The sequence below is a fragment of the Mya arenaria genome, chromosome 7 (assembly GCF_026914265.1).
Source record: "Mya arenaria isolate MELC-2E11 chromosome 7, ASM2691426v1".
NCBI lineage: Eukaryota > Metazoa > Mollusca > Bivalvia > Myida > Myidae > Mya > Mya arenaria.
This window is the reverse complement of record NC_069128.1, coordinates 67136641-67198028: the sequence shown is the minus strand read 5'-3', so window position 1 is coordinate 67198028 and position 61388 is coordinate 67136641. Positions and strand designations below refer to the sequence as shown.

At 34.8% G+C, this 61388-nt stretch overlaps 2 protein-coding genes across 2 annotated transcripts; one reads left to right on the top strand and one right to left on the bottom strand.

The window, feature by feature from the left end:
* The first annotated feature begins 5405 nt into the window (after positions 1-5405).
* LOC128241910 (uncharacterized) lies at positions 5406-10733 on the top strand. The gene is made up of 7 exons (XM_052959040.1): positions 5406-5518; positions 5803-5961; positions 6423-6715; positions 7115-7213; positions 9110-9431; positions 9861-9995; positions 10190-10733. The coding sequence occupies exons 4-7, from the start codon at positions 7133-7135 to the stop codon at positions 10603-10605; spliced, it is 954 nt and encodes a 317-aa protein (XP_052815000.1). The 5' UTR covers positions 5406-5518; positions 5803-5961; positions 6423-6715; positions 7115-7132; the 3' UTR covers positions 10606-10733.
* Positions 10734-12720: 1987 nt separating this feature from the next.
* On the bottom strand, positions 12721-33025 carry LOC128239881 (zinc finger and BTB domain-containing protein 24-like). The gene is made up of 10 exons (XM_052956321.1): positions 32872-33025; positions 31804-31887; positions 30714-30785; positions 29245-29364; positions 28182-28266; positions 25111-25191; positions 23551-23670; positions 20053-20159; positions 18796-18940; positions 12721-15235 (listed from the first exon to the last, which is right to left on the bottom strand). Exons 2-10 carry the CDS (start codon positions 31867-31869, stop codon positions 13812-13814), a joined length of 2220 nt encoding a protein of 739 aa, XP_052812281.1. The 5' UTR covers positions 31870-31887; positions 32872-33025; the 3' UTR covers positions 12721-13811.
* Positions 33026-61388: the final 28363 nt, after the last annotated feature.

The following is a 61388-nucleotide window of genomic DNA, read 5'->3' as shown; positions in this document are numbered from 1 at the left end:
AAGAACTGAAAATATCACTTTTAAGAACTACTTTAAAATCCATTATTGTTACCCTCCCTTCACAACTAAACACGTCACTTTTGAAATGTAATATGTTGTCATAAAAGTATTTTGAAAGTTAAGAAAGGTTGCATAAGTTCAAATAAAGATATATTTAAGGAACTAATTGCGTGATACCTTCACCACTCGTGATCATATGTTTTTCAGTGACACTCTTCAATAAAATACGATCTCATTCTATATCAACAAATATCCTCCATTTATTTTTAATGATAGTATTCGGCAGGCGATAACCTTTCAAATGGTTACTAAAGTGGTAAGCCAATTATCACAAATAAACAATATTGCAAAGTAGCTCATTAAACGACACGTTTTATTGTCCATCGGATATCTTAGCATTAAATGCATGTTTTTGCCCTTAAATATGTTTTAAAGAAATAATCTCAAATGCATTTAGCTCTTATCCAACAGGAACATGAGATAGCGTATTCAGATAAACAAGCCATACATTTAACGCTGGACATGTTTATCACCCATTTGCAAACGATTGAATCTAAGTATCCCTAAACATCCATCGAAATTGCAAATAAAATACTTGCTGGATATAACACAGACTACTGGAAGATCTGGCGTTTTGAAGCTTGGTGTTATTGAGAACACAGCGGGAAACCAAAAGATGTTCAGTGAATTAAATTCCATGATATAACATGAAATGAAAGGGACGAATGAGGGGGGAGTGTTGAAGAATCATGATGAAACGATTGCTTTTGGTAACTATATAGTAATAGTATCGCATTTGTGTTTGCATGATTATCATTTGTAATTTTTTTGGCTCATGACCATGGTCTTAATAAAAAAAAAATATTAGGCGGCAATTTTGAAAGCATAATCGGGAACCCCGGTCTTTTTTCCTTTTATCGTATACATAAGCTCAATAAAGCACCCTAATATCATACCGCGGATAAAACCAACGTTGTTTTGCGCCGTTGAACAGTGTTTTAAAGCTTTCGACTACTGGACTTCATTCTGTAGATACTATTTGACTATATGCTTTCCATAGGGTAAAAAGATTTATAAGTTAAACACAAATAATATTTCACTGTTTCAAAAAATGAAGTAACAATTTGATATTTTCACACTGTTTTGAAGTTTTAGCCCGCTCTCACTTTCAAATCAAACGTCAACGCACACGGTGCTGGGACACAGTTTCAACAACGTTATTTCCAAACATTGGCGCGCTTTTCTAAAAAACTACAATAAGCTGTCATTTTAAATCAATTTTCAGCATGTAAACAAAACAAAATTCGCTTGTTTCAGTCTAGGATCACCACATATTTCACCTCATGAATACCAAAAGTATATATTTCACTAGTGCCATTTATCCTCTCTATACACACTAATCTGTTCGGCTAGGACACCGAACATTATTTTACACATCTTTTTCATTACAAATAAATGTATAACATTCATTATTGTACAGGCCATGTAATCACTGGGGTCACAGCGGGATATGATCGTAAAAAACTTCCACGTGTTTTCGGCGTTGACAACTTGTTTGCGGCAACAATATCTGGCGATTTGGGTCAATCAGGACTAGGGAATTTAAAAGGAATTGTCTGTTAACTATGGATATCCGTAGCTTTATCCCTTTGCAGGGGGTATACTGGATTCAGCTTGTCTGTCTGTCTGTTCATCCGCCCGTCCATCCGTCTGTAGAAACAATCTTGTGCAATGTTCGTCTACAAAATTCTTGGCCGGATTTAAATGAAATTTGAATTAAATTCCATATGAATGTTTGGTTCCTAGCAAAGTATTGTTTACAGTCGTCAGGATTTGCTTGGACTATTTTTTATAGACTTACGGCCCTTTTTTGCCGAACAAAGTACTATTCCCAGTCGAATTTGTGTGCGTTTTATCTCTGAAACCCCTATCGGATTTTTTTTTTATTTCTTTTAAAATATAGTGTAAATATGTGTTCTTCTGCTTTCTTCAGCGAAAAACAACTGGCCAGATTTGAATGAAACTTCACATAATCGATAAATAAAAAGCCTAGTTTTGGGTGCGCTCGGCAGTATTCTCGTATATTGCTTTTTCAGAGAGCTATGGCCTTTAATTACAATATAGCATACATGAAGATTCAATGATAAGGCTGAGTGGGGGAGAGGTTCTTATCAATCCTGTGATACTTCATATTTATATATTGTTTTTGCCAGTCCATTAACAAAATAGACACAAGCATATGTAGCATTTTAAGTATAACCAAAACGAAATGCTATGTCATCTTTGTATTTTCAAACCCGTTCAAAGGTTGTAGACAGTTTGACCGGACTTTGTGTTTTCAGTTGGCAAATACTTTAGTGAAAATGATATCTTAATGGTGTTGATTTAACCATATGTCATTCAACATAATTATAAATCTTCGAAATTCACATTTGTAAACTTACATCAATTTCATATTATACCACGAGTGCGAAACAGTGGCTCCAGCTCTTTTACGAGCTTTGTATAAAAAAGAGCCAATGACACTTCCGAGCAAATATACAGTTTCTCCGTTCAGGGATGATCTACATTTCTGATGAACAAGAAAAAATGGCAAAAGAGGCTATTAGTGCCTTCTGCAGGAATGTCCCTGAGCTGAAGACTGACTGGTGTCGAAGTAAGGAGTAAACAAATTCCCGGCCGACCGTTCTTTGCATTGCATTTTTTCTGTGGCCGCTATGTATTTGTCATTATTTTTGTACATACTTTCGGTAGTTCCTCGCTTAGGAAGGCGCCTCAACGCCATGTTTTTGTACAGGGCTTTAGTGATTGTCAATCCGGGCCAAATGACGCTTCTAAATTGTGACGATGATATTCAGAAACAACTTCAACTAAAATATAATAATTCCGACCTACATGTACTCATGTATTAATTGGACAGTAAATTCGAAAAAATGGTATTTTTCCATAAATTCTTTTAATGTGGAAAATTATGTACTAAATTGTTCTAAATGTGATGCATTCGTGAGAGAAAAACTCGTTAAATTGAAACAATCTCAATCTCAGAAAAATGTAACCATGAACAAAAATAGTTTGATTAGGCCACAACAAATTGATCATTTGTTCGTCGGATTTGCCGCACCTAAAATTCGAAAAACGAAAAAAAAAAACTTTTTTTTTGCGCCCGCACTTACTATTTGGCCGCGCATATTATTTATTTTTTTACTTCTGAATTTCCTCTATTATCTGAAGTTTTTTTACTTAAAATTTGAACCTGCAGCGTCGACTTCGCCTTTTTTGAAGGTATTTCCATGCTTTACATTCTCCGCGAGCAAACTTTTCTCGTGTCAGGACAAAATCAGGTCCGGGTAACCGCAAAACAGCCGATATTTGTTGACAGTCTTTTTTGTCGGGAATATTTTGCAGGACGCACCGTTGTTATCTATTTCCGGTATTAATTTGCAGGATACTTTCAGTTTTCGTACACATATAAAAATACACATTTTTAATTGAAAATCAGTGTCATAGTCAATGGATTATAGTCTTCAGTAAACAACAACAGTTTCACAGCGTCGAAGGCAATAATTATTTATGTGTGTTTTTAGTAATTCATTGTTTTGTACTCAAAATTTAGTGTTAAATAATAACTTAATCAGATTTTGAGTGTAAAACTTATATTAAAACACACGAACACACGACTTACGGTACAACCATTGAACATGTTTTCGTGAGTCATTTTTTTAAATTCTTAAATGTCTCATTTTTCATATAATCATAATTGTTTAAAACAGATAAAAATAGTAGGACTTGTAAATGTTTTAGAAACATTCTGTATTAATGCACCAGTCAATTGTAACCACGCCCCCCCCCCAACCCCCTCCCCTCAGGTCCGAGGATAGCCGGGTAAATGAACCGTGTTTTAACCTTCCAGGTGGCCCGCAGTGCCGGGTGAATGCGGTGGATTTGCCCGGCGGGGTTGGCTGGACCGAAAGTCCCCGCTATCCCCAGACCTGGAGGGGGGGGGGGGGGGCTGTTGGTTACAATTGACTATTGCATAACGCATACAGTTTGAAAATAACATCAGTTAAATCAGAAAATAAAACATATATTAAAATACACGGACACTCGACTTACAACAAATGAACATGTTTTCGTGAGTTATTTTTTAAATTCTAAAATGCATTTCTCAGTTTTATACTCGTAATTGTTAAAAATAGAAGGACTTGTAAATGTTTCAGAAACAGTCTGTATTTATGCACCATTCAATTGTAACCATGCCCCCCCCCCCCCCGGGGTTGGCTGGACCGAAAGTCAAAGTCCCCTCTATTCCCCGGACCTTGGGGGTCGTGGTTACAATTGACTAGTGCATTACACATACATGTACAGTATAAAAATAACATCAGTAAAATCAGAAAATAAAACCTTTTATAAGTAAAATGACTGTTTTAATTTTCTCAATTCTTTGTTCTTATCCACTTGTTTTCTTTGATCGATTTGTAGTAAAGTGGCCTGTTATTAAAGTGGCCTGTTTCTTACGGGCATTGAAGCTATGGAGGGTGTCATGATTTTTTTTTTCAAGGCACGGACCTATAAACCATTGGTTCGTGGTAAAGGCGAGGTCTTGAAAGGGAAACATCTTTATTCCACCACCTGCTCTAATATAATGACCGGTGCCACATTTGCAGATTTGTTTAATACTGCTTCAATTGTGTTGTCCCGCAATTTAATCGGCAGTGTCTTAAGTAATAGTAAAGCACTGGATCTTATTGCCATTTGTTATATATTGAGACAGATTTTCATGTGATACAATCAAAACCTTTTCATTTATATTTAAACTAAGAACCTATGTTTGCAATTAAAAAGCATTTCTTGACATATTGCATGATAAATTTAGTAAGAAATAAACTTTTTAATTTTTATTTTATTTTTCGCCTTGCGCTCGCCTCTGAATTGCCTTAAATTTAAAAAAAAGTATTTTAATTTTTTTTTTCGCTCGCTCGCTCCTACGTTTTTTGGGCAAAATCCGTAGAACAAATGATCAATTTGTTGTGGCCTTACATAAAATAAAACAATCTTTTCATAAACCAAATTTAAATTCCAGAAACCAGAAAAGGCCATGTAAGAATCAAATATAATAAGATTATATTATCGGAAATCTGCTTAAAGGTGACATTGGGATGGGATGGAAAAAATGATACAGCGAACCGAATATCATGATATCATGTTCTATCAGCCAAGATAAACAAAAAAACAAATCAACAAATATACCACCGAACTGATAGAATGCCAATTGAATGTAGTTAGCACACTAATAATGAGTTGTCAATAGACCGTGACGTCACTGTTAAACTCCAATTGGCTGAAGTGTATACATATATAGACGACCTGCCATACGTTCATACAGACTTAATTTTGTGATGCCAGTTCACTGAAGGAATTATATAGGATTACAATTTAGCTTCTACTTAGCTTAATGTACAAACGTGAATAATGTACAGAAGTTGCCTTACGTGTTTCTTGTTCGTTTGCTTTGCTACAGGTAAGTTTATTCTTAAATTGGTATAAAGGAAAAGGAAATAATGTGTTATTTCGCGTTACGGTTATTTGTATCGAATATTAATATTATTCAGATATTGAAACAATAAAGAGAACAGAAAGTATAAAACGTAACAACTGCTTCTGCTTCTATTTTTTTCTTATTTTAATTTTATTTTAATTTAACGACATTTTGTTTTGTTGTTGTTTTTGTGTTCATTTAGTACGTTATGTTGTTGAAGTCAAGAAAATAGCTATTTAAATTTAATAACAATGTTGGTTAACCAGCAAAGACAGAGCAGGGGAACTTATGCATCGAGGAGACTGGAGAATTTTGTGATTGGTCAACAGATCCAGCCGCTCGCTTCCAGTGGCAACACGCAAGATGTCAATCGGACCAATCAGGGAACACAGGTCCTTCTGGTGATTCGTCTCCATCCACGTCAGGTTAAAGATCTGTTTATGTTAAATAGAAATACAACCGATATTTTCGGCCAATGGAATGGCAGATAGGCAATGATAAAGTACCAGTACTAACTCATTAAGAATTTCAATGTTCGCGGGCGTTTAAGGGTCCGCCTACTGCCACTCACCTGATACACACCCACTGTTTCAGATTCTGCGTTGCCAATGTGTCAGCCAATGAGGTTGTATAGATGACCTGAAGTAGAATCAAAGTTATTTACACTTCGCTTACTCCGCCCATTCTTAATCATGAATATTTTACTTCATGTCATCTAACTATTACATCATAATCTATATTAGTTTCATTCATCATTCTTAGATAAGCGATAGAGGATCATCACGGTCCAAGCTTTGTATGCACTTTGTTATGTCACTGTTCAACTATTATACTTGTTCAACCTTTTAATAAGTATTGATAATAATTTCTGGTTTCCTTCATAAAGGTTATTATTTGCTTGCCGATGCCTCCGACCACACATATGATAAGCATATGAAGATGAGTTCAAAGTCATTTTCTTTCAAAAAAGGAGAAACAGACAAGTTCTGTGTAGACTTTCAGTACTTTATGTACGGCAGAGACATTGGTATGCTGAAATTTGGTTACATTTTAACTGAACATGAAACCGACAAGACGCAGAAAACGATTTGGTAATCAAATGAAAAAAAGGCAAACCAATGGAGAAGAAAGAGGCAAACTATAAATTTGTCCGACCTTGGCTATTCTGGAGTTGTACAGGTTAGATTATAATACAATGAAGTGTCATGTTTTGCGTATTACATCTCAAGAATACACTAGACACCAGCACAGATTATTTAGTACAAATATTAATGAGATAATAATTATTATAGAAAAGTACTTATTTTAATTAAAGTCCCTCTGATCCATAAATAATGTTTTAATTTCCAAGAGTGTCATTCAAAAGTTTCCCCTACCTTGTTTCAAATTCTTTGTCAACTACGGTCAGTCTTAAAACTCAAATAAAAGCATTTGCTATTTAAATGATATTTGATAAAGAGAAGTTATAAAAAATGTACATTTTTAGAAGAATAAAGTAGCCTTTGCAAAGTTGTGTATAATATTGATATTATCTGTATTATTGTGTTGTATGTATGTATATCATATAGAGTATTTCAGTTCACGTTCACAGCAAAGATGGGTAAAGGTCATTACGGAGATATTGCGATTGATAGCATAAACATTACAAACAAAGATTGCTTGAATGGCATTAAAGAGGTTTGTTTAATAATTTCAAAATATCACAATTAAGATTTCTTTTAAGACGAACCCCATGATGTACATGTATTGCGACTTATTTCAGACAGTCAGATTATTTCTTTAGCCTTACCCTTTTACAATAGTATTCAATGATATATAGCATACACATAACATACTGACACAACTGCTCACGGTAATTACTATGTACACATGTAACAGGAGTGTAATGTGAGTTTCAAAATAATTTATTATCGTGTTTTCTCAAAGTTCAACTTTGCTTATTTAAAGGTGAGCTCTTTTAGATAGTTTCGTTCAGACTAGGAAGTATTGACAAAACCTTTCAGAACTTATAACCAATATAACTTTCAAGCTATGATGCAAATCAATGATATGTTATCATTGAATTGAGGAAGAATGGAATAGATCTCTTGGTAGGAAGCCAGAGAAATTAACGGGTAGGTTAATATTCGTAAGGATTTAAGATATGGTTATTCACTGCAAACAATAGCATGCTATACGGTATTCAAATATGAACGTATAAAGTACTTTAAAATATGTAAATTTTAAATGTATTTTTGTAGATTGATATTTTTACCAAATATAATCTATCCCTCTTTTGAGCAACCGGGAGGGAATTTTGCCTTTTCAACGTTTAACAGAACTATTATTTTACTGAATTACCTCAATCTTTGACTTGAATCAAAATTGCAGCATTGTATTGAAACGACATGACTTGAATCACAATATCAACTTTTATTTGAAATGTCATGACTTGATTCACAAAATCAACTTTTATTTGAAATGTCATGACTTGAACCACAATATCAACTTTTATTTGAAATGTCATGACTTGAACCACAATATCAACTTTTATTTGAAATGTCATGACTTGATTCACAATGTCAACTTTTATTTGAAATGTCATGACTTGATTCACAATGTCAACTTTTATTTGAAATGTCATGACTTGAATCACAATGTCAACTTTTATTTGAAATGTCATGACTTGAATCACAATATCAACTTTTATTTGAAATGTCATGACTTGAACCACAATATCAACTTTTATTTGAAATGTCATGACTTGAACCACAATATCAACTTTTATTTGAAATGTCATGACTTGAATCACAATATCAACTTTTATTTGAAATGCCATGACTTGAATCACAATATCAACTTTTATTTGAAATGCCATGACTTGATTCACAATATCAACTTTTATTTGAAATGTCATGACTTGAACCACAATATCAACTTTTATTTGAAATGTCATGACTTGAACCACAATATCAACTTTTATTTGAAATGTCATGACTTGAACCACAATATCAACTTTTATTTGAAATGTCATGACTTGAACCACAATATCAACTTTTATTTGAAATGTCATGACTTGATTCACAATATCAACTTTTATTTGAAATGTCATGACTTGATTCACAATATCAACTTTTATTTGAAATGTCATGACTTGATTCACAATAAAAACATTATATGTTACCGAAATGACTTGAACCAGGATATCGACATTGTGTTGATTCGAAATTACCTGAATCACAATACAAACCCTTGGCCGACTGTACAGAATTTTGTTAAAAAGATTAACAGCATCAGTGTTTACTTTAAAATGTGAACTATTGTGTCAGGTACTAATCTATTTAGATAAATAACGTACAATTGAAACAGATGCCTCGCATCTTGAACGAAATACTGTAGAAAGTGTTCATTTTAGTTCCAAAAGCAATATGGATTTAAAAGTTACTTTACGAACAAACACAAACTATACAGTATATACCAGGCTCTATCAATTATTACGGCTCCCATTGTCCCAATTACTGGACTGTACCTTGAGTATTTGTTCGTAACTATAATGTCGCATTCACTTAAACGATTGTTTTATCTTTCGCATAGGTTTCATTCAGAACATGGCAAGACAAGCAGGCTAGAAACTTTACACTAGATATGTTCATCTTATATTTGCAAATGATCGAAAAAGAGTATCCGGAACACACGCCCCGAGAAATTGCACATAAGCTACGAATAGTTGCTGGGTACAATAGCACTTTCTGGAGGCAAATGCTTTTTGGCTTTGAGTTTAGCGATGCTGATGTCATTGCACCATTTAAACACAAAACAAATTTTGACAAGAATATATTCACGCAGTTGAATTTGATGATGCAACACAGCTCTACAAGTGGAGTGGTGAAAAATCACGATGAAATAATTGCTATCGGTATGGGGCTTTTGCTGAATACTTACCTTTTGGCAAACAAATCTTTTTAAAACATAGATAATGTATGAGAAAGTAAAAAGTAGAACTATATATTTTCTTTAGCATTTATAAAGCATGATACCGAAAAGGGTACAGATCATTGTAAGCAATTATATTAAATGACATGAAATAGATTTGATTTAATTTATTTAAAAAAGTTCACTTTGCAAAATACATTCGACAGGTGTCCCAAATCATTCAGAAGTATTTTACGAGGAGCAATAAACAATGATACATGTTTCACATTAGAATGAGGCAATAGTAACTTAACTTTCTGCTTGCAACTTTGTTTTTGTAAATGGAAGCAATCATCAATTAAGAATAATAGTAATTCGATCCTGTTAAATTAAGCACACTTATGTATAGATGTATATGGTTTTATACACACAGGTCACGTTTTGACTGGTATAACAGCTGGGTATGACAGAAAAATACTAAAACAATATATAATAATCACGATTGATAACCTGTTTGCAACGACTATTTCTGGAGATCTTGGTCAGTCAGCACTACAAAATTACAAAGGTTTGTGTTTGCTTTTCCAATTTTGGGATGAATTAAGCCTTGGAACATAAGCAAAGACTTAAATACGCTTTCAGCACCTAATTGTACACGTTTTTTATAGTCTGAGCACAATTAATCAAACTAATTGTCGATTGTTCGTTTACAAATACTGCCTAAAATGACCCTCATTCTGCATTCCTTATTTAATTCTGCAGATTCCGGTTCACCAATTATTGGCCCAAAGGGGTCCTGGTTAAATGGAAAATATTCTCTAGGCAATGGAAAAGTTGGTGAAGCAACACATGCAGAAATAATAGGCGACATTGATGGTTTTAACCTTGGTCATCTAGTTACGGAAAACACTTCAAAGCCTTTAAGTGAACACTTGAAGGAGTACTACTGCGAAAAAAGCACCAATAGGTTCGATCTTTTCAAGGGTAAAACCACTTACGAAACACTGAGAAAAGAAGTACAAACGTTCATATATGGATACGCAGTGAAAGTTTTAAATGTGCCAAAATTAAAAGTAATACCTCTTTACAACAATTTGGGCAAAACTGCAGTCAATGCGTTCTGTGAGGAGTTCCAACAGCTGGAAGATTGGTGTAAGAAGGGCTGGTTTTGGGGATGATATCTTACGGAAAGTTCAGTGACACTTTTATATAATTTATACTCAGCCGTCGGAAATTTGTTTAGCATTCATTGATCATTTTTGAAACGATCTTGATTTTTAATGCGTGGTTTGATAAATGTGAAAAAATATCGCATTCAAAATATCTTGGCTTTATTTCTAATTCTCCATTTTATAACGATTTGCATGCTCCATATGGGCCCTTTATTGCGTATCTTAATACCTTACTCTTGTATGTGAAATCTAGCCCATAAAGGGAGTTTAGGGTTTCATATGAATGGAATATAACCGTTACATTTCTTCAAGCCATTTCGTCGTCGCCGGATAAAGCTCATAACCATGAGCAATTCGAGGGGTGAATGCGAAAAGGTTCTAAGTGACATTAAATAAAGAAGCAGATAGAACCTTTTCGCTTTCACCCCTCGAATTGTTACCAAATAAATTATTTTGTGTGTTACAAATACACAACTTGTGCTTGAAGATGACGCATGAGGCACACACTATCAAATGCATGTGCAACATGATGCCAATGAGCTCAGTTTTAATAAATAAAAGCCAATTTATGTCTTAAAATGGGAGCAAAATGCCCTGTCGCAAACAATAGGGGTTCAATTTGAACGAACCACAAAATCATGATCATGCTTTGACTCAACAAAGATAATGTGGAACCTTTGCTGCAGACTCTGATTAATAAGTTATGATCTCTAAAGCAGAAAGCAGGCGAGAAAAATCTTTTGTATGTCAAATGTTCATGTGTCTCAAAAAGAACCGTTAACATCCTTTACCCAACTATTTGTTCCTATATCGACAGATAACCATTCGTATTTTTTTGGTATGATTGATCACTTTAAGTATTTGGGACTATATTGACAGATATCCTTCAGACCTTCCTTTTTAAAAGAAACTAGACGCCAACTGGTGACATATTGAGCCCGTTTAAAGAGCCTTTAAAATGCAGTTGCAACACAGATGGAAGTTGGGAAATACAGGGGCATAGCCAGGCCTTACTGAATGTTACGCACGAAAGGGGAAAATGGAACTAACATGTTGAGCTCTGAGGTGTATTTGGAGAGTTTTATAGGGTTAACACGGCCTTGAACTTTGACCTAATGACCTCAAAATCAAAAGGGTTAATATACCATTAAACATTACTTAAATGCTGTCTTGACCCCTTCTTACTTCATTCCGATACTCCGCGAAACATGCTTTATGTCTAATTGTCTTATTACAAAAGATTTTCTAGTGGTATGGTTGTATTCCACTAACCCCAGAGGTTGTGAGTTAGCTCAAAAAGGTTTCTACCCATCAAACGAACTCGAGAGTTGTCCTAATCTATCATGGTATCCATCACAATTGAGTATGTAGTCGATTAATCGTCGCAACGAACTGAAAGTCAACGATCTGCTATGTTTTTGTCGGTATCGATTAATTGAATAATGTTTGTTTTCGATTGTTTTGTTGAATAATTTGATAATGTGCTTGCTGTTAGAAAGAGTTACAAAGTTACAAACTACATAAATATTTTACTTCATTATTTGATTTTATTCTTAAGCCATGCAATTGGTCTGAATTTATTAACCAGTAACTAAATTCAAAATGACACAAAATATATTCCTTCAAATCTTCTCATTCTTATCGTTTAACCAAGTTAAAATCGGTAAAATATATAAATCGGTTTGTCTGTCCGATTAATAGATAAGGAAAATCCAACCGGTTGCCCAACACTATAATTAAGCTATTAAAAATTGGTTTAAACTAAACAAGAGTTCGCTAGAAAGTACGTAAATTCCGTATTTTATTCTTGTTCAGTTAAACAGATACTTTTATAACGGGACAGCTGTATTCCGGAAATTGTGAGCATTCAACGTTGAACAAGGTTTAAATAATACAGCTGTACTCCAGAAATTGTGAGCATTCAACGTTGAACAAGGTTTAAATAATACAGCTGTATTCCAGAAATTGTGAGCATTCAACGTTGAACAAGGTTTAAATAATACAGCTGTATTCCAGAAATTGTGAGCATTCAACGTTGAACAAGGTTTAAATAATACAGCTGTATTCCAGAAATTGTGAGCATTCAACGTTGAACAAGGTTTAAATAATACAATTCAATCAAAAACTTAAAACATTTATTTTCACTGAAAACAGTCTCCATATCTTTAACAAAAGCACATTAATGAAAGCTAATTAGGTATAAAAAAATCACGTTTGTTTCCAGTCCCCCGACCTACCTTTATTTAGCCCCGACCCTAAACCTTTTTATTGCAATGAGATATTTTGCAATATTTTGTTCGATTTTAAAACAGTTAAAAATGAAGTGTTTTTGGCTGTTTCAGTACCATTAATTTGTATATAGGTTGTATAGTTGTTCTTAAGCATATAATTTAGTTTTGGTGACAGAAAAGTCTCAAGAAAAAATTTGACTAAAAAAAAGAGAAAAAAGATTTTCCTCCCTACGGCATGAAATCAGAGACAAAAATACTATTTTTATGCCTTATTAAATATACAGAAAATTGTTTAAATGTAATTATTTTGTTTTCGTACTGTTAAAAGGTGGTAGATGGCATTAAATAAATTAATCATTTCATAAACCAAGCTTTAAATGACATTTTCAAAATAACACATGTGAGATAATTTATCCTAAGTTCATTAGTTTTAATGGGACATGATGTTCTTAATGAAGAACATCGTATAATCATACATGTATATGAATATTAAAACATCGTATCTTTTAAACAATATTTTTTTTACATATTGCTTTCTTTGACCAAACCATTTATCCAAAAAAACAATACATACAACAATGATTAATATCACAAACAATTAAAGAAACAACTCTCTCAAATCCGCTTTAACGCAGGAAACACAAAAATATATCAATCAGATTTAAAATTAATTTAGCTAATAATTTGTAGGACATTTTGGACAGCACATCTCTGACCTCATCGAGACCAGCGTGTGCATCTTCTACCATTTAAAAATTGAATGCTGTAGAAAATCAAATATTTTCCATGTTTTGTTTAAAAGGTTATTGTATGATTCTTTCAAAATTAATACAGTATATCTGGCAGCTGGAGGCTCGAATCAATATCAAATCTATGATGAATAAGTTATCCACAGCCCGAAACGATTTGCCCTTTTTCACCATTAGTACCCTTTCCCTTTAGTGTAGCACCCTATCCATTTTAATCCTGGCTAAAACCAAATCAATTATTCATAACAGTAGTCTCTTCACCACCAGCCTGGTCAATGCATACAATATACTGTGGTTTAGAGGCCCTTTGGCTAGCTGGAAAACATAAAACTTCACCTGAAACTGAAACTGCGTAGTGCACGTCACCCGCCTGAATATTTCCATCATTCTCAATTATCACTGCTTCACTTTCAGCTTTATTGTCCATTACTGTTTCACTTTCTACATAACTGTTTCCTTTTTGAGCTGTAACTTTAGGAGTAACCTTTGGCTTTATCAAACTTGTTATTGCCCTTTTAAAAGACACGTTTTCTCCACTATTAATAGCATTACCACTGTTCACGACACCTGAAGTACCACTACTTATAACATATGTCTTTCCACTGTTTCTCTCATCCATTTTCTTCCCAATATCCATAACAATAGTCTTTGTATTCTCTGCTGCATCTGCTTTTTCGCTATTCATTATTTGCATTTTTCTAGGAGAACTTTTATTGATGCCTACAGCAACGGATTTGAGCTGCCCACCACATTCAATTCTCCCATTTCCAACATTAGTGCTCCTATTAATTGATCCAACAGGACTGCAACTTATACCAGATCTTGTGTACGCCGTGGAGCTTGTAACATTAGCAGGAGGTGTTTGGTCTTTGACATCAGAGCTTGTTTTTGACTCTCCACTCAATTCATTACCAAGTTCGATGATATTGTTTTCCATGACAACTATTTCTTGTGTCACAGCATCATTGGTCCCTGCAGTTTCTGTACCTTGTATTGTCATGTATCCTTTCTGCTCCTGAAGTTTGTTTTGCAATTGTATAATCTGTCTTTGTAAAGCAATCTTAGGATTTTGAGCAGTAGTCGAATCCTCATGTTCATTAACAGTTATTTCACCCACATCTAAAACTTCTTGAATTTCACCACCAGTTCCATCTGCTTCATTTTCAGCTGCCGTTATTACTTCTACAATGTACTGAATTTCACCATTATAATCTACATGAAGCATATTTTGTTGTGGCATCAAAACTTGGTTATTTTCACATGGTTCCATCTCAACTTCCTCAATTTCTTGTACATCTTTTCTACTTTGTTTCCGACCTTCGGGCAAACATATGACTTCTGAATAATCTTCATATGATTCATCAGTATCCATTTTTGCCTGCCCTTGTTTGGGACAATGTGATTTTATATGTCTATCCAGACTGAACTTTGTTGAATATTTTTGCCCACAATTCTCGCAAGTGATTTTTTCAGACTTATCCATATGAGAACGAATTATATGACCTTGACATTGATCACGCCGTGCAAAAAGCTTTTTACAATGGTGACATTCAAAGTTTTTCTCTTGGGAATGAGTGCCTTCGTGGTAGGTAAGGTTTTTTCTAAGGCCAAACTTTCTGTTACACCCAGGATGGCTGCATTCAAATTTCTTTTCCTCTGAAAGGAAGAACAATATTTGAACATGATTTGTTTCTTTCAACATACTTAAAAGTGTATAATATAGAAAATTTGAAACAGAATCCCTTAACTTATTATGTACAAATGCATCTTAATTTGAGCTTCAAATTGTGCTACACATACCATACAATAATGGTATTCAACCCTTTTTCAACCCTTACGTGTACTTGAATAAGTGATTTTGTGTGCTTTGAGATGCCTCTTTTTTACTACACATTACTTACTCATATGATTAATCAAGTGTGTTTTGAGATGCCCCTTTTTAATATACATCACTAACTCGTATAGTGATCAAGTGTGCTTTGAGATGCTATCCATTGGTTATTATACATCACTTACTTGAATGAGTGATCATGTTTGCTTTGAGATGCTCCCTAATGGTTACTATACATCACTTACATGTACTTGTATGAGTGATCATGTGTTCTTTGAGATGCTCCCAAATGGTTACGTTAAATCAGATACTTGTATGAGAGATCATGTTTGCTTTGAGATGCTCCCCAATGGTTACTTTACATCAGATACTTGTATGGGAGATCATGTGTGCTTTGTGATGCTCCCCAATGGTTACTATACATCACTTACATGTACTTGTATGAGTGATCATGTGTGTTTTGAGATGCTCCCCAATGGTAACCATAATCACTTACTTATATAAGTGATCATGTGTGCTTTGAGATGCTCCCCAATGGTAACCATAATCACTTACTAGTATGAGTGATCATGTGTGTTTTGAGATGCTCCCCAATGGTAACCATAATCACTTACTAGTATGAGTGATCATGTGTGTTTTGAGATGCTCCCCAATGGTAACCATAATCACTTACTAGTATGAGTGATCATGCGTGCTTTGAGATGCTCCCCAATGGTAACCATAATCACTTACTAGTATGAGTGATCATGTGTGCTTTGAGATGCTCCCCAATGGTAACCATAATCACTTACTAGTATGAGTGATCATGTGTGCTTTGAGATGCTCCCCAATGGTAACCATAATCACTTACTAGTATGAGTGATCATGTGTGCTTTGAGATGCTCCCCAATGGTAACCATAATCACTTACTAGTATGAGTGATCATATGTGTTATGAGATGCCCCTCAATGGTAACCATAATCACTTACTTGTATGAGTGATCATATGTGTTATGAGATGCCCCTCAATGGTAACCATAATCACTTACTTGTATGAGTGATCATGTGTGCTTTGAGATGCTCCCCAATGGTAACCATAATCACTTACTTGTATGAGTGATCATGTGTGCTTTGAGATGCTCCTCAATGGTAACCATAATCACGTACTAGTATGAGTGATCATGTGTGCTATGAGATGCCCCTCAATGGTAACCATAATCACGTACTAGTATGAGTGATCATGTGTGCTTTGAGATGCTCCTCAATGGTAACCATAATCACGTACTAGTATGAGTGATCATGCGTGCTTTGAGATGCTCCCCAATGGTAACCATAATCACTTACTTGTATGAGTGATCATCTGTGCTTTGAGATGCTCCTCAATGGTAACCATAATCACTTACTTGTATGAGTGATCATGTGTGCTTTGAGATGCTCCTCAATGGTAACCATAATCACGTACTTGTATGAGTGATCATGTGTGCTTTGAGATGCTCCTCAATGGTAACCATAATCACGTACTAGTATGGGTGATCATGTGTGCTTTGAGATGCTCCTCAATGGTAACTATACACACATACTTGTATGGGTGATCATGTGTGCTTTGAGATGCTCCTCAATGGTAACTATACACACGTACTTGTATGAGTGATCATATGTGTTATGAGATGCTCCTCAATGGTAACCATAATCACGTACTTGTATGAGTGATCATATGTGTTATGAGATGCTCCTCAATGGTAACCATAATCACGTACTTGTATGAGTGATCATGTGTTATGAGATGCCCCTCAATGGTAACCATAATCACTTACTTGTATGAGTGATCATGTGTGCTTTGAGATGCTCCTCAATGGTAACCATAATCACGTACTAGTATGAGTGATCATGCGTGCTTTGAGATGCTCCCCAATGGTAAGCATAATCACTTACTTGTATGAGTGATCATCTGTGCTTTGAGATGCTCCTCAATGGTAACCATAATCACTTACTTGTATGAGTGATCATGTGTGCTTTGAGATGCTCCTCAATGGTAACCATAATCACGTACTTGTATGAGTGATCATGTGTGCTTTGAGATGCTCCTCAATGGTAACCATAATCACTTACTTGTATGAGTGATCATGTGTGCTTTGAGATGCTCCTCAATGGTAACCATAATCACTTACTTGTATGAGTGATCATGTGTGCTTTGAGATGCTCCTCAATGGTAACCATAATCACGTACTTGTATGAGTGATCATGTGTGCTTTGAGATGCTCCTCAATGGTAACCATAATCACGTACTAGTATGAGTGATCATGTTTGCTTTGAGATGCTCCTCAATGGTAACTATACACACATACTTGTATGAGTGATCATATGTGCTTTGAGATGCTCCCCAATGGTAACCATAATCACGTACTTGTATGAGTGATCATGCGTGCTTTGAGATGCTCCTCAATGGTAACTATACACACATACTTGTATGAGTGATCATGTGTGCTTTGAGATGCTCCTCAATGGTAACCATAATCACGTACTAGTATGAGTGATCATATGTGCTTTGAGATGCTCCTCAATGGTAACCATAATCACGTACTTGTATGAGTGATCATGCGTGCTTTGAGATGCTCCTCAATGGTAACTATACACACATACTTGTATGAGTGATCATGTGTGCTTTGAGATGCTCCTCAATGGTAACCATAATCACGTACTAGTATGATTGATCATGCATGCTTTGAGATGCTCCCCAATGGTAACCATAATCACTTACTTGTATGAGTGATCATCTGTGCTTTGAGATGCTCCTCAATGGTAACCATAATCACATACTTGTATGAGTGATCATATGTGCTTTGAGATGCTCCTCAATGGTAACCATAATCACGTACTTGTATGAGTGATCATGCGTGCTTTGAGATGCTCCTCAATGGTAACTATACACACATACTTGTATGAGTGATCATATGTGCTTTGAGATGCTCCCCAATGGTAACCATAATCACGTACTTGTATGAGTGATCATGCGTGCTTTGAGATGCTCCCCAATGTTAACCATAATCACGTACTTGTATGGGTGATCATGTGTGCTTTGAGATGCTCCCCAATGGTAACCATAATCACGTACTAGTATGAGTGATCATATGTGCTTTGAGATGTTCCCCAATGGTAACCATAATCACGTACTTGTATGAGTGATAATATGTGCTTTGAGATGCTCCTCAATGGTAACCATAATCACGTACTTGTATGAGTGATCATATGTGTTATGAGATGCTCCTCAATGGTAACCATAATCACGTACTTGTATGAGTGATCATATGTGCTTTGAGATGCTCCTCAATGGTAACCATAATCACGTACTAGTATGAGTGATCATGTGTGCTTTGAGATGCTCCCCAATGGTAACCATAATCACTTACTTGTATGAGTGATCATATGTGCTTTGAGATGCCCCTTCTGCTGGAAACTTTTTCCACACACTTCACAGGGGTGGTTTCTCTCTCCAGAATGACTCAGGCCATGTTTCTTCAGAGTACTAGAATGCCGAAATCTCTTACCACATTCCTGCCATTGAAAAAAAAGAAATAGGATTATTTAAGTATAATTTAAGTGAGTATATTAGGAATCGGATAATCAGACCAAATGACAAGTAGGGAATGACCCATATAGTGTTTAAAGGGGCTTTACACCGTATGATGAAATAGCGAAAACAAAAGAAAATTGTCAAAACATGACATAAACTTGGTATCAATGTGTACAATGCATTGAAACTAACTAATTGAAGTACCACATAGTTTACAATTAATTTATTTGTCATATTTTTTATCGTATTTTTCCATTAAAAAAGATTAATAGGTATGACTACCTAGTAGAATTCATTCCTTATGCTTAATTGGCTAGACAATGTTATCACGTGATATTTCCAAGTTAGGTATATAGCTTAAATATTCCAACCGTGTAGGGTAAGCCATGGTAACACAGTTGGATACAACACTGGACTGTAATTTTGGCGACACCGGTTCGAACCCGGTCTCAGACTCAATTTTTTTTTACATTTTGTTAAAAAAAATACAATTCTGATATCAAAGAGTAAAACATAATTGTCCTGAGATTCATTTCAGAAAAAAACTTTTTTGGTGCCAATCTGGTGTATAGTCCCTTTAATCATGATATCAGACCAGTGGCAGACAAAGTATTTCACAACAAGGACTGCTTTTTGTACTGCACTATTCCATACAAGTGTGTTTTGCAAAAAATACAATAACAATAGGGTGTTTTATTACTTTTTGTTAATGGGGCCAGACCCATAGAATTGTAAAATATGGCTAAAAATTGCATGAAATTGTGAAAGCTATATTTAAACATAGCAGTGACACAAGACTGCTGACAAAAGATCTGATCGCAGTGTTTTATACATTGTGTATTAACGTTCGAGAATTGAGGTTTAATGGATTAAAGAATAACTAACACTTTATTGTGAGTTGTCTTACATGACTGAATAAAAGGGATTGCTACCAAAATCAGACAAAAAACTAAAAAAAATGTCAAAACTGTCAATCTTTGAGAATGCAGCTTGGTTAAGTATTTTGAAAGATAAGATTGCATATATTTTTATTTATACATAAATGTGCTCACTATGGTCCCAGACGGACAGTACAAATCTCTCATACACCAACCTGACAGGCAAAGGGTTTGACATTTGTGTGTATCAGCATGTGTTCACGTAGACCAGATGGAAACCGGAACTTCTGGGGGCAGACTTCACAATGGAATGGCCGATCCCCTGAAATGATGACAATATTGAAGTGTTCAAACAACCCAAATACAAACAAAAAGTGCTGAAGGACAAAGGTCATTGCTTATATTTTTCCCAAGTAAAACAAGGGGCATAATTTGACATTTATCTAAGCCTTAGTTATAGCCCTTGCTGTATATAGTGTCTCTGTCAACATGTGTAACATAGACAACAAGAGCCCTTAGGGACAAACCCCATCGCTTATAAATATTTTCATACTCTTACTCCCTAATAAGATTTACCACAATTAAAACAAGTTTTAATTTACCAAAAAGGTTTCATAAATGTCGAAAATAATGGTTCTTATGAAGGATACTGAGATTAATTTGAAAGAAATGAGGATAAAACACAGTATTTCTACCTGATGACAAGATAGAATATCAAAGTAAATCTTTTAGCATTCACCAATCATTTAATTCATGTATATTCAATACCAATGCATACACATGTATAACATACATATAATTGATTGATAAACCTTTAACTTCTTACTTAATAATGCATTTATGGAAATTAATAATCACTAATAACAAGATTGTAACCGTGTCTTATACCTGAATACGCAAATATATTAAATGGATGGTGAATGCTAAAAGATTTACTGTGATCTACTATAAACTCAAATGGTAGAAATTCTGTGTTTTATGCACATTTCTTTCAAATTAAAATTTTCCTTCATTAGAACCATTGTTTTGGGCATTTATTTATGAATCCTTTTTGGAATAATAAAACAATAGTAATAGCTGTGGTGAATCTTATGTGGGAGTTAGAATGCATATTTAAAAAACACACTACCTAAACTAAAAAATAAGGCACAAGTTGATTACTTAAGTTTATACTATCAGTCCATCTTTTTTTTCATGAATGTAAAGGCAGCTCTTAACTAATATGAACTCCCATTTCCTGGACTGCAGCTAGTAATGGCTACCATTTTGAAAAGCCGTGAGAAAGTGCTGATAATAGGACTCAAACACTCTACCTCTTGGGTGAGAGGGAAAGACCTATACCATCACATCACCTCATCTCAGTGTTTGCTATCTTAAACTGTGCCAAACGCCAACAATAATGACAACAATAACATCAGCATGACAAAAAATTCTCAATGTTTTTCTTAAAATAAACCTACAAAATGAATGCCAACTATAGCACCCCAATCAGATAACATTGCCCGTCTCTTTTTCTTGTTGATCAAGGGGAATAACTCAATACATATTACAGACTGAATTACGGGTCCTTCTTCACATGACTGTATTGTCATTGGAAACAAGTGTACACAGTTTTATGTGAATATCTGGTTTGTTTTTTCATCTATAGCTAAGGTGTTAAGGTTTTGTATCATGACAAGAACAGCGAGGCTTTATTATTAACAAGTGTATCGTACAATCATTATTTCGAATAAATATTTCTGAGAAGATATACCGGGGTACTATCTTTTCCAAAACTAAGACCTTTATTGTTTTTGAATTTATTTATTTTTATTTAGCTTTTTTGTTAAGATTTTGAAATGTTTATTAGCATTTGATTTTGCTTTTAAAAATGTTGATTAAATTGATAACAAGAACATGACATTTAACTGAAAATTTAGGCTATTTTTTCATATGCTGGTTCATAAGACAACCGCAGTGCCAACAAGTTTGTGATGACAATACAGTCAAAACCTGTTGGCTCAAACTAGCTTGGCTAGAATTCCTCGTTGGCATGAACTAGATGTAAAGGGCCGATTTATTTATTATGAAGGTAAACATTCACGCTTGGCTCTAATTTTCCTAGGCTTGAGGTATTTTCGACAGTCCCTTGGGGTTTGAGCCTTGAGGGTTTGACTGTATCTTGATTTTTATTTTCTGAAGAAAACAATACTGCACTTCTATAAACAAACATGGTGGAGATATGTATCAAGAGTTATAGTTCTTGAACTGTGTCAGTAGCTTGCTCATACATGCCATATCCCCCGGCGGGGGGAAAAATCCCCCGGAATTTCGATCCATCCCCCGGTCTCCCGGCGGGAGATAAAAATCCCCCGGAATTTAAAAAAAAAAAAAAAAAAATTGAAATTTTACATCAGGCATACATGCCATATCCCCCGGCGGGGGGAAAAATCCCCCGGAATTTCGATCCATCCCCCGGTCTCCCGGCGGGAGATAAAAATCCCCCAGAATTTAAAAAAAAAAAAAAAAAAAATTGAAATTTTACATCAGGCAATAATGACAATGTGAAACCACAGTATGTGAGTGAAACTCTCAAAAAGGAAACTTTTACAACAAGTGATCAATTAATTTGTAGTAATTATCAAAGGCAAAGAAATATTACTCTTTTGGAAGGAAGAAATTCATAATATTTATTCTATTCCCTTATTGTCTGAAAGTCATCAAAGCTGATAGAATTAAGCACAATTTTTTTAAAGACTTTTGAGGAAGATAAATTTCATTTAATTGTCTCGAAAACATATTTTTCCAATGACATATTTTGTTCTGCAAGTGCATTACAGTATGACATGACAGTGTATCATAAAAATATGATAAATCATGACATAAAATAATTCTGTATAATGAAAAGTTAAGAGGTTTTCAAAGCAAACTATACGTGAAAACATTTTTTCATACTTGCGTCTAAAAATACTTTAAAATTTCGCCAACTTAGACCTGCTAAAAAAATCCCCCTGAATACAATCAAAATCCCCCTGAATTTTCAGCCTTTTGAACAAATCCCCCTGAATGGTCTCCAGAAAATATGGCATGTATGATCAGGCAATAATGACAATGTGAAACCACAGTATGTGAGTGAAACTCTCAAAAAGGAAACTTTTACAACAAGTGATCAATTAATTTGTAGTAATTATCAAAGGCAAAGAAATATTACTCTTTTGGAAGGAAGAAATTCATAATATTTATTCTATTCCCTTATTGTCTGAAAGTCATCAAAGCTGATAGAATTAAGCACAATTTTTTTAAAGACTTTTGAGGAAGATAAATTTCATTTAATTGTCTCGAAAACATATTTTTCCAATGACATATTTTGTTCTGCAAGTGCATTACAGTATGACATGACAGTGTATCATAAAAATATGATAAATCATGACATAAAATAATTCTGTATAATGAAAAGTTAAGAGGTTTTCAAAGCAAACTATACGTGAAAACATTTTTTCATACTTGCGTCTAAAAATACTTTAAAATTTCGCCAACTTAGACCTGCTAAAAAAATCCCCCTGAATACAATCAAAATCCCCCTGAATTTTCAGCCTTTTGAACAAATCCCCCTGAATGGTCTCCAGAAAATATGGCATGTATGCTTGCTCAACAAACTTTTCCAAACAAAATGCCTGACTAACTTATGATCAAAGAAACCTTAAAAAAGTGTTTTGATTGGTATAAAAACCTACCTGTGTGTTTGTTCATGTGGTTGTTGAGGTCCCGGACGGATCTGAACGTCTTCTCACAAACGCTACAGATATGTCTGAGCGACTTCTTGCCAGACTCTATGGGTTCCAGAACCTCTTCTCCTAAAATGAAGGATATATGTGAAGGCAAAACACACATAGATGCTGTGCTTCTTCTGCATAGTTGCAACTATGTGTATGTTTGGTCAATAACAATATGACTATATGGCATTATAAAACGCCTGTGACCACTATATTTACATGTAATCTTTGTAAACAAATTAAAGAAGTATCCTCTAATTACATATTGAACAATGACCAGTTATGCTGCAAATGAATTATCAAGGATTGTGCATACTGACAACTTTGTAAGAACTAAATTTATGAACATTTAAAAATATAAAGCGCTTTTTTTATAGGCTGTTAGTTGGTTTATAGAGATGTTATAGCAAAAAATAATTTAATATTTCTCTGTTTTGAAAATATCAATTTGATGATTTTCATTGTTTTGAAAATTAAAGCAGTTCTCACACATAAGTCAAACACAATTTAAACCAAGTCATTTCCAAAATTATATAATGTTTGCACACTTTTTGGCATGTTTCTTGTGAAAAGTTTCTATTAAATGTCATTTTAAATCCATTTGAAGCAAATAAGGTAAAGATCTGTGTTTGGTTTCAATGTAAGATCACAATTAATTTCATATTAAGAATAGGAAATGAAAATATTCACTCATGGTTACACCACTCATGAAACATAGCTCTTGAGGATAAGACTAAACACCTGAAGTGGCTAACATAATGTCATACCTGAAGTGGCTAACATAATGTCATACCTGAAGTGGCTAACATAATGTCATACCTGAAGTGGCTAACATAATGTCATACCTGAAGTGGCTAACATAATGTCATACCTGAAGTGGCTAACATAATGTCATACCTGAAGTGGCTAACATAATGTCATACCTGAAGTGGCTAACATAATTTCATACCTAAAGTGGCTAACATAATGTCATACCTGAAGTGGCTAACATAATGTCATACCTGAAGTGGCTAACATAATGTCATACCTAAAGTGGCTAACATAATGTCATACCTGAAGTGGCTAACATAATGTCATACCTAAAGTGGCTAACATAATGTCATACCTAAAGTGCCTAACATAATGTCATACCTAAAGTGGCTAACATAATGTCATACCTGAAGTGGCTAACATAATGTCATACCTGAAGTGGCTAACATAATGTCATACCTGAAGTGGCTAACATAATGTCATACCTGAAGTGGCTAACATAATGTCATACCTGAAGTGGCTAACATAATTTCATACCTAAAGTGGCTAACATAATGTCATACCTGAAGTGGCTAACATAATGTCATACCTGAAGTGGCTAACATAATGTCATACCTAAAGTGGCTAACATAATGTCATACCTGAAGTGGCTAACATAATGTCATACCTAAAGTGGCTAACATAATGTCATACCTAAAGTGGCTAACATAATGTCATACCTGAAGTGGCTAACATAATGTCATGCCTAAAGTGGCTAACATAATGTCATACCTGAAGTGGCCAGGTGAATAAGCCTTTTTTGAGCTGCTTCCATAGCCTCAGCTAGCTCCTTTCTGCTGCCCATCTTGACTCCTGTATAACAATCAACATATGTTCATGTTTGCCCAATGTTTCATACATCTTGAATGGTGAAAGTGAGAAGGACCTATCTGCTCCTTTTTCTAATGTCATTTAGAACATTTTGCTGCCAACCTTCATTGTAAAAGATTTTAAATTAATGTACAATGGAAACCACAGAGACAAGCTGAGTAGCCAAATATCTTACAAAACTGTAACAAAGATCTTGTTTAAAGGAACACTACTAAAAGCTAATAGGCACTAAACAAGAGGCACGTTGTTGTTGTTGTTGTTATTGTTGAGTTTATAAAGGTCTGCATGCGCCCTATAATGGCTGCATTATGGCTTACCGCCCACCAGCTGATGGGATATTCGCCAAAGGATTAAATTTGTACCCAATATGCCGCGATTACAAATGACACAAAATAACTTTAACATTTTTGTTTATCTTGAACAATACACATTCATGTCGATCATAAAAGATTTAAGCCAAAAAAATACTTTGAGGGTGGGAGTGGTCTAGTGGCTATGGTGTCTTTACTCCTGTAAAACCATGGAAACATGCTCATTTATGTCATAAAGTTGTACATGAATCAATCATTCATTGTTTCAGCCAGTCAAAAATGTTCATGGGCAGAGGAAAAAAAGAAATTTTGGAACACTTATGAATTTCATAACTAGTTGAAATAATGTATATCTTGAATATCTTAATGAGCTTTTAAACTCCATAAACATTACACTGTGTGTCAATTTCTACATGTAGGTATATTGAAATAAAAGATTTTGATCAACTTTAATCCTTCCAAGGTTTCTGGGTCAGTATTCAAGGTTTCTGGGTCAGTATTCATGGTTTCTGGGTCAGTATTCATGGTTTCTGGGTCAGTATTCAAGGTTTCTGGGTCAGTATTCATGGTTTCTGGGTCAGTATTCATGGTTTCTGGGTCAGTATTCAAGGTTTCTGGGTCAGTATTCATGGTTTCTGGGTCAGTATTCATGGTTTCTGGGTCAGTATTCATCTTAAGTCTTTTCCTTAGTTCAGTATCTGACTGGTCATATGATATTAAAATCTAATAATATCTGACATACTTTATTTTCATTGATTTAATTTCTATATACCAGGTGCACTGTCCTTTTTTGAAACCATATTAAAAGAAAGAAAAAAGTATAAATGTTTGAAACACTTCTGCTGTTCTTTTAATATGGCTTCAAAAATCTCAGAAAATTAATTTTAATCTTAAATTAAGAACTGACATAACAAAGTTGCATTAATACAGCCCCTGGGCACATTACCACTTACGCCTTTAGTCTGACATCCCCTAGGCACATTACCACTTACGCCTTTAGTCCGACAGCCCCTAGGCACATTACCACTTACGCCTTTAGTCCGACACCCCCTAGGCACATTACCACTTACGCCTTTAGTCCGACAGCCCCTAGGCACATTACCACTTAAGCCTTTAGTCCGACAGCCCCTAGGCACATTACCACTTACGCCTTTAGTCCGACACCCCCTAGGCACATTACCACTTACGCCTTTAGTCCGACAGCCCCTAGGCACATTACCACTTAAGCCTTTAGTCCGACACCCCCTAGGCACATTACCACTTACGCCTTTAGTCCGACAGCCCCTGGGCACATTACCACTTACGCCTTTAGTCCGACAGCCCCTGGGCACATTACCACTTACGCCTTTAGTCCGACAGCCCCTAGGCACATTACCACTTACGCCTTTAGTCCGACAGCCCCTAGGCACATTACCACTTACGCCTTTAGTCCGACAGCCCCTGGGCACATTACCACTTACGCCTTTAGTCCGACAGCCCCTGGGCACATTACCACTTACGCCTTTAGTCCGACAGCCCCTGGGCACATTACCACTTACGCCTTTAGTCCGACAGCCCCTGGGCACATTACCACTTACGCCTTTAGTCCGACAGCCCCTAGGCACATTACCACTTACGCCTTTAGTCTGACACCCCCTAGGCACATTACCACTTACGCCTTTAGTCCGACAGCCCCTAGGCACATTACCACTTACGCCTTTAGTCCGAGTTCAAAACTCTTCGAGTATAATAATAAGTTATTCTTAAATAAAAGTCATAAATAACCTTTCAATTCTTTTGACATAACGTGTGTAAATACTTTTTAAAAATTGAATTTGCAACATATATGAAAAGTTTAACATCAAATACTGATGACTGGAACCCTTCAACAAATGTTGATATATGCTCATCAAATGAATATTCCCAGTTTTAAGTCTGAATATGATATGCTCATGTTTTGGCACCAATTTTGTTTTCTGGTAATGCATCTGAAATTGCAGGCAAAAAAACACTTCAAAGTATAATAAAAAATATTCTGGTTTTAGTGGGGAGTGAACCCGATACAGTTAAGGAAAAATTAGAAAAATGACAATATAACCATACGCCCACAAACATAAGGATAACATAACCTTTAAGCCTTTTGTTGAAAAGTGTTACTAATGCTTTTCAAAGTCCTGGGCTTCAAAGACAATATTTGAGCATATATCAACATTTGTTGAAGGGTTCTAGCCATCAGCTTTTTAGTTTCAACAATCCTAATGATGTGCCAAACTTTTTTTTCATCATAAAAAGTGCATTTAACAAAAACATGAGCACGTCCCTATAAGTTTCATACACAGATTCAAGATGTAAGTGGGAAAACAGCTAAAGACAAGGGCTGGTATAAATAAAGCATCTTAAGTCATTTCCTAACTTAAAGCTGCACTCTCACAGATGAACATTCTGACAACTTTTTTATTTTTTAATCTGTGAGAGGGCAGCTTTAAGTCATTTTTCTAATTTACGTACTTATGTATCTCACTGGTCATATGATATAATACCTTATTAATATCGAAAATACTTTAGGGCTATTCCAGTAAAAAATATAACCCACGAGGGGAAAGCAATTATTTAAATAGTACAATACACAAAATATATTTATGAATACAAACATAGATATATATATATATATCAATCACACACCTTGCCTTGCTCCACTTAGTATTGATGGTTTCCTATGTGGCATCTCCTGAATTTGAGGAGTGTTTGTAGCTTTTGTATCCACATACTGAAAGAAAATTGGCAGCAATGACTTATATGATAAGAAAACAAGGGTCATAAGGCAACGCCAAAACTGCTCCATCTTTTTCAGTTGATGAAAGGGAGATTGTTTTATTATGCCACCACAGTATCCATGGCCAAAGTTAAAGCTGCACTCTCACAGATATACCATTTTTACAACGTTTTTATTTTTTGTCTTGGAAAAAGCAAATTTTTGCATAAATATCTGCAAACCAATAATATAAGATTGCTGACAAAACATAAGATCATAGATTATCATATTTCCATTCGAAACTTAATGTTTTATGGCTTAAACCGTTTCTGCTTAAACCATTACTGCTTAAATCGTTACTAAAGTTTTAAGAAAAATGCCTAAAACATCATTTTTTGAACTTAAATATAAAAATCTGAGATCTAATTTTTTGTCAGCAGTCATATAAAACTGGTTTCCATGGATTTTCGCAAAATTTGGCTCGTTCCAAGACAAAAAATTAAAAAAAATTGTCAAAACGTTCAATCTGTGAGAGTGCAGCTTTAAGGTATATGTCAATCCATGGGCATCAATCCCAGTCAGGATATCAGCCTTGTAAAGCACATATAAAAGGTAACTCTGAGTAGAGCTACTCTGGATCTTTGACATGTACAAGTGTATACTACTGACACACTAGACAGTCACACCACTTTTAAAAGTTCTTCCGAAAAACAGTTAGCATTGTATTGGTGTGGCGTGTGATCAAATTTGAAATTCCTGTCTCACTAAACCAGGTATTCACCACCAAGGCGATCATTGCTCATTCTTTTTAATTTTTTAAAGCCTGAGTGAACTTTTAATCCTTAAGCTCTACTAAATCCTATTTTTATTTGACTTTGGAAATTGTGTTTTCTTCCATTCTGAAAGCTGGAAAACCGGCCTGCCCAATGATACTGAAAATAGAATGGATTTAGCATGTTCAGTGACTATGGTAAAAAGGCAGGACAATCAAACCTTTGTGTTTGAACTCTCTGTTCCATCTGTTTTCATAAGATCCCAGTTTCCACCTTTGTCCTGTTTGACCCTAGATAACTCTTCTTCTGTCATTTCCTCCCCTTCTGCCGCGCTGTCCATCTGAAATAAGCATTAGCTCAACAGCCTGCAGCCGATTCTATAACACATCACAAGTTGTCCACCATTTACTGTTGGCTAGTTGGCTCATTAAATCAATTTGATTGGTTGGTAGGTATTATTGTATAAATATGACCCATCAATAATGTTTTGGATCACTTAAACCAAACCAAAAACTTAATAAGTTTTCAACAATTGGCTCTAGTTGTATTAAACTTGGTTAGGTTGACCACAAGTTATATTTTGGTAAGTTTGCACATTTAAATGATTTGATTGGTCAATATTCATCTGATCAACACATTTTTAATAAAATTATTTTTAAAGAATTTCTTCGTAAAAACTTTTATTCAATATTTTTGAATTACAATGGAAATTGTTAAATTGTTAATTGATGATCACTGAATAAATATTGACCAATCAATTAACTCTTCAGATCTATATTTGACCAAACCAACAAATTAACCAGTTTCATACAATGATCGGCTGCAGGTGGAGTTTTTTTAACAATTTCCATTGTAATTCGAAAATATTGAATAAAAGTTTTTACGAAGAAATTCTTTAAAAATAATTTTATTAAAAATGTGTTGATTGTTGTTGTTAATGTTATAAAAGTCCACAAATAAACTTTAAAAAGAGATGTTTGTCAAACATTATGCCCCCTGAGCGCCATGTTGTCAGGATTATTTGGACAATTGAATGAATATGCATGGACCAAAATGAATGTTGATTTGTCATTGACACTGGATGCCTTTAAGGCCATCCTGAGTGTGAGGATAGAAGGTACAGTTTTTAATCATGTTTAGATGATGACTGTAATTTCCAGAATGTATCCTCTTAGCAGCAGGGAATAAGTAAATATGACATAAATTTTAATGATGAATATGAGTTATGACCTTGACATTGTGCAGATATCACTTGGAGAAGCGTTGTTAACCCTTTCGCGTTTAAGGTCTCTGTGACCTTGACCTTTGACCCGATGACCCCTATAATCAATAGGGGAAATCTTCTGGTCAGGCCCAACCTTCTTGTCAACATTGATGACCACACATCCAGGAATTGCTGAGATATCACTGGGACAAGCTTTGGCCTACCGATGGACAGACCAACTGACCGTTTGACATGTGCAATGCAATATACCCCTCTTCTTCGAAGGTAGCATAATAACATTCTCCAATGATTAAAATAACGTTCTTATATAAAGCCTAATACAAAAAAGATAATGAGCCTACCGACCCTTCCTATTTTTGAAAAAGGATGTATCCCTAACCAAACCATTTTTTTTAGTCTGAGGAAAGCTTCGATAAAGATCGTAGTCGTAAATTTAAATGATCTTAGTGTCATGGTTTCATTACCTCATATTCCACGTCCTCATCCACCTCCTCTTCCTCATCTTTTTCATCTTTTCTGACTGTGTAGTAGGCTACCTGGTAAAAAAATGGGAACATTTTCATCCATAAAGCCAAAAACAATTACCAAATTTCATGATATATATACCATATACGATATGGGCAAATGGTAAGAAAAATCCGGTAAAAACTAAAATATTAATTCATTTTTAAAATATCAATTTCAAGATCTTTCTGAAAAAGGCCTGAAATGGAAATTGTCAAAAACAGCCAAGAGATGACCATCATCAGGAGTAAGGAGTCAGAAATAAAATTGGTAGTGGCTTGAAAGCAAAGGGTGGTATTGAAGATGACTTTATTTACCGGTACTCAATTGGTCAGTTATGAATAACCGGTTATCTGATTAGCTACATCGTTCTTAGATCCAATAACATCTGAGTTTAGAATATCACTCAAGGTCTTAAAAATTTATGTACAGTACTAAATTTAATACTTATCCCTACTTATAAGTAGACATTAAATTATTAAGCTGAATTTTACAATATTTAATTTTCCATGTAATTTCCATAAAATAATTATTAGTAAAATATTATAAACTTTCAATGTACATCTCATGTTATTATGCATTAACATATTTTAGAGAAAAACCTATTTAAGCTATATGAGTATATTTAAAAAATATATACCGGTATATATGTTAAATTAAATTGGAAAAATACCTACCCCATCTTTTTGCGGCAAATTAAAGCAACATACCGTACTTCATAAGATCAGGAAAGTAGTCCATAAAATTGAATAGAGATAAAAAAAAAAAAAACTTTAATTCGAACAAATTGTATCATCAACAAAACCTGTTAATTTGGGGGAATTGTTTAAATCAAGTTCTTCTAATTTGTTCATATAGTTATTGGGAAGTGTAAATTCAGCCTGGTATTAGGTAAAAAAGCCCTGATCTTGATCTGAAAGGTAATGTGCATCGACTCTCATGGAACAAATTTTTTTAATTTGAAAAAAATACACCCTCAAGTCAAATACAACAATTGGCTCAAAATGCAGAACAACTAGCCCTATTGTTATACATTCCTGATGTGCCTACCTCTATTTCCTTGTCCACTTTAGTGACTTTTTGCACCCTTACTGTGGCAACTCTTTTGCTGGCCATCCTGCTAGTTAACTATACCTATAAAAAAATATTAAATAACAATAATATGTACAGCCCTGAGTTCAGTTAAAGATAGCTAATGTGTGGGAGTTTGTTTACCACTGTGTGCGCTAAGATAAAAAAGTGGTACCAAACATAACAGTTTGGTATGTGACTGACTGTTAGACTAAACTGTGTGTTCCTTTTTTTTCCAAAAAAATATATATATTTGATTTCCCTCTTCTAACTAAATTTTCTTTTATCATGAATTTAAGCTTGCAAAGTCCACTATGGACTTTCTTATGAAGGTTTTTCCTTTCTAGACATTCAATCCTGAGGACCAGTAAACTTTCAGAGAATATCTGTCCTGATGTCCAGACAGATACTGGTTCAGGAAACCCCAAAAAAGCTGATATTTGTTTCAAGTCCTTTAGTTTGAATTATGCTGCAGGTCAGACTGTTTCATGAATGTGTTTTTGTGTGCAAAACTTAACATCGATTAGAGAAACACACAAGTGATAACCATTGAAACATTATTTCTTGAGTGTATTTTTTAATAAAAATGCACTTCTCAGTACTTATATTTCTCAAAATTATATAAAAAATTAGTCAGACAATTAAATCAAGGTTGGCAACTGCTGACTTGCATTTTTGGCAAGAAAAAGGATGTATTTACACATAGAATATATGAAAACATCTGTAAAGGCAGAACTTTGTAATTTGGGTCTTATTACTTTTCACAATTGTCAAGGCACAGACAGCAAAATAAACACTGCTTAAACTAAGTCTTAAAGCAGAGCAGTAAAATAAACACTGCTTAAACTAAGCTTTAAAGCAGAGCACATTAGTTATGACATTGAACACGACATTGAATAAAGCTTACATTAGAAGATGCAAACTGAATGTACAGTATAGTAAAACTATTAAAAACAAGATTTGGCACTTCACACAAACCAAAAACAGGTATTTCGTTCAGACATCGAAAGGCATTTTATAGCTAGACAATTCATCTTCAGCACTTACATAAAATTACCAACAAGACATGAATCCACGACAATAAACATAAAACTAAATTTCTAAATTCATGGTAAATTTGCATCTAGGGGAGGTAACTTTACGCTAAATTTGCTCAACCTTTAAAACCAATCGGAACACCTCGGCCAGTATCCAACAGAAATCGGGAGAGTATAAAATCCGGCCCTATAACAGACCTCTACAGAGTTATAGGTAAGAAAAAACACGGCCCCCGGGTCTAACTTTTTTTAATTCTTTATCAAATAAATAAATTTTGGTATCGTTGTAAAGAAGAAACATCTAGCTTTCAGAAAGTGTTTGTAGTTCTTAATAGCTAGTTTAAATAATTTTGCTAATATTATCGTTGAAAATTGCGTATTTTCGCACAGAGAAACAGGTATGAAAAATACTACCCTAGGGTCTAACTTTTTTAATTCTTAATACTTTTATAAAGTGTTGGTATTATTGTAAAGAAGAAACAATCAGCTTTCAGAAAATGTTTTTGTTTTTAAATTCCTACCTTTATAAGCTATGCAAATAATGACTAGGTCATCGTTGAAATTCGCGTAATATAGCACAGAAGCGCAAGTATGGAAAAACACGGCCCTAGTCTAACTATTTTAATTCTTTATCAACTTAATAAATTTTGGTACCGATGCAAAGTAGGAATAACCAGCTTTTAGAAAATGTTTTAGATTTAATTATCTACTTTTATAAGCTACGCAAATATTGTCTAAAAATCACCATTGAAATTCGCGTAATATCGCACAGTTCTAAGCGCACGTATGCAAAAAACGGCCCTAGTGTCTTACTATTTTAATTCTTTACCAACTTAATAAATTTTGGTACCGATGCAAAGTAGAAATAACCAGCTTTTAGAAAATGTTTTAGATTTAATTATCTACTTTTATAAGCTACGCAAATATATCGCACAGAAGTATGGAAAAAACGGCACTAGTGTCTCTAACTATTTTAATTCTTTATCAATTTAATAAATTTTGGTATCCTTGCAAAGAAGAAATAACCAGTTTTTAGAAAATGGTTTTGGTTTTAAATTCCTACCTTTGTAAGCCTCGGAAATAATACGGGTTATTAGAAAATAGACCATCATGGCCGACCAAGAAGATGTTCAAACAACCAAGCGATATGTTAGACCAAAGACAGAATGAAAGGCAAAATAGTACCACTTATTTGTGTGTAAGTGTTATTTTTATACTCGCTATGTGGAAATGTCATTTATTTTTAGTGGGTGGGGTTAAGTTAGCTACAATAATGAGCGATCAGGGATACATTTTTTTATTATTTCGACCTTTCTTATGTATCCCTGTAACGCTACAACTCTCTACCATTTAACACCGGGCGAAATAATATATAGTAATATTATGCATCAATGTTGAATAATAACGACAAAATTGTTTCATATATACCCGACAGTGATTTAAACTGGACTTAATTTGTCAATAGAGTCGAACAGTGATCAGTGGCAAAAATAAGAACACAAATACTTTATTGATTTCTTTGAACTACAAATAAGTCTGAATCTGATTAATTTGGATTGATAATAGGTTAGACTTTCTTAATACAGTGTATTTATAAACTCAATTTTTTACATATCTTTAACCAAGGACGTTTGGTTTATATGTCCATGCTAAAACAAACGTCTTCTCCAAATATAATCTTTGACTGTCAGTGACATATTTAAATATATTAAGTCATCGATATTGTAGTGTGAGTGTTGGTAACAATCAGCAGTCAATGTAATTGCACAAAAGTGGATGCCTGTTCACTAATATAGCTCAGACTCTAGATAAATTAGATCATCATGCTAGTGGTCTATCAAAAGGGGTTTGAACATATAAACCAGCACACATTTCTTTCAAGGTTAAATTTTATAATATCAACCGATGGTGGTGATGCAGAAACATTGAAAATGCTGACACTTTTGCTGTGTTCATGAAATGCAGACATTTAAATTTTAATATAATTATTATTTTCAGAGGGAAGTATGGTACCAGCGGTGCGGCCGGCTCTGAATTCCTGGCTTGTTCTAATGAAAAATTGCAGATGAGATAATGGTTGTGCTATTTTCAAAATTCGGACAATAATTAAACAATCAAGTACCCTACTGGTTTTAGCCAAAATGTACCTGCATGCTTGTACAATTAATCAACAGAGATTGACGGTATTAAGATATCAACATTGTAGTAGAATTTAAACATTTTATTGTACATCAATTCTTAAATTTGGATATAAAAGACTGTAATCTGATATTATGTCAGCAGTCTTATATCACTGGTTTCTTGACATTTGCACAATAATTGCCAACTGGCTCATTAAAAGGCAAAAATAAAAAAGGTGTCAGAACAGTAAATATGTGAGAATGCAGCTTTAAACTGGTGAGGCACTAAATATTTTTTTGAATACTCTTCTATGTTAATGTACAGGCTTTTAAAATAATTGATTTGAAAATCTCATTCCTATTATTTCTGTTGTATTTATTGTTTTGTATTTCAGACACTGGAATTAAATCAAAAATGCCATTGTACTGAGGATTGACCTGCAATACATGGAAAACATGTAACACAACTGTAAAGCCAACCTGGAAGGGAAAATAAGTGCAAGATGTTCAGTGAAACAACTTGTCATCTCAAATATTTGATGAGTTACAAACTGATGTGCAGTTGCAGATAATAGTCAACTGTTGGCCCGTGATTATTAAATACAAAAAGTAACATTAAACGTTCCATGTCTGAAGCAATACAATCCGAAGCTGGACATTTACTTTACAACCTAGATAGAGCCAGACTCCTTAATAATGCTTGGTAGTGCTACTCAGTGGTAACCCTCTTGCAGTCAACTTTTTAAATATATTTCTCAGTGCTTGAGTGAACTTTACTTTTAATCTGGATATATATTTTATCACTGTGGAACTCTTTTAACAACGGAAAGTGTATAAATATATATTTATTCAACTGTGTTGTAAAGGATTTATCTACGTTTAAAGTGGTTCTCCTATGAAGGAGGGAAGATAACTACAAAAACAGAAACAGATGGCATTGGTAGACCAAATAAAGCAGAACTATTTTGTTCAGTTCAATTTGAAAGACTTCAGAAAATCCTTTAACAGGGCACGTCCTTGGAATGTTGTAAATTGGACTCTTTAAAATGTGAAAGAGGTCTAGAGGATAAGCGGCTTAAGCCTAGGTGTCTACCTCAAATCCAAGGTTGTGGGTTCTAACCCCACCAAGATGCTTTCTTATGACCTCAGAAATGGATGTCCGTACTAGTTTCTACTAAGTCTACAGACTTGAGTAATTCTGTAAGCTTTCAGCTTGCGTAGCAATCTAGTTGAAATACTAGCTGACTTGTAAACAGTTTTTTCCATTTGTGTTGATTTGATTTTTAGTCTGTTGGAATGTTTATTAGAAGTGATGAGCATTGTTTACTGCAACTCATATTTATTTTATTTATTTAGTTGAATATAACGAACACATAACATACATGAATTATGATTTTACAGATACATTTTTATTTCATTGATTGTATGGGTGTATTTTCTAAAATGATGTAATAACAGTTATTCTGAATTGCATTGTTTTTGTTTGAAGAAAATGTGTCGAGGTTTCAGCATAGCATAGTGTCATCATCCTTGCAGTGTGCAAATAAAAAACATTCAAACAATGTAATAAAAACCATACGGCCAAGCCAAGTATTCAAGTGGCACAATGTTATTACCAAAGAGACTGGTAATCTATTTTGACAAATAAAATGCATAGAAAGATCCATAACTCGGATGCATAGTTATGCAAAAGTTCTCTAATTGCGAGTTTCTGGTTAAGACTGAGACACTCAGTATTTTTATAATGAAGATTAAATTTTGTATTGGCAACTTAAAGTCATGAATAAGGGGTAAAACCCCCAGAAAGATTGTGAAGTCTTCCAAAATACTCCATCCACTTATAAGGGCTAAGCACAGAAATGAAATTTAAAAATGGGAGCAAAACCTAAATTATACTCAATATAACATAGGATTGCATACATATGGCTCTGTAATCGCTGGACTAATATTTAATATAAAATAAAAGGCCTAGTTTAAGCCTTCTATAAGTGACCCCCCCCCCCCCTCCCAAAACGGTGTATAGTACACAACCTCTGTGTATTGATCTTGATCTACTTGCCTTGATCCCTCTTATCAGATCTCCAATCTGAGTAACCTGCTGTGCAGTGTTGGAGGTTTCATTATATTATTGGACACTAAATGGCCCTAAGCCAATAAACCAATAAACAGGAAATTGGCCCCTACTGTGACACCAGTGCAATTAGCAAAGATGCACATAAGGGGATTATCATGCCAAACATTCCTTAAACTAGGCCTTTAAGGGACATGTTGATAAAAACTTAAAGTTACTGGAATTATACTTGTTTGCATTTTATGGAGTCGGACATTAAAAAAGTTATTATGTGTGAACAGTGATCAAAAGGCTTATAATTCTTAATAGGTCTCTCGTTAAGTATTATTTAAAAAAGTTATTGTATACATTCCTGAAAAGCTTAGTAACCTGGCTAATTATTATGTTTTAGGCTTTTATTTACCAAAAAAATAAAATGTTCAACTGAGTATCTAATCAGTTATTGTTTTGGTGTTGTTGTTTTTAATAAAAAAATGACAATTTACTCAAAGATATTAAGACTAATGATTAAGACAAATATAATGTGTATGGAAACTTTTAATGAGTCGGTATATCTGCCGTGAACAAATACTATTTAAAGACAAGTTCTGTCAACTTAACACTAAAAACATTCATTTTGCAGCCCAAACCCAATTCTGCTGAAGCAAAGGCATGCATGACTATCAACTGATAAAGCTGACTGGGTGCCAAGCTCACACCCACCCTACCACAACCCACAAAAGAAATAAGTAAAAGAATAAGTAAAGAATAGTAATGTTTTAATGGCAAGGAAAGCTGAATAATAACACAAGCAAACTATGACTTAAAACTTACATTTCACAGGGTAATCGTACGACTGTTGAGAAAATTCTGGCATTTAGTCCATGCATGCATTTAATACAATGTAATGATTAAAAAGAATGATAAACTATATAGTGTGTGATTTTGGTAAAACCAAATAATTCGGATACTTGAACCAGTTGCGCTTATGGTTTCTCCAGAAAATGGGGCAGGATAGTTTTCCATTACAATAACATGATAAATATTATACCTCCTCTAAGCAATACTTTCAAAAGATTTTTCCTATCAAGCTAGAATAATTATTAAGTTTTTAACAAACTACAAATCGATGTACAAAACTGTTAGTCGCTTGTGTATGATGCTACTTACAATTTTGCTATTTCAATGTTCTGGTATATGATTGCCTTTTAAATTATACTTTTGAAAGAACTAACCATTTTACAGTGGTATATCAACTAGTGGAACCATATACGCGTGAAGACTGGCCGTAAGGCCGGGAAAATTTGTTGATGTTATCACTGTTTGCGATATTCTAATCCAATTTTATTATTTGAATTTTGTATGCATGAATATAATAACGAACGGCTTTTGTAAATACTTGCTCTAATATGTGTTCATTTTAACTTTTATTCAAAATCCATATATACACATGTATAACAAACATAGATTTAAAGTGATTAACCTTTAACTACTCCCTTAAATAATGCATTTATGGAAAATATTTATTACTGATAACACGATTGTAATCATATATATTAAATAGCTGAAAACCATGAACACGCAAAAATATTGTTTGATTGGTGAACGCTAAAAGATTAACCGCAATCTTCTATCGTCTCATAATGTAGAAATACCGTGTTTACTGCACCTTTCTGCCATGTTAACCTTTAGTATTCTTCATAAAAACCATTGATTTCGAGATTTTTTTATCCTTTTTGGCATATTAAAACAATGCTTTTAAGTGTGGTAAGTTTTATTTGGGAGTAAGAGTGCATCTTTAAAAATAACAGCAAACGTATTGGAACCCTTGGAGACCAATACATTACCGTTACGGTACCCATGTTTGTGTAAGAACAAAATAAAACCGAAGCCAATTTTAAATAATCGGCATACGACACTGAAGAGGAATGGAAACCACTTTCCAATTGTTTAATATCATCTCATAGCGATACAAATGAACTCATTTCAATGAATTCATACAACAGATATACCTGTACGTAGTAATTTTATTAAGCAGTTAAACTCTTTGACATAACTCTTGGGAATCTTAATGATATGTGCAACAATTGACTGACAATCAATTTAAACTTATCAATAAATACAACTCCTAAACACTATATTTAGTTAATGATACAATTTAGAAATGTACGAACTACTTCCAACTGATGTACCAGCATACATCCGAGGTTGTTTGCGATACAAAACGGCCGAGGAGCTCCGAATGGAAGAATCGAATGGACATATGATGCAAATGCCTGTTATATATCGCTACAAGACAATGAAGTAAAACAAAAATGCTAGATAAGTCCTACCTTGTCAGAATATGTTGACGATTGAATAAAGGAGCTGTTTAACAGTGATTAAAAATTACAACATTCAACTGCGGCTTGAACTGTTTCATGATACTGCTGGCTGAGAATTTTACCTATGCTTAACAGGGGAATGTTTGTCAAGAGCAACATACAATTGAAGTTTTATGGTTCTAGGTAGCGTTGTGTTTGAGTCGTTTGGAGAACAAAATTTTCATAAGATTATTGTGAGTAATCTTGACCCTTGACCTATCGAACTGGTAAACAATAGGAGTCATCTGTTCGTCTACAACTGAGAAGTATCTTGACAAAAACCTTGACCAACTGACCTAAACTGGCTATAGCAGATATGTGACATCTTATGGTCAGGGGTAAGCTACCACTAGCTTAGTCCTAGGCCAAATCGTTCTCGAGTTATTGTGCGTACAGGATTGTTGCCCCGACCTTGACATACTGACTTAAAAATGACCAATGTCCGACTTGAATATATATCCGAAATAATCTCCACTATGGCAGGAGTCAGTGTTTTTAATTCTACATTTTCACAGAGAAATGTGGCAAGGATATAAAGCATAGAAATACTTTTTAGAAAGGACACTGTTTAATTCACGGTACATGTATTCGTCATGACACAATATATTATCAACTTGAGATTTCTATGAAGACAAGTGATTTATGTAAAGACATATGCCAACAACGGAAGTAGAATGATAATACTGACGTCATGTTCATGAAGTCCAAGTAGAATGGTAGTGCTAATGTAAAGTCCATTTTCTTTATGCTTCCGATTAATCCTCATACCATTAATATACCAAAACACTAGCGTGATAGGTTTCCCATTCTCATGTAACTATGTTTTTAAAATGTTTGAAATTTAATACATTCTAAATAAACAGCCTACAGTGTTTCTCACTGACTCTATGTAAAAAATAATATTTCTTGGAAATGCCAAAAATACCATATACCATATTTCAGTAGTGAACCCCCAGCATTGTTCCTCTTCAACAAGATTATAATACACGTATATCAAGCTGTGTCTTGACTTAACAAATATTTGTAACATTTTGAATATGATATACGCAAAATGGACGTTATTCATAAAGCATCTTTAGTCATTTAAGTATCTCATAAGCCATACGATATAATAGAATTGACCTTATTCGAGAAAAACATACTTTGATGTTAAAAATACCTATACAATTCCTTTTATTTGACTCTTCATATTCTATAAAGAAATGGACTTTTTTAAAAAAGAGAGTTAGGAAATGAATTCAAACGGCTTTAAAGTTGGTGACTTAAACAGCTTTGGTTTCAACACTTGAACAGCGAATGCCATAGGCAAGGTCAGTGTCTATTTAATATGTCTTATCAGTTTCTATCACTTCCGTTTCATTTTCTATTGTCTCACTAGTAAAATCTTCCTCGACCTCTTGCTTAGCAAAACTTGTCCTTTGACCAAATTTAGTGCTTGTATTATCTTCAACAGATTCAGCATCATTATCACCAGCCTTTTCCCTATAATAATTAGGGATGGCAACGAGTAGTAAAATTGGTATTCGAGTACTCGGACAATCTTCCGATCGAGCACTCGGGTACTCGAATACTCGGAAAAAATGAATTCGTTTTTGGGAAGGCAAGATCGTGTATACATGTATCGTTCATGGCGTATATTGTGCGTTGGTCGTATTATTGGTCATTTTCATCTTTAAGTTAGACTTTCATTATGTACTTTAACAGAAAATTAAATAAAAGGAAAATAATGAACGAAATACTTCGTACTGTATCATTGTTGTTTCCCTCATTAATATTCAAAATTCTTGATTTAAGATATCAACCAATAAATTGTGATAAACATTGCAAAAATAGTTTAAATACGCCCATTTAGAAATCAATGCTCGTAACGGTCGCTACTCGTTCGCTCGTTAGCGTTCATTGTTTGGTGAAAGTCTCTAATTGGTAAACAATAGAATTGTGTAGGTGAAAGTTCCGCTATCAAAACTTCGCTAATTGGCATCTGTGCTAATTGGAAATAGGGGCCCTTTGTTGACAGTTTGCAACTCTCAACTAATTTATTAAGGTCAATTGTGTACACAATGGGGATTAGAGGGACCTTAAATTGTCCTCTTGGCAACTAACCAGATATGTTACTTCATCTGTAAATCGTGTATTTTGTGATTTTCATAGAGTTTTTTTTTCGATTACTCGAGTAGTGATTAGGTACTCGAGTACTCGGACGTTCGATCGAGTACTCGAGTACTCGGGTACTCGTTGCCATCCCTACTATAATTACAGAGCACCGAGAGAGAGTTAAATTGTTGCCATATATATGTAACGATATGAGACTATGCTCATTGTTGGTTAATGTATCAGTGTATAATAATGCAAGGCTTGAGAACGTACTGTTTTGTTCTGCTAAATTAAGCATACATTTCAATGAAATCAAAAGTGTTTAGATATGTCTTTTTGGACATATTTGTGTTAGAAGCATTTCTATTTGCATCAACAGTACTCATATGCCAACCACGGTGCCGTGTTTAATAGGATAACTGGCGTGCATACCTTTCCAATGATAAAGAGACCAGAGGTCACGTGACCTATCGTTAGCCTACCCTTCATCCATTTTCATGATATCTCAGAAATGCTTACTAGCAAATCTTCAGGCCCCAATTTCTCGAAACTTCTTAAGCTTAACAGGCTTAAGTCGCTTATTTCAATTAGCCAAAATTCATACTGAAAATGGATTTTGATAAATGAAAAATGGTTTATTCTGTTAATCATACAGATTATTCCTACATAATTCCTAAAAATTCTTGAAGAAGTAAATATAACACATTTTATAGAACAACAAAAATAGTGAGATTAGCTTAATCCTGTTATAAGGGACTTAAGAAGTTTCGAGAAATTGGGGCCAGCAAAATAGTTCGCATAATTTGCTCCATCCTCCCAGCCCATCTCCACATAATAAAACAGCATGTTATGACATCAACATATTTTCTTACAAAACAAGTTATACAAGTTGTTCTTAGTACAATGTTATAACATAATTATAATCAAGCAATTCTGTGTATGGATTGTGTTATGCCTTTTTACTCTAAATTTCAGTGAGTACATACATGTATATGAAATCATTTTGTGTTCATTGTGACAGTCGTAGCGGCTGTTAGACGCCCATTATGCTAGTCAAGATTATGTCAAAAATCGTAACCCATTTTCTTCTCGCTTACAAATGTATGCTCCCGAATAAGGAGGACCAGTAGGGTGATAGTAAATCACATTGTGTGAATAAATCTTATTCAATGTCAAACGATAAACTGAACACGATTTTGTCATATTCTAAAAATAATTTGTGAATTTTCTGACATAACCTTATAAATTGAACATCATCTTTTGAAAGTCATCAAAAAGGACATATGTAAATGAGGAAGCTGTATTGCGCCGTACCTGATGCATTACATGTTCGAACGGCTTTGGATTTGTGTTGTTAATCGCTCATAGCTACATGTTTGACAATTAATGATTCAATTTAAGGGCAAAGATATATGTGTGTTTGCATTTTAATGTAATTCACCTGCATATTGATAATTTATGAGTAGACTTCGTGCATTAAACCAAAAAATAGATCACAACAACGTACAGAAAAATATTCTGATTAATATAAGGAAAACGGGGCATTTATCAACATTTTAACATTCGTGTTCAGTAAGAATATGAAATGTCCGAATGATATTAATGTTCGAAATGTAAAAGAGATTGTTACTTGTGTAACTGTTGTTGGGTAATCCGTGAGTGAGTGCAGCTTTTTGAAAGGAATATCATAACGCAAAAATGTGTTCAACCCTAAAAAAGCTTACGAAACGCCATGTGCTGTATCAAAACGCCATGTGCTGTATCATAACGCCATGTGCTGTATCATAACGCCATGTGCTGTATCATAACGCCATGTGCTGTATCATAACGCCATGTGCTGTATCATAACGCCATGTGCTGTATCATAACGCCATGTGCTGTATCATAACGCCATGTGCTGTATCAAAACGCCATGTGCTGTATCAAAACGCCATGTGCTGTATCAAAACGCCATGTGCTGTATCAAAACGCCATGTGCTGTATCAAAACGCCATGTGCTGTATCATAACGCCATGTGCTGTATCATAACGCCATGTGCTGTATCATAACGCCATGTGCTGTATCATAACGCCATGTGCTGTATCATAACGCCATGTGCTGTATCATAACGCCATGTGCTGTATCAAAACGCCATGTGCTGTATCAAAACGCCATGTGCTGTATCAAAACGCCATGTGCTGTATCAAAACGCCATGTGCTGTATCATAACGCCATGTGCTGTATCATAACGCCATGTGCTGTATCATTTGACTAATGACATAGAAGAAAAACCTACCGAGGAAATTTCGCAGCATCTGGATAGATTTATGCAGCGGTCAGTTGGAGCCCCCTGGTCCTTGCGGGGACTTTGATTTCTGTCCAGCTGGTCCCAGGTTAAATCCCCGTTCTGTCGAGACAAACTGCTGGTAAAATCCCCGCCAAATGCCCTGCGTATACTAGGTAAGGCTACGCCTGGCCCATTCTCCTTTTTTTTCGGCGCGAAAACAAATCAAACGCATTCACTCGATACTCCGGGGCCACATTGATGGTAAACGCGGCCCGTTTCCCCGCTTTGGTTCAGCTGGATCATCTAAATCGGACCTGGGGCGTGTTTGTTAATGACTGGTACATTACAGAATAACCATAAAACCAGATCAACCCTGAATCCCAAACAACCAGCTGGTTGGTAGTTATAACGAATAACCATCTTGAAATGATTGAATATTGGCAAATGTAGGAAAAATATTCCAATAAAACAGTGTTTGTCTCAAAATTACATTTGGCTTCAGACTAATTCACATGTGTAGCTTTCAATTATAAAACAGGACGATATCTGAATCCCCAATTTGCAAATGGTCGGCAGTTTGATATTCACAAATAACATTTTAATATGAACATAAATGCTAACACTGACTACTATGTAGTTGATCATTCAAACCCCAAACTGGCTAAAAGCAGGTAGTTGAATATCCGAATAACCAACTACTAACTAGTAGGTAGTTGCATATTCAAATAACCAACTACTAACTAGCAGGCAGTTGCATATTCGAATACCCAACTGCAAACTAGTAGGCAGTTGCATGTTCGAATACCCAACTACAAACTAGTAGGCAGTTGCATATTCGAATAACCAACTACAAACTAGTAGGCAGTTGCATATTCGAATACCCAACTACAAACTAGTAGGCAGTTGCATATTCGAATACCCAACTACAAACTAGTAGGCAGTTGCATATTCGAATACCCAACTACAAACTAGCGGGCAGTTGCATATTCGAATACCAAACTACAAACTAGCGGGCAGTTGCATGTTCGAATAACCAACTACAAACTAGCGGGCAGTTGCATGTTCGAATAACCAACTACAAACTAGCGGGCAGTTGCATGTTCGAATAACCAACTACTAACTAGCGGGCAGTTGCATGTTCGAATACCCAACTACAAACTAGCGGGCAGTTGCATGTTCGAATACCCAACTACTAACTAGCGGGCAGTTGCATGTTCGAATACCCAACTACTAACTAGCAGGCAGTTGCATGTTCGAATACCCAACTGCTAACTAGCAGGCAGTTGCATGTTCGAATACCCAACTGCTAACTAGCAGGCAGTTGCATGTTCGAATACCCAACTGCTAACTAGCAGGCAGTTGCATATTCGAATACCCAACTGCTAACTAGTAGGCAGTTGCATGTTCGAATACCCAACTGCTAACTAGTAGGCAGTTGCATGTTCGAATACCCAACTGCAAACTAGTAGGCAGTTGCATATTCGAATACCCAACTACAAACTAGTAGGCAGTTGCATATTCGAATACCCAACTACAAACTAGTAGGCAGTTGCATATTCGAATACCCAACTACAAACTAGCAGGCAGTTGCATGTTCGAATACCCAACTACAAACTAGCAGGCAGTTGCATGTTCGAATACCCAACTACAAACTAGCGGGCAGTTGCATGTTCGAATAACCAGCTACAAATTAGCGGGCAGTTGCATGTTCGAATAACCAACTACAAACTAGCGGGCAGTTGCATGTTCGAATACCCAACTACTAACTAGTAGGCAGTTGCATGTTCGAATACCCAACTACTAACTAGTAGGCAGTTGCATGTTCGAATACCCAACTACTAACTAGCGGGCAGTTGCATGTTCGAATACCCAACTACTAACTAGTAGGCAGTTGCATGTTCGAATACCCAACTACTAACTAGTAGGCAGTTGCATGTTCGAATACCCAACTACAAACTAGTAGGCAGTTGCATGTTCGAATACTCAACTACTAATTAGGAGGCAGTTGCATGTTCGAATACCCAACTACAAACTAGTAGGCAGTTGCATATTCGAATACCCAACTACTAACTAGTAGGCAGTTGCATATTCGAATACCCAACTACAAACTAGTAGACAGTTGCATATTCGAATACCCAACTACAAACTAGTATGCAGTTGCATATTCGAATACCCAACTACAAACTAGTATGCAGTTGCATATTCGAATACCCAACTACAAACTAGTAGGCAGTTGCATATTCGAATACCCAACTACAAACTAGTAGGCAGTTGCATATTCGAATACCCAACTACAAACTAGTAGGCAGTTGCATATTCGAATACCCAACTAAATAACGTAGAGCTTTTCCGTCATGTGTGTTTTCCCTTCATATCCGACTTGAAATAAATATGCTTGTATCTGGTATCTTAAGAGCCGAGGTTGCAGGCATTCCACGTGCTTTCCGCCGTAGCAAATGTTTTCGGTTCCTGCAACCACAACCTAGATTGTACCAAATGAAAAACTTGTTATGTCTATTTTTGTATCGAGGGGTCCATGTTTTGCTCCAGACGTCCCACTCTCACTAGCGGCTCCATAGTACACGGCCAACGCGACCCAACGACCATTTCGGCCCAGTTACCATTTCGGCCCAGTTACCATTTCGGCCCTTTTGTGAATTATAAACGGTAGTTATACATGTTGATGTAAGGAATTACGTTGAACAATTTCAAGGCAGACAAGATGAGTAAGCCTTTGTTAATAGTTGAATTATACGCTTTTACTGACTTAAGATTATACTAGTGGCATTAAACGAACTATTCTCTAGTTTAAACAAAACTCGTTTAAGATTTTTATCTATACTGGTATATGCAAAACTGTACTACTAGAACAACACAATAAGACCATTGTGGATCACCTTAAAAAGGGTTTTCTTCGGCTACATGTAGGTCTCCGAAATTTAGACTATACAAATAGATACAAAAATCTTGATCTAAAGTCGGGTACATCATTACAATAATCACTAGCCCAATGAGCTATTTTTCGAAATGAATAACCAACAAACACATCGATAATGATGATGATGATGATGATGATGATGATGATGATGGTGGTGGTGGTGGTGGTGGTGGTGGTGGTGGTGGTGGTGGTGGTGATGATGATGATGATGATGATGATGATGATGATGATGATGATGATGATGATGATGATGATGATGATGATGATGATGATGCATGATGATGATGATGATGATGATGATGATGATGATGATGATGATGATGATCCAGCCGAACCAAACTATTTCTTCATGACGATCGGAACGAGACGACCAATATGACGAACAATCGAAAATGGACAAACGATTCGGTGAATAAAATTAAGAGCCAGATTGGTAAACAAACAGGTGTCAGAATTTAAAAAACAAAAACGTTTCAATTAAACAGTTAAATAAAGTATATAATTAAAAGGTAAATACTATTTATTGGAAACTAATGAAATGTTTTATTGCTGTAACACCTCTATTTACGGTTTTACTTTCGTCTGGTTAATTTTACAGTTTAAAACGAAATTCACGTGCATTCTAAGGAAATAGGTAGCCAAAAGCACACACGTTGACATGACCCACACTGTTTGCCAAGTCCCCCCCCCCCCCCTATAGCCTGCCCAAAAAATCAAAAACAATCGTCAAGTTAAGAAATTATTGGAAAATGATTATTGATCATAAAACATCAATATCAACCCAAAACTCCACAATCGTTTTTTTTAAAAATCACAATATATTACATCATTACATATTTAAGGTTAATGTTAAAGCCCTCAGAGGACAATGGTGTTTAAATTTGTATTTATTTAAAAATAAATGGGGGTGTGTGTGGCAAATCAAGTGGGTCCTGTCAACACAACTGTCGCCGATTTCAAAAGTAAGTAACATACTCAGACATGATATTTAAAATGTATTATTAACGTTCTAGGGGTCAAAGTAAGAAATTTACAAGTGAAGGCTTTTATGTCGATATTGGAGAAAAAAATAGATGGAATAATTTATTCAATAAATTCACCAGAATGCACAATTTAGACAAGATATAGCCAACTGTTTCTCAGGTGAGGATCTCATTACCTCTTGTCATTTATGTTTTTTCAGTAATGAGGTACGCAGCACATGTCTGAAGTTGCAATAATTTGTTACCCCAGATTCTAGATCTGTGAGGACCCAACCGTGACTGCTTATCATGAACTTGTCAACATAAACCAGAGAAAACAAGACCTCAACATGAACTCTTAACATTACTAGGTCAACATGAACCAGCTGATACAATTGCAAACTCTCAGGAGATGAGAAGGTAAAAAATAGTGTTGTTTATAATAATCAATTTAAAGTGACTCGCTCATTTTTTGTAAAATGCACTTTTTTTAATAACGAATTAATGTGTGGCAAATCATAAGGAGTGTTAAAACAAAAATACCAAATATATTAATATTTCCTCAAATATCGTCTTTGAAGACTGCAATTTTGCCTATAATGCGCTTGAAAATTAATAACGGCTGTGTTGTTGCGTGATTGGTTGATTGACATAATCACCTGATGTTATTAATGTATCCTTTAGAGGTCAAGATATCTGCAACTGTTATTAAAGTCTGGGTGGCAGTGTGGACTAGGCAGCTGTTTTTCTAATTTTTTCTTGACTTTACTGGGGTGGATTCGAACCCCACTAAAACCATACTTGATAATGCTATAACTGTGTTTTTTTTTCTGCCATTTTGATATCATAGAATAAATTAATGCTAAAATAAGTGTTTTCAGATGCATTACCGGGAAAAAAAATTTAGTCCAAAAACATGAGGGAGTCACTTTAAATGAAACTCTTCTGATACATTGTAAAGTTACTGGCCCTATCTTATCAAAGAGCATAAGAGAAAGGTTAAACTTGATCATTGAAGTTCTCTTACCAGTCAATTGTTTTAAGAAATATCATTATTACTGATGATTATGAATGTAAAAACAATTGTACACTACATAGGCTTATAGTACATAAGATCTGGATAGTTTAGTTTAAACTTATTTAATATTACAACGATTGGTCTTGTGTTGTGGGAGGTAAACTGAAGAACCCAGAGACAACCCACTTGTCCGACTTGATGACTACAAACCAAACTCACTTACACCCAGTCCAGGAATCGAACCCGGGTCACCTAGGTGAGAAGCGAGTGCGCTAACCACTGCGCTAACTGGACAACAGGATAAAATGTGTGACAATTTAATTGAAAAATGCACAACCCTTAGAATGGACATTGCGAAAAACTAAATTTGTAATGGGATAAGTCCAATTGACCAACAGTTTTCACATCTAGACTTAAAAAGCAGTGAAGATTTGATCATAATCAAACACTGCTTAAAAGTAAGAAAAAAAAAATTGTTTAATAGAAAATCACATTTTATCAATAATTTTGTCAAATAATGGTTATTATAACTGTTTGTTTACGAATCTTAATTCATATTAAGTAGTGTAGATGTCGGGAAGTCAAACACTATGCAGCATTTGCCTCCCTTTACAATACATAACCAAATAATGTATATTTCTGTGTACATATTACATGATGTTTTGAAATGCTAAGTGATTAAATTTTGTCGTGAACATTGGAATGTTAGGATTGTTGCAAATGTTCAAAAGAAATCCTATCCTTTGAAACATGTTATTTGTTTCCAAAATCGGTACCAGTACGGTCTAAAAAATACACATTGCCAACAAATAGACCAATAAAATTTTTTGAGTGCGAGTGTTGGAGCAAAACCTGGCAAAATAACTGGTTAATATCTTGTTGCCTTTTTATTTTCTATCAATGTACATGTTAAACTAGCAACAATTTAGTCTTTGAAAAAGCAAGTTTTCTTACAAAAATTGTCAGACCTGCATATTTTCTTTTGTGCTGACAAAATATCTTAGGCTGTCGGTCTGAATGATCAACATTTTTTCTGAACCTTCGGGATGTCTTAAGAAAAATTAATTAATTTTAAGGAATTCTGAACAATGGCAACACTTCAAATTTATTTTATAGGGATTTATTATTTTTTAATTTTTATCTTGTTTATCCATTTAAATTTAAATTTAAATTACAGGGTTCTAGATGTACTGTTATAACCAAGGGCTTACGCATTACCTCAACATGATCTGGTCAACATGATGGTGGGAACAACATAAACCACTCCAGAGCACAGAACTGTGAACATGAACATTTGCCAATTATTCCTGTAACAAAAGTAAAGTAAATAGTTGTTTAAGAGATTTGAAAGTTTGTGATTTGTGATAGTTTTATGGTTAAAGGGATTAGACACCATATGGTCTTAAAATGGGCAAATATTTTTTTGTTTTTTTAAACAAGCCTTAAAAAATTAATACAAGCTACATGTATTTAAAAAATTGAGGCTGATAACAAATTATTTTACATGATTAAAATAATATTTTATCGCTGTCTTAGCTGAATTTATCCATTTAAAAATAGCGCATACTGGTTTCTCAGTTTATAGTGTGTTTATTTAACGTGAAGGTCACATGATTAGTACAGATAATTTACTGGGATTTATGTGGTATACAAACCCAGTATATTTTGCATCGGAACAATATGCAAAACACTGCAAAGATTCATGTGTCATAAGCCATGTGATACACCAGTAAGTAAAATTCAATACGTTGTACACAACAATATAAATTCTGTGAAAGTTTGTTCAATTTTTCTATTTCTCGCAACGTTATCATCTGGTGTCTAGTCCCTTCTAGTCCCAGTTTGTTTTACGATTTCCCCCATGGTGCACAAGTAAATGAGGTAAAAAAAGACTTCCAAGTTATGCCCCTTCATAGTTTGCACAAGTTGTGCAAAAACATTAAACTTGACCAATCATTCAGGATATTCACATGAAACTTTGTACACTTGCTCATAGTAACAAAATTATGCTTTCATGTAGGAAGGCCAATAGCTATGGGTTTAATAATAAGCTTTATCAGTATAGGAACCTGATGCCCCCAACTATAATGTACTTACTTCTTCAATATATAACCATAGGAACCTGATGCCCTATATATGAAATTTACATACTCCCTCCTTCAAGATGGAACCCGTAGGAACACGGTGCCCCCACTCCCCTTGCAATAGTTATTTTCATACCCGCTCCTTCAAGATGTAACCTTAGGAACCTGATGCCCTATATATGTAATTTACATACTCCCTCCTTCAAGATGGAACCCCTAGAAACATGGTGCCCCCACCCCCTGCAATTGTAATTTTCATACCCACTCCTTCAAGATATAACCATAGGAACCTGATGCCCCCCTATAGTAATGTACTTACTCCTTCAATATATAACCATAGGAACCTGTTGCCCCCTATAGTAATGTACTTACTCCTTCAATATATAACCATAGGAACCTGTTGCCCCCTATAGTAATGTACTTACTCCTTCAATATATAACCATAGGAACCTGTTGCCCCCCTATAGTAATGTACTTACTCCTTCAATATATAACCATAGGAACCTGTTGCCCCCCTATAGTAATGTACTTACTCCTTCAATATATAACCATAGGAACCTGTTGCCCCCCTATAGTAATGTACTTACTCCTTCAATATATAACCATAGGAACCTGTTGCCCCCCTATAATAATGTACTTACTCCTTCAAGATATAACCATAGGAACCTGTTGCCCCCTATAGTAATGTACTTACTCCTTCAATATATAACCATAGGAACCTGTTGCCCCTCTATAATAATGTACTTACTCCTTCAAGATATAACCATAGGAACCTGTTGCCCCCTATAGTAATGTACTTACTCCTTCAATATATAACCATAGGAACCTGTTGCCCCCCTATAGTAATGTACTTACTCCTTCAATATATAACCATAGGAACCTGTTGCCCCCTACAGTAATGTACTTACTCCTTCAATATATAACCATAGGAACCTGTTGCCCCCTATAGTAATGTACTTACTCCTTCAATATATAACCATAGGAACCTGTTGCCCCCCTATAGTAATGTACTTACTCCTTCAATATATAACCATAGGAACCTGTTGCCCCCCTATAGTAATGTACTTACTCCTTCAATATATAACCATAGGAACCTGTTGCCCCCTATAGTAATGTACTTACTCCTTCAATATATAACCATAGGAACCTGTTGCCCCATATAGTAATGTACTTACTCCTTCAATATATAACCATAGGAACCTGATGCCCCCTATAATAATGTACTTTCTCCTTCAATATATAACCATAGGAACCTGTTGCCCCCCTATTGTAATGTACTTTCTCCTTCAATATATAACCATAGGAACCTGATGCCCCCCTATAGTAATGTACTTACTCCTTCAATATATAACCATAGGAACCTGATGCCCCCTATAGTAATGTACTTACTCCTTCAATATATAACCATAGGAACCTGTTGCCCCCCTATAGTAATGTACTTACTCCTTCAATATATAACCATAGGAACCTGATGCCCCCTATAGTAATGTACTTTCTCCTTCAATATATAACCATAGGAACCTGATGCCCCCTATAGTAATGTACTTACTCCTTCAATATATAACCATAGGAACCTGTTGCCCCCTAATAGTAATTTACTTACTCATTTAAGACATATCCATAGGAACCTGTTTCCCCTAATAGTAATTCACTTACTCCTTTAAGATATAACCATAGGAACCTGATGCCCCAAATAGTAACTTACAACCCCAGGAACCTGGTGCCCCCAAATAGTAGTTTATGTACTCCTTCCTTCAAGATGTAACCCTAGGAACATGATGCCTCCAAAATTAATTTACTTACTCCCTCATGATATAACCATAGGAACCTGTTGTCACCAATAGTAATTTACATACACCATCTGTTAACATATAACAATTGGAACCTGATGCCTCAAATAGTAATTTACATCTTCTTCAAGACATAACCATAGGAACCTCATGCCACCCAATAGTAATTTACATACTCATTCAAGATGAAACCATAGGAATCCTGATGCCACCCAACAAAATTTACAAACTCCTTCAAGATTAAACCATAGTAACCTGATTCCCCCCCCCATAGTAGTTTACATACTCCTTCAAGATATAACCATTCGAAGCGGTTGACACCCAATAGTAATTTACATATTCCTTCAAGATATAACCATTGGAAACTGATGCCCCCAATAGTAAATTACATACTCCCACAAGATATAACCATTATATAAGGAACCTGAAAAACGCAATAGTAATTTACATACTCCCTCAAGTTATAACCATATGAACCTGATGTCCCCCCCCCCTATAGTAGTTTACATACTCCTTCAAGATATAACTATTCGAACCTGGTTACACCAAAAGGTAATATGCATACTACTTCAAGATATAACCATTGGAGCCTGTTGACACCCAATAGTAATTTACATACTCCATCAAGATATAACCATTGGAACCTGATGCCCCCCAATTGTAATTTACTAACTCACTCAAGAAATAACCATAGAAACCTGATGCACCAAATAGTAATTCACTTACTTTTTTAAGATATAACCATAGGAACCTGATACCCAAAAACAGTAATTCACATAGTCTGTCTGTCAAGATATAACCATAGAAACCTGATGACCCAAAAAGTCATTTACATAGTCTGTCAAGATATAACCATAGGAACCTGATGCTCCAAATAGTAATTCACATAGTCTCTCTGGCAAGATATAACCATAGGAACCTGATGTCCACAATGGTTATTTAGTATTTACTTTAACTTTTCTCAGTGCTTTGATATTCATAAACCCCACCAGCAATTTACTCAGTCCTTTGAATCATAATGACCATAGGAACAAGATGACTGCCACCAACAATTAACTCAGTCCTTTGAATCATAATGACCATAGGAACAAGATGACTGCCACCAACAATTAACTCAGTCCTTTGAATCATAATGACCATAGGAACAAGATGACTGCCACCAACAATTAACTCAGCTTGACAGGATCATAATAATCATCTGATCCACCAACAACAATTTATTAATCCTTCAAGATCATTAAAAACATAGGCACTTGCTGCCCCCAAGCAGAAATTTGATCACTCCTTCAATATTTAAAAAAAAACATTGGAACCTGATCCCCAACAATTTAGTCCTTCAGGGTTACTATAACCTTAGGAAACTCCAGCCCACAAACAGCAATTTAATCAGTCTTTCAATATATAACCATAGAAACCTGATGCCTACAAGCAACAATTAACTTAGTCCTTCAAAATCATAATAATCATAGGAGCCTGCCGCCCCCTAGCAGCGCTTTACACAGTCCTTAACAGAAAAACAATAGGAAGCCAATCCCCAAAACAATACTTCACTCAGACCTTCAAGATCATAATATTCATCGAAACTTGCCCCCCCCCCCCCCGCAGCAACAATTTACTTAGTCCCCAATGATAACAATGCACTGAGGAACCTGCTCCCCCCCCAAGGCTAATAATAGGTACCTGATGTTACTCAGTCCTTCAATATCCTAATAATCATAGGTATCTGATTGCCCCATCAGCAGTTTATTTGGTCCTTAAAATCATAAAAACATAAGAACCTGCTGTCCCCAAACAGCAATTTGATCACTCCTTCAATATTTAAAGAAACATTGGAACCTGATACCCTCATCAACAATTTACTCAGTCCTTTAGGATTACAATATCCAGATTAACCCATAGGAACCTGATGCCAACAAACAACAATTTACTCAGTACTTCAAGATATAACCATAGGAACCTGATGCCAACAAACAACAATTTACTCAGTACTTCAAGATATAACCATAGGAACCTGATGCTCACAAACAACAATTTACTCAGTACTTCAAGATATAACCATAGGAACCTGATGCCAACAAACAACAATTTACTCAGTACTTCAAGATATAACCATAGGAACCTGATGCCAACAAACAACAATTTACTCAGTCCTTCAAGATATAACCATAGGAACCTGATGCCAACAAACAACAATTTACTCAGTACTTCAAGATATAACCATAGGAACCTCATGCTCACAAACAACAATTTTCTCAGTACTTCAAGATATAACCATAGGAACCTGATGCTAACAAACAACAATTTACTCAGTACTTCAAGATATAACCATAGGAACCTCATGCTCATAAACAACAATTTTTTCAGTACTTCAAGATATAACCATAGGAACCTGATGCCCACAAATGACAATTTACTCAGTCCTTCAAGATCATAAAAACATATTAACCTCATTTCTCCAACAATAAACAAAATATTCAGTCCTTGAAGATCATAAATAACAAAGGAATATGATACTCCTTATGACAGTTTACTGAGTCCTACAATATTTTACCTAATGAACCTCCTGCCCGCCAACAACAATTAACTCAGTCCTTTTATCATTGGAACCTGATCCCCAAAACAACAATTTATGCTGTCCTTCAAGATCATTGATGACCATAGGATCATGATTCACCACAAACAACAATTAACTCAGGCCTTCAAAATTTAACCATATGTACCTGATCATCCAAAGTTCCTAACAAAAATTTACTCAGTCCTTCAAGATTATAATAACCGTACAACTGATATTCCCCAAAGAACAATTTACCTAGTCCTTCAAAATCGTATTAACCATATAACACTTGAACATAGAAAACTGATGCCCTCAGAATCAGCAATATACTCAATATTCAAGATCATAATAAACATAGAAACCTGCTGCCCCCCTGAAAGCAATTAACTCAATATTCAAGATCATAATAAACATAGGAACCTGATGCCCCCTAAAACAGCAATTTAATATTCAAGATCATTATACACATAGGAACCTGATGCCCCCTAAAACAGCAATTCAAAATTCAAGATCATAATACACATAGGAAACTGATGCCGACTGAAACAGCAATTCAATATTCAAGATCATAATACACATAGGAACCTGATGCCCTCTAAAACAGCAATTCAATATTCAAGATCATAATACACATTAAGGAACCTGATGCGCCCTAAAACAGCAATTCAAAATTCAAGATCCTAATAGGAAACTGATGCCGACTGAAACAGCAATTTACTCAAAATTCAGGATCATAATAAACATAGGAACCTGATGCCCTCAGAAACAACAATTTACTCAATATTCAAGATAATAATACACATACCCGGTAGGAACCTGACGCCCTCAGAAACAGCAATTAACTCAATATTCAAGATCATAATAAACATATTAACCTCATTTCTCCAACAATAAACAAAATAGGAAGCTGATGCCCCCTGAAACAGCAATTCAGTATATTACAAAAGTTATTTGATGCCAGCTGACAACAATTTTCTCCATTTTTTCAGAATATAGCACACTATTTTCCTGCCCAAAGCATTTTTTGTCTTCCCCAGAATAACTAAAACCCTTGTGACTTCCAACACTAACTTTGCCTGTCATAAACAAAAAAGGCACCTGAAGCCGGCAAACAGCACTTTCTATTTTCCTACCTGGTATAACAACACATGCCTCTATTTTATGTTAATTACTGTATATGTGAAGTGCAGCAGACAGCAAAGTGTCTCATGTCATTTTTAAAATCAAATCAGTAAATGCTAATTGATGAGTAATATTTCATAAAATGAAAAATGAGGACCTTTAAACTGCCATGGACCTTAAAAACACATCACACAATGACCAACAACATTCTGTTGAAGTCACATGAAACATATTTACTGCAAAGCCTAATTCTACTTGTTTCAGGGTAATGCAAATTTGTGCTAACATTGAAGCAGTCAATGATATTATTAAAGAAAGGATGTATACTAGTTGTCACAATTTTTATTTAAAGGGAGAGAGAGATAATTTTATTGCCACTATCTATTTAAGTGGTCTGTTGTATCCACATTTTAGCTTGTCTGTTTTTTAATGACAAGTGCTTTATTGTTATAGCTTAGGTGTCATCATTGGCGTCTTTGTGCGAACCTTTAACCTAAGCAATCTCTCAAAAACACTTAAGATATTTAAATGAAACTTAGTACACATGTTGTTAGATAAAATACACCCATGTTCAACAAGTTCCATATTTGGACTTTAAAAATATTCGGAACAATATCATGCATCAACTTTATTTCAGCCAAAACTTTATAAACATTCATTGTATTAACATAAAACTGTGTGCAGATTTCACTTGATATAAGAAGCACTTTAGTAGCAAGGCCCTTTACTCTGGATTAAAAACTTGGTGAGTTATGTCCCTTGACAGTTTGAAAAAGTCATGCAAAAACCTGAACATGGCCATTACCTCAAATTCATTTAAGATATACAGATGAAACATTGACCACATGTTACAAGTGACAAAATGCACTTAAAATGCCATTTAAGGTATTAACATGAAACATTTTATTGATATAATAAGTAAGAAATGTTGAGTTTTGCTCCACATTGATAAAAAAAGGATGAGCGTTTTATTTTTGAAGACAGCAATGACCTGATATTAAGATTTTTGTATCCCCTTTGTAACTACCTTTGTTTTTTATTCTTTTTTTTCTGACAGCCACTGTCTTATTATACAAAAAATGTATTTTGGTTTTTGAACTTGTTGTTGTTATGTTTGCCATTTTTTGCATAGTTTAAAAACAACCTACACGTGCACTAGGCAAGATGCACCTGGCAGGAGATAGCTAGGTCTTTATGGATTTCAGCTACAGGATCAGGAATGTTTTTTCCCAGGCAAAAGATTTACAGAGGACATCACAGATCATTGTTCGCATATTTGACAGAGCGTTATATAAAGAAACATAATGGATGAAAAGGCATGTGGATGTGGATTACACGAAGCTGTGTCTACTTCAAGAGGATGCACGTGCTGCTACAGGATGACGTGCTGCTACAGGATGACAGTGTTCAACATCATAGTGACCTCCTGCCAGTGCTTCGTGATGTCTTTGGTTACATTTGTTGTTTGTATATCTTATTTTATATTTGTATTTTTATCCCCCGCCTATGAAATAGGGAGGGGGATATTGAAATGGCGTTGTCCGTTCGTCCTTCCGTCCTTCCTTCCTTCCGTCCGTCCGTCCGTCCGTCACCTGCGTTTTCTCAGTAACTAGCCGGTATAATTTCATGAAACTTAAAATAAATATGAACCACTATACTGGAATGATGCCCGTCCAAAAAAAAATTGATTGGTCAATTGTCCTTGGAGTTATTGTCCTTGATTTTTTGAAAAATGCACATTCACAGCCATTTCTCAGTCACTAGCTGGCAGAATTTCATGAAACTTAAAATAAATATGAATTACTATACTGGGATGATGCCTGTTCATTTTGTTTTTGGATTGGTCAATTGTACTTGGAGAAATTGCCCTTGATTTTTTGAAAAACTCTCATTTACAGCCATTTCTCAGTAACTAGTTGGTAGAAATTCTTGAAACTTGAAATAAATATGAACCAACATACTGCGATGATGCCTGTTTATTTATATTTTGGATTGTGTAATTTCTATATGAGTTATTTGCCCTTGATTTATTAAAAGATCCATGTTTGCAGCCTTTTCTATGCAACTAGCTGGTAGAATTTCATGACACTTGGAATAAATAAGAACCAACATACTGTGATGATGCCTGTCTATTTTTCTTTTGGATTGGTCAATTTTCCTTAGAGTTATTGCCCTTGATTTATTAAAAAATCATTGTTTGCAGCCTTTTCTCAGTAAAACCAATGTGCTTGTCTTATTCTTTTTGAGATTTTTTTTAACCTTCAAGCACAAACAAGCCATCAAGCACAAACAAGCCATCGTTGGCGGGGGATATCTTGTCACTAAAAATGCTTGTTTCTATATCTATTTTTTGTAAAGCATTTTGTTTGTACCTTTCCTTTTCTCAGTAAAGTGAACCCAAAACCGCTTGTGTATATCATATTACTTTTAAACATGCAACTATTGCTATGACATGGGTTTGTTTTAAGTTGTTTGCTATTTATAAAGTTACTTCTAACCAAAATATTGTTTTAACTGATTTTTTTTTCAAGCTTTTGCTGGCAGCCATGATATGCGTATTAAGTGACTTTTAACCATTGTCGTGTTAGCCATGATCTATGTATTATGTTATTTTTAACCAGTTTCATGTAACCTAAGATAGTATTTGGCTCTTTTTGAGGCAGCCATGATTTTTGTGTTAAGTTATTATTGAAATGTTTTATTGTAACCTTAGTTTGATTTTGGCTCCTTTTTTGACAGCCATGGTGCATGTTTAAATTGACTTTTTACCAACATCATATTACCTTAAGTTATTGTTAAACTACAATGTGGTTTGCAATTTAAGCTTGTATTGAATTTTGTGCCAGCCATGATCAATGTATTAAGTTTCTAGTGATCTGCTATGTATGTTACTTTAGTTTGTATTCTTCTCTTTTTTGTTGCAGCCATGATTCAAGCATTTAGTTATTATAGAACTGTTATAGATGTTGTAACCTTAGTTTGCATTTGGCTCTTTTTTGTCACAGCCATGATCTGTTTATTATGCCATTTTTTAACAGGTATATTGGTACCTCAGTTCGTATTTGGCTCTTTTTGTGGCAGCCATGAACTGTGTATTATGTCATTATTAAACAGGTATATTGGTACCTAAGTTTGCATTTGGCTCTTTTTTTGTTGCAGCCATGATCTGTTTATTATGCCATTTTTTAAACAGGTATATTGGTACATCAGTTTGTATTTTGCTCTTTTTGTGACAGCCACGATCTGTGTATCATGTCATTATTAAACGGGAATATTGTTACCTCAGTTTGTATTTGGCTCTTTTTTGTGGCAGCCATGATCTGTATATAATGCCATTATTGAAAAAGTATATTGGTACCTCAGTTTGTTTTGGCTCTTTTTGCGACAGCCATGATCTGTGTATTATGTCATTATTGAACAGGTATATTGGTACCTCCGTATGTATTTGGCTCTATTGTGTGGCAAAAATGATTAGTGTGTTATGTTTTTATTGAACAAGTATATTGGTACCTCAGTTTGCATTTGGCTCTTTTTGTTGCAGCCATGATTTGTGTATTATGTCATTATTGAAAAGATTTATTGTTACCTTAGTTTCCATTTGGCTCTGTTTTGTGGCAGCCATGATCTGTGTATTATGTCATTATTGAAAAGGTATATTGGTACCTCAGTTTGTATTTGGCCCTTTTTGTGTTAGCCATGATCTGTGTATTATTTCATTATTGAACAGGTATATTGGTACCTCAGTTTGTATTTTGCTCTTTTTGTGGCAGCCATGATCTGTGTATTATGTCATTATTGAAAAGGTATATTGGTACCTCAGTTTGTATTTGGCCCTTTTTGTGTTAGCCATGATCTGTGTATTATTTCATTATTGAAGAGGTATATTGGTACCTCAGTTTGTATTTGGCTCTGTTTTGTGGCAGCCATGATCTGTGTATTATGTCATTATTGAAAAGGTATATTGGTACCTCAGTTTGTATTTGGCCCTTTTTGTGTTAGCCATGATCTGTGTATTATTTCATTATTAAACAGGTATATTGTTTCCTCAGTTTGTATTTTGCTCTTTTTGTGGCAGCCATGATCTGTGTATTATGTCATTATTAAACAGGTATATTAGTTTCTCAGTTTGTATTTGGCTCTTTTTGTGACAGCGATGATTTGTGTATAATGTTATTTTTGAACAGGTATTTTTGTACCTTAGTTTGTATTTGGCTCTATTGTGTGGCAAAAATGATTAGTGTGTAATGTTATTATTGAACAGCTATATTGGTACCTCAGTTTGTATTTGGCTCATTTTGTGACACCCATGATCTGTGTCTTATGTCTTTATTGAAAAGGTATATTGTTACCTCAGTTTGCATTTGGCGATTTTTGTTGCAGCCTGATCTGTGTATTATGTCGTAATAAAACAGGTATATTGGTACCTCAGTTTTTCATTTGGCTCTTTTTGTGCCAGCAAAGATCTGTGTATCATGTCAGTATTAAACAGGTATATTGTTTCCTCAGTTTGTATTTGGCTCTGTATTGTGGCCGCCATGATCTGTGTTATATGTCATTATTCAAAAGGTATATTGATACCTCAGTTTGTATTTGGCTCTTTTTGTGTCGACCATGATCTGTGTATTATTTCATTATTGAAAAGGTATATTGGTACCTCAGTTTGTATTTGGCTCTTTATGTGACAGCCATGATCTGTTTGTTATCTCATTATTGAACAGGTATATTGATACCTCAGTTTGTATTTGGCTCTTTATGTGACAGCTATGATCTGTGTGTTATCTCATTATTGAACAGGTATATTGGTACCTCAGTTTGTATTTGGCTCTTTATGTGACAGCCATGATCTGTATGATATCTCATTATTGAACAGGTTTATTGTTAAGTAATTTTGTATGTGGCTCATTTTGTGGCAGCAAAGAGCTATCTGTGTATTATGTCATTATTGAAAAGGTATAAGGTAACCTCAGTTTGTATTTGTCTCTTGTTGTTACAGCCATGGTCTGTGTATTTAAACATTATTGAATAGGTATATTGGTACCTTAGTTTGTATTTTGCTCTTTTTGTGACAGAAATGATCAGTGTATTTTCCCATTATTGAACAGGTAAATTGGTACCACAGTTTGTATTTTGCTCTTTTTGTGACAGCCATGAACTATGTATTATATC

Coding starts and splice junctions, on each gene's coding strand:
- LOC128241910 (XM_052959040.1), top strand. CDS start 7,133: ATGGGTAAAGGTCATTACGGAGATATTGCGATTGATAGCATAAACATT. Junction 7,214..9,109: donor GCTTGAATGGCATTAAAGAG/GTTTGTTTAATA, acceptor TCTTTCGCATAG/GTTTCATTCAGAACATGGCA. Junction 9,432..9,860: donor CGATGAAATAATTGCTATCG/GTATGGGGCTTT, acceptor TTATACACACAG/GTCACGTTTTGACTGGTATA.
- LOC128239881 (XM_052956321.1), bottom strand. CDS start 31,869: ATGGCCAGCAAAAGAGTTGCCACAGTAAGGGTGCAAAAAGTCACTAAA. Junction 29,365..30,713: donor ATGAGGACGTGGAATATGAG/GTAATGAAACCA, acceptor TGCTTATTTCAG/ATGGACAGCGCGGCAGAAGG. Junction 25,192..28,181: donor ACTAAGTGGAGCAAGGCAAG/GTGTGTGATTGA, acceptor ATTGTTATACAG/GAGTCAAGATGGGCAGCAGA.